The sequence below is a fragment of the Dama dama genome, chromosome 17 (genome assembly GCF_033118175.1).
Source record: "Dama dama isolate Ldn47 chromosome 17, ASM3311817v1, whole genome shotgun sequence".
NCBI classification, from domain to species: Eukaryota; Metazoa; Chordata; class Mammalia; order Artiodactyla; family Cervidae; genus Dama; species Dama dama.
In genome coordinates, this window is record NC_083697.1 from 27,324,216 (window position 1) to 27,396,304 (window position 72,089).

The window sequence follows — 72,089 nt, forward strand, 5'->3', positions numbered from 1 at the left end:
GAGTTGGACATGACTGAGTGACTGAATTGAACTAAATGATTAGATGTGGATTGTGAGAGGTAAAGAAGAGTCAAGAATGACACCAACATTTCTGATATGAGTAACTAGAGTGATGTAGTTGCCATTAATTGAGGGTCAGTTTTGGTGGCATTATGAAGAAAGGTGTTCAATTTAAAATAATTTCAGTGCAATTTTCGGGTTGTTACATGTAACAGTCCTGATAAGAGATCTATATATTGGAGTCTTTAGAATACAGATGCAATTTAAAACCGTGAGATTATATATACGACCAGGTATATAGACAGCTAGTGGGAAGCCATTGTAGGGCACAGTGAGCTCAGCCCGGTGCTCTGTGATAACCTAGAGGAGAGGTCTGGGGGGTGGTGGGAGGGAGGCACTTGAGGGAGGGGACCTATGTAACACATACAGCAGAAACTAACACAACATTGTAAAGAAATTATACTCCAATTTAAGAAAGAAATTATTTAAAAAATAAATCATAATATTGGATGAGAACTGCAAGGGAGTGAGTATAGACAGATAAGATATATAAATTTTGGGTTACTGCAGTGTTAAGAGGTTAATAAGGCAGGAGGTAAACCAGGAATATGGTTTCCTAAAAGCTGTGTGAAGAAAATGTCAAACGCTGCTGATGCGTCAAATAAAAGTAAAGCTGAAAACTTTGTATTTAACAAAGTGCAAGTCATTGGAAATGTTGACAAGAGCCTAGTTGGATTGGAGTCAGTTCAGTAGATAAAAAGGATATTGTGACATTGCATATACACCATTCTTTCAAGAAATTTTTCTGTCACAGGAGAGAATAAGCTCCAGGTTGGCAGGGAGAGTGGAATTATATCTACAGATAGATAGAGATAGGTATCAATGAGATTTGATAAGGAGATGAGTGTACGGACATACACAAAGGTTAGAATCTATGCACCTTTCTTCATCTTAATGGAGGTGTGAGGACCCTTATAAAGAGATGACCTAACTGCATAGTTATCCATGTAACCATACAGTTTTTGATTTTTTCTTAATGGCCAAAAGTCCTTACTACCAATTTATTGGCTTCTGTAAGGGGTAAGCTCAAATACATAGCAGGCACCTCTAGTTTCTGTTTCTCCACATAAAATAAATAATAATTTCCCTAAATAATCAAATAACCAAAGTTTTGGAACATGAATTGGCAGAAGTCGATCGTGAGGTTGTACTCGGAGCAGTAATAGTAATGGAAGCTTGCCATCTCTTCCCAAACCAATTAGTGGTGAAAATAAAACTGCTCTGACTACAACTCTAGGATTGCCCCTGGCAGCTTCTTTCAAGGCTTTCTGGACCTTTCAGCATCATTATTTCTGTGGACCACTCAGCAGTTTAGGAATACCCTTCCTTTTGGGAATTCCTGTCACTATCTCCCGTCCTGATGTCTCTTTCTGAGTCACCTTCCTTGTCTTCTGAAGCTCATCTGTCCCTTAAATAGACTGTAGGCATTCCTAAAATCTTCTACTAGATCTCATTCCTATTTTATTCTGTGACAGGGATCTGAATCTTAAATGCCCTCAAGGGACAGAATGTGTCTCCTTCCTCCAAATCATCTTCTCCAACATACATCAGAGGGACTTTTTCAAAAACCAAAACCCAAAAAACTGATAGTAAACATCCCATATTCAAAACACCGAATGACCTCTTTTTACTGCTAAGCCATCTTTTTTTTTTTTACTTAGCATGAGGTTGAACACTGTGTACAAATTTGACTGTTCTTCCTAGGTCTCACTTTCCATCACTTGTTTTCTTCTTAGGGAACCCTTAGCTGGAGCCACATTTATTAACACATCAATTGTGGGTTCTGATATATACTTGTGTTCCTTTGCTTCCCAATCTTTTTTCTCCTCCTCTTCATTTGTTAGTCAATCCAGTTAAAGAGGACTTCTTTTGTGAGGTCTTTCTGAGAAGCATCTCAATCCTTCAGATTGCCCAGTCTTCCCTGTTGGCGGTCATGACAGTGTGCCTGTGTGTTTAGTAACTCAGTCGTGTCTGACTCTCTGCGACCCTATGGACTGTAGCCCACCAGGCTCCTCTGTCCACGGGATTTTTTTTTCAGGCAAGAACAATGGAGTGAGTTGCCATGCCCTCCAATGAGTCTTCCTCCCAGAGATCGAACCACATCTCCTGTGTCCCCTGTGTTAGCAGGCGGATTCTTTACCAGCTGAGCCACTGGGACACTTTGTTTAACATACTTCCAATATAGATATTTTCATAGTTTGTTTTTGCATTACACTTTACCTATTCATTTAAATTCTTCTTGTTAAAAAAGAAGTGAGATAATTGTCATTAAATCTGTGTGTGTGTGTTTTCCCTGTCTGAGTACTCTCTATTAGATTATTAACTTCTCCAGGGCAGTTTTTTATTCCCTCAGTACTTCATACTGTGCTATGCATATAACTGGTGTTAAAAAAATGTTTATTCAATTAAAATATGACAGGGAATAATTGAGGCTAGAAAGGAAAAGTGAATGGCCATCAGCTTAATAAGGAGATGCCACTAGACTGTGAGTTCCAGAAAAATAGGAATTTTAAACTGCTTTGTCTTTGGGGAGTGCTGTTAAAATTCATTGAATGAAAAAGACTAATAAAGGAGATTTCACACTTTTATTTCAACACTTAGCCTTGAACAACATAGAAGAGTTATATGAAGGATAGGGTTTGCTACAGCCCAATTCAAATGCACTTTTCAGAAATGGTGGTTACTTTTCTCAGGTTTTTACAGTCAACCTTAAAAAAATCTGAATATACGTAAAGGAAAAAAATGTTTTCCCAAGCATAATATTACAATAAAATAGTCACTCTTCTTTTTATCAAACTTTTAGGTTGAAAGAATGCTCCTTAATTCTATTCAATTTTTATATCAATCACTCTTGTGCTGAATATTTTTAAATGAATATGGCACTTTTGCATGGATCCATAAATAAACAAAACGTGCACAGCTTTGTTTATGTTAGGAACCTTCTGCTAAGTGTTGCTTCTATTTATTTACTTTTAAATTATGCCAGATTTTTGCAAATTTGAGTCAGTCTGGGGATCAACTTGAAATTTTAAAGACTGGCTATTTACTTTGCTTCTCATACCTCGCAAACATATTAAAGTAATAGTTTTAAGGGCCAGCAGAAGTTACAAGAGGAAGTTATTCATGATGGACTTAATTATGGAAATAGACATAATATATCATTTCTCTTATTTTAACTTCCTCATTCTCTTTGCTTTCTCCTCTTACCCAGAGTTTTTAGCCCCACCCCTTATATCTTAAGCTCAAATATTGCCTAATTTGTATGCCTAAATGCTAAGTCATTTCAGTCGTGTCCGACTCTTTGTGACCCCCATGGACAGTAGCCCGTCAGGCTCCTTTGTCCATGGGATTCTCCAAGAAAGAATACTGGAGTGAGTTGCCATTTCCTCTTCCAGGGGATCTTCCTGACCCAGAGATCAAAAGTGCATCTCCTACAGCTCCTGCTTTGCAGGCTTATTTTTTACTGCTGAGCCAGCTGGGAAGCCCACCTGATTTGTGTAGCATGACACAATTTTGAGAAGAACCTGAAGGAGTCTATTAAGAATATGTTAATAAATCAAAGCTTTACCCAAAAAGCCATGTGGCTACAAATAAGCTCTACTTATAGACATTCATAGATGAAAGTATAATTCACTAATTCGTTCATCATAAAGAGCTGGTGTCCATGAATTGACTTCTTATCATGTGTAATTTGGCATGATTCATGAGATTTAGAGCTGGTTAGCTTTTCCTACAGAGCAGAAATGAGGTGATGGAGTTGTGTAGGGTAACAATAAACACTGATGTCTCACCAACATTCATCTAATCCGCCTACTTCCTTCTTCCTCTTTCTTAATTGAACCACAATTATGTTCAGGTATTTCCTATCCTCCATGCTGGCATGTGCTTCAGGATGATCTCATCTCTAGCTCTATGGATTATTGTTATTATTTAGTCACTAAGTTGTGTCCGACTCTTTGCAACCCTGTGGACTGGAGCCTGCCAGGGCCCTCTGTCCAGGGAATTTTGCAGATAAGAATACTGGAGTTGGTGGCCATTTCCTTCTCCAGGGGATCTTCCCGACCCAGAGATCAAACTTACATCTCCTGCATTAGCAATTGAATTCTTTACCACTGAGCCACCTGGGAAGTCCAGCTCTATTACTTATAAAACAAGTCAATCTCACTCTCTTTCAGAGTGGTTGATTTAGGTGTGGGCTTGTGACCTAATTTTGGCTAGTGAGGTCGTAGTGGAAGTCAACCTTAGTGCTTCTAGGAAATTTTATCAGTAGAGATATACACCCAAAAAGATAGTTATTTTCTTTCCTTGATTGCTTTTGCCTGGGTATGATGACTGGAACTGCTACAACAGTACCTGTGAGGGAAGGCTGCCTGAGGGAAGAGCCAAGGTGATGGGGATGGTGGAGTGGAAGAGTGGGAAGAACCTACACCACCTATGCATGACACATTGAAGCCTCAGATTGTTCCTGCCTGGAGCCTGCCCAACCTGGGACCACCTTGTTTAAGCCAGTTTTGAGCCATTTTCTATTACCTGCAGTCGGTAGAAATCTGACAATTTTCCTTCTCTTTATGGTTAAAGAAGAAAATTATGTTTTATATGTGGAAAAGACACATATCCAAATTCCTTTTGGAAGTACATTAGTGGCTGTAACATAACTGGAGATTAGCTTTCAATGGACATTGTTCAAGTTTTGGACACTTGAAATTTGGTAAGGAAAGAAGTGTAATCAATTACTGCTGCCATTGGGTAACAAAATTATTTCGTTTTCACTAATATAAGGTAGCCAACACTACAGGAATAGAATAGCTTTAAAAATAGAAACACTCAAAAGGAAATGCCATCAAATCATCATGCATTTTAAAAGAGCTAAGTTACAAATAGATTTTAAAAAAAAACTGCTCTTCCTAGCAGTTCAACCATTATAAAGTGTTAGCAGTTAGCAGAAAGAGACTAGGGTGTGAATGGTGGCCTCCTCTTATAAACAGTAGGTTTTCCCAAAGAAAGAAATGTAACATTATTATAACTATCTAATATACATGACTGTTTGAGTCATTTTGTTAATTTTCAATTAAATGCAGCTCCTGTTTTCTGCTGCAATGAGTTAACACAATTAAAATTTTCATATTATTTTCATCCTATTTGTAAAATTGTTTATATTAGAATGTGTTTTAGGATGAAAATGGGTCCACAAAAAGGGGGTAAGGATAAACTTGAATATGATTTTAAGTTTAGTATAGATATAGTATTATAGGATATAATTTCAAAGATCGGATGCCAGTTTTTAATGCTAATTAAAGTGGCTATGACAGTCACTGCTCTATTTAATTGACTTATAGCTGGGATACTGACCAGGCCATTTCTGCTCCCTAGAATGCCTTTATGCAAATGAGACCAGAACATGGCTTGGCAAGCAGAGCAACGGGCTGGATTCCAGTCCCTACTTGTCCATTTGGCCAGGCGTTGTTGTGTGGTGAACAGCCAGCAAAAACGTACTCAGGGGCCCTGGGTTGCAAATTCCAATGTTTAGGCAGACAAGTGTTAGATAATAAGGAGTGCAGAGGATGGGCAGACTGGAGACCCCATTTCTAATCATAGCTCCAGCTACTGTTTACAGGAGAGAAAGTAGACACAGTGTTTTCAGACCTCCCAAGTTTTGAAAGAGGCTGGAAGTCTAATTCAGTTTATTTAACACCATGGTCCCAAGCAAAAGTTGTGTGAGGTCCAAATTGGAATTATGGACTAGATGTTTGCAACTCTGATCTAAGTGCATCACCACAGCTGCCTCCTCAGATTCCATGGTTATCCTGATCCTGTTGGACTTGGGAATGTGTGAGCTCTTGGAGGTGATGGCGCAAGTGAAAGATGTGGGACAGAGGCTATTTGTCATCCAAGGTGAGAGTCAGGTAGGAGAGGTCATAGATATAGATATGAAGGGCAGGGGAAAAGGTAATAAATGTGATATTAACTCTGAAGAAGAAAGGAGTATATAAAATTAAGTACTACATGGGGAGGGGGGAGTTGTGATTTTCAGGTAGTTTGCCTTTTATAGTACTGTCCTACTAAATAGCTCCAACACGTTGCTAACATTAATTAAACCTCACAAACCCTTGAGATACGTAATTACTATAATTAAACTGATACTCCAGATCAGTAAAATGAGACTTAGAATGCCCAAGGTCATAGCGAGATTGTGTGGCCCAGTTTGGCAGACAAACTGCATTTTCTTATAATGTATTACTTTCCTGGAAAGGACTTTTCTAGCTCTCTCTTTCAATCTCTCTCTCTCTCTCCCCGTTTAGATTAAGAAGATATAATGATAGGATAAACAAACTTGATCACTGAGAAGTTAAACCTGCAAGTTGATTAGGGAAGCTTAAGGACATAATGAAAAAAAAAAAATCTAGATGAATGAACAATTCGTAGTTCTAAACATTTATAATATGCAAATTCCAATTAATTGCATTTGTTTAAAATATTTCCATTTAAATTGATGGTTTAGCTAAATGCATCAATAAATCAAGAAATCAAGGCATGTAAAGCTTTCTTTAGTTTAGAAAAGACTGTCATTAGTTTGGAAAGAGAATACAACAGACAGACAGAAGGAACTCTTCTTGTTGCTATAACTACAGCATAACAAAGGTCAGCACTGGGGAAAATAAAAAACAATATAAAATAACAAACCGTCCTGGATTGAACGTTAATAACTCAGGGATATTATCTTGAATTTTTCCTCCCAACAGAGAAAGATAATAATCCTTTATGTTGAGAATAGTTAATTGAAGATAACCAAACAATGGAAACCTACATTTTAAAACACCAAGCATAAAAAAATTGGTTTTGATTTGAAATCTTGAGAGCAATGTCAGAAACTTGTGCTTTTGCAAATAGGGTCATTCAGGTTACATTGGAAGTCAACAATCTCAAGTTCAGAAGAAAAAATTAAAAATCACATTTTATGACAAATCTTTCTTGTATTTAAAATGGCAAATCAAAACACTTCCACTAACATTATTTAATAGAGAATAGTTTACAATAAATTTAATCTCCAAGTTGTTTGACAGAGCTAAAAAGTATGATTTTTATAAGCCTCATTTTATGTCCTTAAAAAGTCAATTTTAGAACAAACTTCATTATTAAAATTCTTTGAGTTTTTTGTTTGTTTTGAACAACTGGGCAAGTCCTATCTGTTGATTTGAATATTCAGAAGCCTATTTATAAGATGCCTAGTTTCTGCATATGAATCAGTTTCTACCTTTAAGTTCAGGAGACCAGTGATTACCTGAGTTACTGGGTCTGAGATTTTTACTGAGAGTAAGAGACGGACTGAGAGAGGAGATCCTGCCACTTGCTTTCCGGAGTTCTGTAAATCCCTGTCGGATAACACTTGTGTGCAGAGAGAATGGCTGAAGCACGTGGAAGGCTGCTGCCGCACTCTGGACTGCTCTCTGGGAAACGAGGAGTCTGTGACAGCGCTTGTTGACGGAGCGATAGGAAGTATTTTCTGGTCGACTCATAACTGCCAGTTTCACCAGGTTCCTCAATTATTGGAAATAATAATCTCTTATCTACTTTTAGAGATACTAATGAATTTCAAGAAAGCATAGAGATGGCTCCATGCCTAAGACAAATTTTCCCAGGAGAAAGGTCAGTGAAGGGTGCCTTGATACTGCCAGGCAGAGGAAAGAGAGAACCCCCCAAGAAGGAAGCTGGGGCTCAAATTGCAAATTTGTGTTTATATCTATGAGTGTCTGGAAGCTACTCACTGTGACTTGTTGTTTTTGGTCTTTTTTAAACCAAAATTGACCCACTATTTCCTTTGAAAAAAATCTGGAATGCTATTGCTTGGGTTTTCTAATACTCCAATGGACAAAACATACCAAATATTTATGGTAAAATACAAGGAAGCTCATATATTACAAAGATCAAGCCAAATTAAGGAGCTTTATGGAAGAAATGATCTTCTGGAGATTTTCATTTTTAGTCTATTGTTATTTCAGCTGCGTGGGTTTCTGCATCTGGGGACAACTCCTATTATCCTGCCATGCAGTATCAACCCCATGGACTATACAGTCCAAGGAATTCTCCAGGCCAGAATCCTGGAGTGGGTAGCTGTTCCCTTCTCCCAGGGGATCTTCCAAACCCAGGGATTGAACCCAGGTCTCCCACATTGTGGGCGGATTCTTTACCAGTTGAGCCAATAGGGGAAGCCCAGTAATTTTATAGAAATGAGAAGTTATATAATGAGAAGGAGTGACATGAAAAAATAAGAAATGGCCTAGACCAAATTAAGCTTTGCAAAGAACAATTCTAAAAATTAATGCCCAAATTAGTGTTTGGTACAGACTGTCCAAATTGCATGTAAAAATAAGTGAATGTGTGTCCTGATTAGCAGAGTTGATTAGAATACGCTGCTAATGAGGCCAAGGTAATGGGTTTAACCCTGTGAACCCATTATTTTCATTATCCTCAACAGTCACAGATTTTATCCCTAACAGTGGTCAGCCATTCCATAAATGCATCCTGTTAGTCATTAGGAGGACAGGGCAACAGGGTGTAGAGAGCTTAAGACAAATTTATTATTGCCAGAAAATAGCTCAAAGCTCATGACCTGTGGTTGGCAGGTTAAGAGTGCCAGCTACGAATATGAAGGTCAACACTGTGATAATGATGTATAGATATTTAATTAAAAGTGAAAGAAAATAACAAGTGTGCAGAATATTGATTTTAAGGATTAATTTCATCAAATTCCACTTTGTTGAGTCACCAAGAAAATCTCAGAAAATTTTAGTTCATTTAAGAGATTTAAAAGCATTATTTCATTCTAATAGAATAGTTCCTTATAAGTAAACTGTCTCATATAAATAATAACTTCATCTTAGTTTATGGTTTTTTATCAAAGAGTTTTTATGATCATGGTAAGGTGATGGACATTTTTTAGGAGAAGTGGACCTGCTAGAATAGACAGTTCCTGCCAGCCAGGTGTAACATGAGATGAGATTCAAAACATGGGACAAATTAAAGAAGAGTTTTGGATGTCAGTTTATTAATTTTGCATTTTTATCCTACAGACCATGGGGGAATGTACTTCCACATTTTTTGTATGCTACTTTCTTTAATGTGCTTGGCACAGAATGTAAGAACCTTCTGTGGGCCAGGTGATATATGAGATGGAACGCAAAACTGATTGTGACATCAGACACAATCACTGATGACAAGGATCTCCATTTCTGGCAAAAGACAGGTCAATAAAAATCCAAGATAGCTATAGTCAGAGAAGAATTAAAGACATCATTTTTATTGGCATAGTCCTCCTTGAATATTGTGGTTATTGTATTATTATTTGCAGTATTAATTACTATGGAAAGAGGCAGTCCTCAGAGACTGTATGAACAGAATTGGGAAGCTGGGTTCTAAGATGGGTAAGAGAGTTTCACACACTTTACCTAACCTGAACAGTGAGTAGATTTTGTGACTAACAGGGAACACATTATCGGTGGAGGGATTAAAGCTTACCTCTGGGTTTTGAAAATACCAGTAGACAAGCTGCTAATGCCTAAGATTTATCTCTAAGTCAGTTTATTTTAGATTTATGGTATTTCCTCTGCTTGTGTTACTTCTGCTTTCTTTATTCTTTAGTAAATTTTTGTTTGACTATTTTATCCATAGCTTGGCTGTCCTACAGGTATTTAAGAAAACATAGTTTGTTCATAGTTGCCAAACTTTCCCCCAAAATCATTAAGACTGCTTTTAGTGGTAATCTCTAAGGATGGTAATCAGCAAAAAATGCTCTCAAGGGAAGAGAACTCTCATGGTCGATTGAGGGTTGTGTGGGCCAACTTAACCTTTCTGGTGGGTTATTCTCCTTCCAGCATTACTCTTCTGGGAAACTGCCAGCTGTCCACCAAAACCGTTTGTCTACTCCATAGTAATAGAGCTGCATCTGGGAAGTGACTGCCCAGCCCATCTTTGCAGCTAGCTGCAGCATGTGACTGGTTCTTGACAACTGTCAATGAGTCATGGTGCTGTGGGTTACTTCAAGATGAAGTGTTTAAGAAGGGATCATGCCCCATTCTTGCCCTTCTGCTCACTGGATGTAGTTGATTAGAAATCCATCAGGGATGGCAAGGTCCCATGATGGAAGGAAACTAGATCCATGAATCAGTCATAGAGGAGAGCCATCCTCTGATCTGCAATTCCCATCCTGGATTGTGACTTAACAAATATACATCTATGGCTTTTGCATTGACACATTTTGAAGTCTGTCTATTACAACAGATTACCTTTTTAGAGATTCTGGATAATGATGACAATATTGACCATTATAAAAGCAGCCATGTTTTAAAAATATTTCATAGCACAGCACAAAATTTCTGCATAGTACAGGACACTTTTTCAGGTGATATGCAAGTTAATTTTTTCCCAGGAAGATATCACTGAAGCACCCATACTCCTACTGCAGATCACAAAACATACAAAGTGGAGTAAAGGCACAAACCACTTCCAGGAAACTGGAAGCTGTGGCAGACATTTTGCATAGAGAATGAACCTGAAGTTTGAGTACTTTATAGAACTGTGAGTTTTGAAGAAAAGTTAATAGAGGACTAACTGCTCTCAACAATTTACCTAAAAACTCTGACACATTATTCTGAAGAATAAAACAATGTGGAGTAACGTGAGAAATGGCAGATATGCAAGTGCTAAAACTACTGTATATAAAAAATAAAGGATATAAGATATGCTAGACCAGAAGAGAAATGTTGCCCTTTATCACATTTGGCTAACGTCGCTCAGTCGTTTCTGACTCTTTGAGACCCCAGGGACTATACCGTCCATGGAATTCTCCAGGCCAGAATACTGGAGTGGGTAGCCTTTCCCTTCCAGGGGATCTTCCCAAACCAGGGATCAAACCCAGATCCCCCATTGCAGGTGGACATTTAGCTAAGGATGTCATCAGTTCCCTCAGTGCTCCTCTGATGGTTCAGCAGTAAAGAATCAGCCTGCAACACAGGAGACACAGGTTCTATCCCTGGATCATGAAAATCCCCTGAGGGAGAGCATGGCGAGCCACTCCAGTTCTCTTGCCTGGGGAATCCCACAGAAAGAGGAGCCTGGTGGGCTACAGTCCACGGGGTCGCAGGACTCAGACTTGACTGAAGCGACTGAGCACACACATGCACGTAATCAATTCCCTAGTAGGAAGGAAATGGATGTTGTATCAGAGCTAGTAGATATACTGTTTGAAATAAATTCCGTATGTCATATAAATGAGGGGCTTGTGATCATAATTAAAGCTAAGGTTCAAGGATGCAGAGAGGGCTATTGGTTAATTAATTGTTAATAGACTAGAGCGGAGGTTGTAAGCACAAAGCTTTGGAGATACAGGATTGGGTACCAATTTCACCCTTGTCGTTGTTCAATCACTAAGTTGTGTCCAACTCTTTGTGACTGCATGGACATACTAACCTTTTGACCTGAGTTATCTGATATCTACAGGCTTACTATTTCCACTGGAAATAATAACAACTACCTCATAGGGTTATTTCAAGGACAAAGTAAACTGTCTGCAAATTACTCCCTACAGTGTCTGACACAGATGGGTCATTAATAGTCACTTTTATTAATGACCAAGGCTAAGCATTCTGAGTTTTCCCATTATAATCTAGAAAGTAAAATTCTTTGGAATTTAGAGCTTATCTTCTCTCATTTGTTTAAAGTTTCATTTTGAAAGAGAGCTTGAAGCATTCTGAAAAGGAAAGCAAGTTTGGCATATGAAAGCATGATATCTTTATTTGATTTTTTTAATTTTTAATTTTTATAATGTTGTGTTGGTTTCTGCCATACAACAATGGAATCAGCCATAATTATACATATATCCCCTGTCTCTGGAGCCTCCCTCCCCACCCGCATCTCTCCAGGTCATCACAGAGCACCAGACTGGGCTCCTCATACTATACAGCAACTTCTCACCAGCTATCCATCTTAAACACATGACACTGTGTGTATGTTGATGCTACTTTCTCCATTCGCCCCACTCTTCCACTGTGTCCAAAAGTCCATTCTTTGTATCTTGTCTCCATTCCTTCCCTGCAAATAGGTTCATCAATACCATTTTTCTAGATTCCATATACAAGGAAATATAGGATATTAGTGCATATATATGGAAGCTTTGATTTTAAAAATCGTTTATTTACAAACTTCAAAATATTGATATTTTAAATATTTTGAAAAGATGTCTAAGAATCTATCATCTTTCCAGTATAATGAATATAGGCACTCATTAAAAAGTGCTTACATTTTGCTGATATACTTACCATGATGTTCAGTTCAAAAAAAAAAAAAAAAATCAAATGGAAAATTCTCTTCTTTGCTTTCACAAAGCGTCAATAAAAGTATAAAAATGTCAATGAACTTAAATAATAATCACTAATAACCATCTAGTTATTTTGTCTATAAATACCAAGTCACTAGTTTGATTGATTTTATAGCCAAATTTATCCTATCTTTTTAAATTACAAAACATACTTGTTCATGAGTCAGAAAACAAGCTGCCCCCTATTTCAATAGTTGTCCACTCTTCGTACAGCACCTTCATTTATGTACACCACAATTGTTAACATCTTATCAATAATCAGTCTTCCAGAGTTGGCAGAATCTTGATATGGTCAAGGTCAATCTTGAAAAGTCAAACACAAAGTGCTTTAAAGTATCTTTTCAGCATTTTGTTATTATCAAAGAAACAGCTCATTATCATACTTTTCTTCTTTCTCTGAAACTATATTATTGTATTCTAGAGTACAATTTTAACACAGAACTTTATAAGATCAATTTAAATAATCTGAATTTTTTTCTTGCCTACTTTTGTAGCTTATTATTAACCATTTGTTCTTTAAAACTATCCAAAAGATTCATATCTTATATGTTTCATATAAATATGAGCATACTTCAATAGTGGGATAGCATGTAGCCAGGAATATCTCATGTGCTTTAAGGCAGCAATGAAGAAGTTAATTCACAGCTGCATTTATGAGTTTTATTTATTTTTGACCTGTGGTAAAAAGATTTATCTTTCAATTACTAAACTATTTTTCCCAAGTGTCAAGAAGTCATACTGGTATAAAATAGATTAATGTAGCTATAAAAGTAGTTTTTGTTTAAGTAAAGTTTGGAATTAAAAATGGGGTAAGTTACAAATCAGACTTAATCATTCGAACAGTCAGATGGAACAGTAAAAGAATGTGGGGGGATGAGGAGAGAGATAGAGATTGATTTTGAGCTCGGTCAAGCTCACCCTTTTTTTTTTTTTTTTTTTTTTTTTTACATTCTGGCATACTAATATTTAGAAGAGCTGGACAACCAGAACACCGATCCGTTTTCCCTTAAAGATTTAAATGATCATGATTTTTAAAGTCTTCTTGGGTACATCAGTAGTATTATTTAAAAGCCAGGCGGTAGAGTGTGAAATAAGAGTATTTTTCAAACAAACACGACCTTTTCCTGTTTCTTGTACGGCTTTCTCTACCCAGCCAGAAAACCCAGACAAGTTTATTTACACACACACCCGCACATGCACACACACACACACACCCCACACGCAGAGTGAGAGAAGGAGGGAGAGAGTGGCGGAAACGCCCTCTTTCCATCCCTTCCAAACAATTATCTCCGCGAGTAAAAGAAAATAATCAACAGCCCTCTGTGCTGGGCGGCCGAGCCGGAGAGCCAGGCGCGAGGAGGAAGGGCGAGCAGCAGGCGAGCCGGGAAACGTGGCTCCTCCGGCGAGGAGAGGATTTGTGCAGGGCAGCGCCGGCCCGCGTGCGCCTCCGGCTCCCCGTGCAATTGGCAGCCAATCATCAGTAGGTGTCCGCGTCCCCGCGTCCTGCTCACCTCGGCGCCGACCGCCCCCGGCCCGCCCCCGCCCCCAGCCTCCGCCGCCTCCCCCGCCTTTCTCTCCCGTCCCCTCCCCCAGCAGCCGCGCACGGGCACACACACAAACAGAGAGAGAGAGAGAGAAGGGGGGAGCCGGAGAGAGGAGAGAGAGAGGGGGAGAGAGAGGAGAGACTCCCCGGCTCCCTCCCTCCCTCGCACACAGCGACTGGAGACGGACGGAGAGCAACGCGCTGGGAGAGGAGACCACCGAGAACACCCCGCGCTCTCACACATACACTCACACGCGGCTCCTTCCTCTCCCCCCCACCTCCTCCTCCTTCCACCCCCTCCACTAACACCATCTCCTCCTCCTTCTCTCTGCAACAAGAAAAAAAAAAAAGCCATTTACAGGTATTTTTTTTTTTTTTTTGATCCGCATATTTATTTATCCCCCCCTCCCCAACAGTTTGTTTACAAGTATTAAAGTTGTAATTGGGAGCTGCCAAGACACATCTGGATTTGTGTTTCTTTGTGTTAGGGGGTGATGTGCAACTAATTAAAGGCAGACTGGCAGCGTCTGCAAATTCTAAGGCTCCCCAAATAAAAAGAGACTGGTAAGTGATTGTTCTTTCTTTCTCTGGCTTTTTGCTCTTAAATGTTTGCTGTCCGTTGGGATTGTAAAAGTAGATTATTAATGCTGGACTCCAGCGATGAAAGGCGTCGCTGTATTAATTTATTAATTAATCTGCACCCGCCCCTCCTCCTGAATGTTAAATATGACCTTTGATCTCTGTGTCTCTGGTAGACCAGACATACAATATTAGGCATGTACAGTCACATTGTTTAAAGGCAAAACAGGATCATGAAGTATGATGTCTAATTTATCTTTGGAATAGGACTATAGTTATTTGTGTGTGTTTTATTTTGTTTTTTAAAGAAAATCCAAACAATAGCTGTGGCTTAGGTACCTTTTTCATGCTCCAGAGATGCATTGATTAAACAATAATGACCTGGATACTGGGCACAATCATTTTCTACAGTTTCTGGTGGCATTAAACCTTGAGGGAGGAAGGGGGAGGTGATGGTAATAAGGAAAGCTTCTGTTTGGAGACACCACTCTAATACTCCGAAAAAGGGACATTAAATTATTTCTTTATTTGGAACAAGGTCAAAAGACTAAAATGTTGAAATTTTTCCCTCCACTCAATGCGCTGGTAACTAATGCATGGTTGGCATAACTAGTTTTTACTGAGTAGCAGTTATTATGGTCTTGCAGTTACAATGTGATTCACAGAAACTGAAGCTATATGCATATTCTTGCTGTGTCTTCCCCCATCGCCTTCCCAGCATCAAGAATATTTAGCCAGGAGCATTTTGGGGGCACCCTTTGTATTGCCTTCAGACCTCTGAAGGGAGCAGTTTTCCCTAATGCGAAACCACAGAGGTGGTTCCTGAGTGATTAGGGACTTGCTGTGATTGAAAGATGCCTGCTAGCTTCTAATCCAGCCTGGGGTGAGGTTCCTTATCTTGATTTACTTTTCCTAATAGGGATTTGTTTACATAAACCTCTCTTTTTTTAGGGCGCCTTCTCATCAGGACTTGAAGTTTTTGCACTTGGAGTTTGGGCATAAATGGCTCATTAATCTAATTATAAGCATAATTGCTATAATTGATACCATTTTGAACTGAATATTTGAGACTGAGACTGCTGGGCCCCCATTTGAAATTCCCTGAACTCCACATTCTAGACCAATATATAGGTTTCAGAAGATGTCACAAAAAGATATTCTGTCCCCCCCACAAAAATCTGGAAACAAAGAAACTGGTTTTTTAGGTTAATATACACTTTACATTTTTTGCTTTACTTCTTAAAAGGCTCTGATGTATCTCTCCCTCTGTAATAAACAACTAAAATACCTCTGCCTAAGCATAATAATGCCCTGTAAGCAAAGAGATGAATACAAATACCCAGTTAATATTAAACTTTCCTCTTAAACAGAGCTAAAGAAAAAAAATCATCTTAATGACTATTTCTTCATGGAACACCTTAAATGATGTCCCCCTACTTTTACTCAATGTAAAAATCAGTGACTGTGAGAGAGCCTCCAAGCCTAAGCTTTCCTCTTGTCTTGGGAAGAGGCTGGAGTCTCCATTAGGAATTATTGGGAATATTCTTAAAGTGACTACAGGCACTTGGTTTAAAACCTATGACATGGTTTGCATTATTTAAAAAACCAATTTTTTTTTTTTTAATCTAGTCCATCTTTCTTTTCTTTCTTTTAAACAAGTAGAACACCACCCTCTTACCCCCTCCAAGCCCCACCACCAAATGGCTTGTACAATTGAGACCTGTCCTTGGTCCATTGAATTAAGACCCTAACAGAGCCAGCTGTGCTGGGATTCAAACTAATGACCGCAGACACAGAAGGACAGTGTGGCAGCTGGTAGTTCTTTTTTCCCTGCCTCTTTAGTTCAGATTGTATGTGGGCAGTCTCTTAGCTCTCAGTTGTATTGTGTTTGCTTACAGTTTATACTCGGATGTATTGTAGACTTTCTCAGTACTTCATTTGCTAATTTCCTGTTCATTTTCCTCATAGGGCCATAGCTGTTTTCTACTTTAGAGCATTTGCATGTTCAGGCAGCACTTGTTCACACATTTCACAGTGTTTAAATGCCCTCTGCTTATAGGTAGTATCGCCCTCCCACCCCTGATTTGCATGTCTTTAGCACTCCAATTGCCCTTTTCCCTCGGCATTTGTCACCCCCGTCTTTCCTCTTCCCTGGGTATCCTGGCTATTAATACATTTTCTCAGGAGGGTTATAAGAATAGGGGGGAGGAGCCGTGGTGTGCTCTGGGGAGGGAGGGAGCGGGGTTGGGAGCGTGGGGGAAGGATGGGAATGGGGGGGGGGGGTGTCACGTCTTGATGATTGTTATGCAAACGACCTGACGAAGAATGTGGGAGCTCTCTGTGTCTGCGGTGGGGTAGTGAGGGAGGCTGTTTATTTTTTCATCTTTTTTCCTCGTGCAGCTCGTTGGAATGACTTTCTTTATTTTAGTTGTAACAGTTGGAGGATAATGCAAAGGAAGACGCTGCCTGGGAATTCACCGTCTGTGGAAATGCGCCCCAGAGAGGAATAAAGCAGTCCTCACCTTGCTCTCCCCACCCGGACCCCCTTTCCCCTCCCGCCTCGGCCCCCGCCCCAACACCACCATCACCCCCTTCCCTCCCCCCCACCTCCCCCCCTTTCCCACCCAGGTGTCGGACCAGACGGTCCCCACTTCCACCCTGCACCCCTTCTTCCCCCCTTGCACCATGAACACCAATGTCTGCGTGGAGCCCGGGCCGAGCCCGGAGGCCCCGGGCTTGCCCAAGGAGAGCCACCTGCCCGAGGGGTCCCTGAACAGCCTTGTGGATTACAACTCGGAGATGGAGCGCTACCGCTCCTTCGCCACCTCCTTCTACAAGACCAACGGGGGCGCCTTCCCGCAGGCGGCCAAGATCGCGCGCATCACCACCCCCATCTTCCCCAGCAGCGCCGCCGCCGCCGCGGCCGCCGCGCGCATCGGCATGTCCCCCTGGAACTGCGACAACGCGGCCACCGCCGCCGCCGCCACCGCCATGCTCTGGGGCAGCGGCGGGGGCGGGGGCGGGGGCGGCGGCGGCGGCGGCGGCGGCGGCGGCGGCGGCGGGGGCGGCAGGAAATCCTCCTCCGCCGCCGCCTCCTCCTCCGCCTCCTCCTCGGCGATCCTCCCCGCCGGCGGCGGCGGCGGCGGCGGCGGCGGCGGTGGCGGCGGCGGCGGCGGCGGCGGCGGCGGCGGCAGGACCGGCATGCACCACCGAAACGACTCCCAGAGGCTGGGGAAAGCTGGCTGCCCGCCAGAGCCATCGTTGCAAATGGCAAATACTAATTTCCTCTCCACCTTATCCCCTGAACACTGCAGACCTTTGGCGGGGGAATGCATGAACAAGCTCAAATGCGGCGCTGCTGAAGCAGAGATAATGAATCTCCCCGAGCGCGTGGGGACTTTTTCCGCTATCCCGGCTTTAGGGGGCATCTCATTACCTCCAGGGGTCATCGTCATGACAGCCCTTCACTCCCCCGCAGCAGCCTCAGCAGCCGTCACAGACAGTGCGTTTCAAATTGCCAACCTGGCAGACTGCCCGCAGAACCATTCCTCCTCCTCCTCGTCCTCCTCAGGGGGAGCTGGCGGAGCCAACCCGGCCAAGAAGAAGAGGAAAAGGTGTGGGGTCTGCGTGCCCTGCAAGAGGCTCATCAACTGTGGCGTCTGCAGCAGTTGCAGGAACCGCAAAACGGGACACCAGATCTGCAAATTTAGGAAATGTGAAGAGCTAAAGAAAAAACCTGGCACTTCGCTAGAGGTCAGAGGAGATGATTTCTTGTTTCCCAGTCTCCCCCCTTCCCTCCTCACTCCCCTCTCCTCTCCCCTCCAGGGCTTCTTGTCTGGCTTCAAGACGCAGTACCCTCTTCCTGAAGCTTCATTCAGGTTGTAAGATACAGTTGGTGGTGGTTTGCGGAGGGCATGGCCTCTCCTCGCCCCCTCCCCACCTGCACTTCGCCTGGAACCGCCCTCCAGATGCGGGAGGGCGCCCCTCTTTTTTTTTTTTTAGCTCCAGGAGGAAAGCTAATGTAATTGGTTTGAAAAATCAGAAGTTTCACATTCAATATGGTCAGAAATTTCCCTCGGTGGTTTAAAATGCCCCCTTCCCCCTTATTATTATTTTTAAAAGCATCTATGCCCAAAGGGTCGGATACATCACATTCTATATACTTATACTGGGCAAGAGAGACCTATTAGTGACCCAGTTGTAACTGTGAGGACACAGTTTGTGGCACACAAGTCTACATTCCCTTTTACACTCACACACACACACACACACACACACACACACACAGTGCTCATTGAAACTAACATGCATGAATTCAAAAGGGGATTTTCTATACTCTTCTAATTTTTTTTTTCCTTACCATGACAAAATTTTTCTGTTTTCCATTTTATTTTCTGTATAGTTGGTATTTTTTCAGAAAGGGGAAATAGTAGAGAAAACTGAACACCACTTGCAGTTTTTTAAGGAGAGATGACAATTTGTAGCAGGTGAGATGGTAGTTTTATTTAAGAATGATTTTATTTACATAGTTTAGAAACTAAGGATTCTTAAAACTCAGTTACTTCTGTGTTTAACAAACCACTCTGTGGTTACAAAATCGTTCTATACATCAAGCACTGTTTTGGTTGATACACTATATGGTCAATGACAGTTTCTTTTTTCTGTGTGTGCTTAAAACTATGTATAGATTATCACTAAAGTACTTGTTAAATTAGGCTTTCGGTTATGTTAAACAAAAAGATTGATGTGTTTGGTGGAAATTTCATACAGTGACCTGATCACAACAAAAGGGGAAAAATGGAAAATCAGAAGTAAATGGCTTTGGTGATATACTTAGTAATGAAATATGGACAGATAATCATATTTAGCCTCTTGATATAATGTACAGAGTAGATGGCTAAATGCTCATGTATAGGTGGTGGATTAGCATTAGGGAATATTCTATGGGCTGGACTGTAGGCTGACAGTGGTTCTCACAAGTTCTCATCAGAGGGAAACCTGCATATTCTTTTTAAAAATTGTGAACAATGCTTAAAGGAGTTTTCTCCAAGAAGGACTGGCCTTTGAAAGGAGAAGAGTTAAAGATCTTTGCAGGTTTGAACATAAATGAGATACAGATCTTTTTAAGTTTTATTAATATAAATCAAAGCAAGTAGCACTTTGTAATTCTCCTCAAACAAATATTATGCTGATACTATCATCGATTATGATCAATTCCATCAAAATATTGCATTTATTCCTCCTTATAAGAGAACCCATGTCTGCTGAAAGTTTGACTTTATTCTAGGGTGGTTTATTACATTCCCTTTGGCAACTCTTCTTAAGCAAAGATAATAGCAATCATAAAGGCATAGATCATGTGTTTTCTTAGGTGGCAAAAATTTGTTTTTAGCTTTGAATGATCTTCTCTGGATTAATTTACTATAACTTCTAAGGCCCATGGGAAATTAAAATTCAGTTCATACTTAAATCTTCTGTTAATGTTTAGTTGATGAGCACTACCTGGCTTTTCTACCCTTGAACTATAGCATCTAGAATTACAGGTTTGCTGTGGTTAAGTGGACTTCATCTTTAGCTAGACCTATGTACTGCCTGAACCCTGATTTATTGTATGTAGTAGGACCACTGAATAATTCTGATTTATTTAGTAAGCAACCTCTCTGAACAAGTTTAATGTGAATACCAGTAGGTTTTCTGCAAAAGTTTCTATGCTGGTTTATTAGTTTAGAACTTCATAAGTTTCTTTTTCTTCCTTTTGATAGTTTTCCCAAAAACTTCTTGTGATCTTTAAGTTCCTTAGGGTTTTTTTTTTTTAATCACAAAATTCCATAGTATTACTTTTTCTTCTTTTTAAAAATTCACATGCAAAAAGTTCTGTTGATCTTCAGAAAGTGGGATGTAGATGAGAGGGGAAACGTATTTCTGTCTTTGTAGAGCTCTCTGAAGATGTTCTCCTAAGTATATACCCTTTCCTACCAGAGAATGGTTCTTGGTTCAAGGCTAAGATTATTAGTGGAATGCAATTTGGCAGAAAGAAAGGAAAAAAAAATTAATTGGCTAAGATTCTATCCAGGTCATTTTTAAAAGGAGAGGCTGCATGATTGCCTTAAGCACATGTGTAACCACAGTTACGGTTGTAGGAAGCCAGCTGGACGCATGTCGAGTGACAGGGTTTACATGACTGAACCAGAGCTGAAACAGTGGTTGCAGGATGGTGCAAAGTCCCCCTGCTGACCTGCCTCCCTCTCTAATTTGGTTTCTGTAACTTATCATCATCTGTGGAGATGTTTTAGATGTCAGATAGACTCCGGAGCTGAGGATAGTAATTTGGAGATTCATTATGGATATTACCTGTGGATTTCAGGTGTAAGTTCAGTAGTTAATATTTATTGGCTTTAAATTAATATCTGGATTATAGTCATTGCTGATACCAGTATTTATCACTTCAAGCCCCACGTGCTCGTCTTTCCTTTGACTTATTCTCATGCCAAGTTCTGGAGGCATAATCAGATTTTCAGGGTGAGTAAACTGAAATTAAGACAGACTCACATGGGTGTGTTGGGCCTCTTGCCCACATTTTTTAAAGCCTCCCCTCTGGCATTCCTTTTAAAATCGCTTTACTTATTTCCACATTTTCCTGATAAGTCTCATGTGAAGAGCATCTTAATTCCTTAAAAATATATTTACAAAATCACCGCTTTACAGTATTTCATATGATAAAAATGCACATAAAATAAATTTAGCTTTTTGGTGTTATTGTTTATTGTATAGTTGCATATAACACTATTCATTTATCCAGTCACTGTACTAAAAAATTATCACTGATTATTCAAAGCAGTCATGCTGTATGCCCCTGTGTGACAAAACTGATCTTAAAAACTTGTATCCTAAATGGTTAATATTAAGTTCTCAAATATTTTAAGAAATTATCATATATCATGATGTGTTCTATGATAGACCTTTGTCTCAAAGAAAAGTAATCTCATACAAAGGTATTCCTTTAGTTTTTATATTCACAGCAGTTACATTTCTTATACTAAGATCTAACTTTTCAAAATCCCTCTACCTAATCTTACTCGAGGGAGAAAGTCATCCCGTGGGCTACCCCCACTTCTCTTAGCCCCTGAGCGTTGTTCAGGTGACATGATTGATCTCTGTGGGACAGCATTAGAGACCACACAGATCTGGTTTCTCTCCCATTAGCTGATTTATGGAATTACATTAGTCAGCAGTGCCTCAGAAGTGTTCCCTGCCCTTCTCCGGGCCCTCTGCTGCTGGGTGCAGGAGCCGGACGAGGGACTCAGGCATGGTAGAGTGAAGAGGCGGAGAAACTGGAAAGTCAGGAGAAAGACAGTCTTTTTTTCCTCTCTTTTCTTTTCTCTATTTTCAGAATTTATCTGCTGAATGTACAGGTCCTAAATTATTTTCCCCAAGTTAGGTCAAGCTCCTAAGGGGTCTGGTGGAAAACATCCAGGTATTGTCCTGCACTTGATAACTGGATTTAGAAGAGTCTTTTAAAGGAGGATGTTAAGTTCTCAGAGCCCCAACCACACAAATGGCAATTGTGAGTCTGGACAGAGCGTTGACTGCAGTTGGTGCAGGAAGGTGACACATGCTCCCCAAAGAAATGCATTGGCTCAGTTCAGTTCAGTCGCTTAGTCGTGTCCGATTCTTTGAGACCCCATGAACCGCCACACGCCAGGCCTGTAGACACACGCATAAAATAGTTGTGTCACTCAGATTCAGAATCTGAATGGTTAAATAGTGAAACCGGTCACCAATTAAACATGTCATATAAATTCTTAAAGTTGGTGACTAAAAAAGAACTAGAGGTAAAATATGAATGTTTCATATCTTAAATTGTGATACGTAGCAGTTTATCATTTTATATCATAATTCAAAAATGGGTTTTCAGATTGAAGAGTCAGAACCGTGCCAGTTTTGATTGGAAAATGTAAATATGTAACTATTAAAAGGAAAGAGGAAATATTTCAATAAACTCAAACAAAATGATAATATATTAACACTGGAATGTAGTATAGAAACAACATAGAGAAAAGATCCAGATTCCATAAATGTTAAGAAAAAAAGCACAGAAAAGTTCAGCTTTGGCTGAAGTCAGAAAATAGATTTGTAGCCAAGGCAGCAAAGTGTCATACAAGTCCAATGAGATTCTCTTTCCATCACTAGATTTAGTACAAGGTAGCCAAAGTTGTTTTTAAAAGAATCACACATTTTAAAATAATTCCTAAATGAAAATAATTCTCTTTCCTATCCAAACATCATGTAAATTCTAAGCAATCTTTTGGATGGCGATTAGGAATAGTAAAGTGAAAAAATTAAAAGCATTTGTAAATTATCCTATAAGAATGTTTGTTTGAAATTCAGTCATCACCATCACCAAGCAGAATTTTTTAAAAATCAGAAGCCAATAAGAACAAAAACAAACTTTAGACTTTAATCATATAAAACTATTTGAGTATTTTAAACAAGAATGGAAAGTGTACCCAGTGATGAGGTAGATAAAAATTACTTGATTTTTAAACTTTTTAATGAATTGATTACTGAAGCATTGTTGCATATTTTTGTTAGTCAACTGTTTTCCTGGGTGAATAGTTAAGACTTTTGCACAGTTTAGACTTACAGATTGATGAATACAAGACAATTTATAAAATAGTCTGTAAGACTGAAAATTGAAAGGTGTGTCAAAAGTGATAGGCATTTCATCCATATTTGCTCTAGAGTACACAGTTGGAGATTGAAGATCTATGTCGGGGTGACTATGAAGACACTGGTAGAATATTCCTTCTAGACATAAAACATTGCTGGAGTTTTTCCCAGGAATAGGTTTTAATGTGTCTTTAAAAAAACTCTTCTGAAGTAGTTGGTGCTCCTAGAACTTACTGTTCAATCTGAGTTGGTCAGATTGGTCTTATATTAGTTTACTTTTACCAGAAAACAATTCAGTTTTTATTTTTGCTTTGGAAAAACATAACAAAATGTCCTGTTATCAAAACATTTCATAAGCATGGATATGCTCAGTTTCTTATGTTTATTTTTATTCAAATTATAGAAAATATTTAAAATAAATTCATTCATCATATAAAAATCACTACCTAATAGGTTAAATTCAAGATTTATTGAAAGGCCCATGTAAAAATGCAAGTTGGAGAAAGGACTCCTTCTCTTTTAGTTTTCCTTTTATTTTTAGATTAGTTTTTAAAAAGTAATAATGAACCCAAAGTAATGGTAAAGTCATTTTATAAGTGTGATTTTTCATTCACTGATTAGAATGTCAGATGATCTTGGCTGGGGAAGTAGAGCACTCTAGAAAAAGTCTTTTTTTTTTTTTTTTTACAAAACTTGTTCTCAAGAAAGTACTTTTTTGGTGGAATTGGTATAAGTTGTGAGGATTTGTGCATATATAATTTAATTTCTTTATTTGTCCTGCAGTGCTTCTGTTCATTCTTAACATACTTTTTTCATTGAGCATTTATGCTATTATCCTTAGCAGTTTCAAATTATTGGAGGAGGGGCACATGGGTGGTTTTATCCTTCAGTCACATCTTGTTCCATCACATGCAAACACCTGTCCTGAAATTGAATTATTCTGCAGGGTAATCGAAAGGCCTCCCTCCATCCGGCATCATATGCTTTCTGTTGTTTATTGAGTTATGTTGTACCATACTTCAGATGCGACAGCCATTTAATAATGTTGAAGACTTAGCTCTGCAGGGGCTAAAAGGATCCCAGCAGGCTTGTTAACTTCTGCTGTAAAACATTAGGAAAAATATTTTTTCCTCTGTGAAACTTTAGGGCTTTCTCTTAATTTATTTCAAGAACAGGAGAATCCAAAGCCAGATATGAGAGTGAGCCTGTGAAATCTCTGTTTCTGTTTTTTGATAGTTAACCTTTTTATTTCATGGTATGTTTCTTACTCAAAAGACAGTGGCAAAGCAAACAACTGCTTTTTCAGAGAACTAATGACTAAAGATGAATTTCTTTGGCTGATATAAAACCAAATATAAATTCTATTTAGAAAATGTACTACTAGTTTCTTGGCTTTTCATGTCTTTTATAATTAAATTTGTATTTGGGCCATGTGGCCACATTTAGATGATAGGTGGTGGGAGGAGCTACCAGTTTCAGGTAACTTACCAATGGAACAATGTTAGCTCCATCAGCATAACTTCTCTGAACATTTCCTCAACTGTGAAATGGACATAACAACATCAACCTTCATTACAACTCTTTGATACTGTATGTAGGTTCATATTCTCTGCATCCTGAAAGATGCTATATGATTTCTCATTCCTAATTTAAAGTCATCAATAAAAAGTAGAGAAGATGATTATATTTACAGATAATTCTGTACACCAGAAAGTTATTTGTAGTTATCAGGAATTAAAACCTAGATAGATTATTTTGTGGTTTTGTTTTCTGAATATTTGTTTTAATCGTACAGTTCACCAAAGCTCTGGCTTGATTTCACTTGGAAAGGGATAAACCTGATAAACAAGTTTCCCTTGTTCTTGTAGCTGTATTGTCAAAAGCCTGGGAAATCTGCATAGGCTACCTAGTGACCTTTGTCACCATGGTGAGCCAATTTAGATAATTTAGTGCTCTTCCTCCTTCCTCACCAAAGGCACACTACTACCATTAATTTCTATATCTTTTAATAAGATTTTGTGTGTGTGTGTGTGTGTGTGTGTGTTTCATTTTACCAACTCAGAACCTTTGTTTAGCTATTTCTTTATTTGGGCAGACACAGGGAGTTGTTCTAAATGTGCATTAGTGGGTTTAGGAAAATCATTGTAATAAATGGTTGAATGCTTGTCACAAATTCTGATTGGAGAATATATTTAACAAATACTGAAAAATTGTAGAATTACTCTTGTTTCAGAAGATATCGGTGTGTGTGTATGGATGTGTGTGAGTGTAGGAAATTAAAGTGGTAGATAAAAATTTTGTGATTAAAAAATGAACTGACTGTGCAGAGCTTTTTCTCTTAAGAAGAGAGCATTTATGAAATGAAGAAAGTGAGCAATAATAGAAAAGGCTGGTGGTTTTCTGGGAGAAAATAATGTTAAGTCCTAAAATATTTGAAATACTAACCAAGAAAGCTTTAAAAACAAGGGAGAAAGGAATATGCAAGCAGGCTGCAATGCACTATCTAGAAGGAGTCTTGTAAAGACAGGATATGGATGTCTGCTTTGCTTCAGCAGTTATAGAAGTTTTGCCGAGAATGGAAACTATAAAGAGGGGGAGATAATGTTTTCATACTTGACTTAGTGCATTTGGTTTGGAAGTCAGAGCTAAGTCTCAAGTTCAGTGGAGTGGCAGCTGACTCAGAGACAAGGAAAAACAGATTGTGTTTTAGATGATGTTATTATATTTACTTATGCCTTTGAAACATTTGGTAGAATAATTTCAGAGTGTAAGTAAAAGAAGACATCCAAGATGGGTGGAAAATGGGATCCTATTTGGGTCTCATTCTCATCTAAATTCATGTTTCAGAGGACATCCTGGAGCAAATGAACAAAAGGGAATGAACTATCAGGGAAACTGGGCTGAAAGTGCTGTTTCTTGCTCAAGGACTTAAAAAAAAAAAACAAAACCCAAAAACCTCTGAATGATTGCTTGTATCAAAAGGATAGAGATCAAGTAGGATTATAGAAGAAAGGGATAAATTTATAGATCAGGAAGCGTCATGGGCATTTCTGTATAGTTCAGCAAATCTGGCAAATTCCAGAGAAGATACATTTTCTCCAAAACTTTATATAGAGTGAAAGGAGATGAAATGAATTTTTCAAAGAATAATAGACTCTATAAGTTTAATTGTGTGGAAATGATGATTTATGAGTGACGGTGAATCGGTGGCAGAAAAATAACTATGCTGGGGGAAGACTTCTCTATGGTAAATGTCTTATTTATAGCTTAAATGAGATCAGGGTTGGTTTTAATGGAGTCAAGAACAAGTAAGAGATAAAATTCTCAGTTCTACGTAGATGGACGCAAACTGAGATGTAGAATCTTCTAACAAACCCTAAATACGTTGTATGCTCTAATTTTCATTCCTGAAAAGCAAAACAGAGAACACCAGCCTTTAAAATTCCAAAGGGTATAAATATTGGATCTTCTATATAAGGCTGCTATCTATCTATTGTTACATGTGTTATGATGTGGCGTGGTTTTCAGTTTTCCTCATGTGATGCTCTTCACATGTGTCTGTTATTTGTATGGCTTGAACTTGTAGATAACACATTGGTGGTATATGAGACCAATGTGTTGGCTTATGGCCAGGATTTTTAGAAAGTAGGATAGATTAGAGTGGAGGAGAAAATATATGAGTGCATCACATGTAGTAAGAACACATATTGTTAAGCCTCTGTTTTAATTATGTATGTACACATAAATGAGTGTGCATGTTCTAGGCTGCTGTGTGAAATGTATTTCTAACTTGGTTGCGGTAAAAAAAAGTTTGAAAAACACTAATTTAATGACAGCAACAACTCTACTGAACAGATATGTAGTGAGGAGAGAAATTATATTTGTAAATGGAATGATGTTAACAAGATAAAGAGTAAATTTAAATGTGTGTCTATAAATAGTGTGTCTTCTCTCAGGCAGGTCTGTACATATGAGGTAGATTTCTAAATTCATGGTGTATACTTAACATATGGTAAACCCTTGATAAGTTCCATTCAAAATATCTTTAGGTAGGATGAGATTGTTGGATGTCCAACCCGATGGACATGAGTTTGAGCAAGCTCTGGGAATTGGTGATGGACAGGGAAGCCTGGCGTGCTACAGTCCATGGAGTCACAGAGTCAGACATGACTGAGTGACTGAACTGAACTGAGGAACTATTATTTTCTAAGATTTGTAAGCAAACACTGTGAGACACATATACACATATATACACCTTGGCCTAAAGAACTCAAACTTTTTTTTATTTCTAATTACCTTCTTAAAATACCCATGTAACTCCACAACTCTACATCTTACTGTTTCATCTAAGGCACTTAGCTTCCTGATTACATTCTTTATTCTCAGTCCACAAAATGGACACATTTCAATGATATGATTGTAATTTTAGAAAACTCTGAATGCAATCTCACACCTATTTAAAAGCCTTGGAATTCCTCGATTCATCCTTGGCTTAGTTCTTCCCAGATCTAGATAAGAAACACATACTGCAGTTGTGATTTCTACTTAGCTACCTCATGTGGTTATGTGGTATATAGTATTGTTTTCTATTAGTACTCCAAAATTTTTCAAGGAATAAGAAAAGAAAAGAAATACTTGCCTTGAATACTTGAACACAGTGAGAATCTACATTATGACTTGTTATTTCAAGTGTATTTTATAGAGTACTGGAAACCTTTGTATGACCTGAATAAGGGAAAGGGCCATGTTGAAAGGAAGAAGTACACGAAGAAAGTAAAGAAGGAAGAGAGGGAGGCAGGCAGACTGTAGTGTTACAGATTAAAGGGACCTAAGAAAGGAGCATTCTGGCAGAAAGGACTGTCATTTCAAGGTCATCTTCTTGAATCTGGTTTAAGTAAGGAATTAGTAGAAATGGTTAATGCCTCAAACTTTTTTCAAAGATGCCACGAGTTTGGGTTAGCCTCACTAGAAGCACTCAGCATCATTTCTTTTCATTTACCTTAGTGGAAAAATTAGTTTCCTGTAAACTGACTAGATTTTTTTTTTTCCTTCTAATTTCTCTTTAAGAGTAACTTGTTCAAATCTGCAATTGGAAACATTGAAATGACAGGATGGGAAAATTAATGCTCAAATTGATGATGGAGTTTAGGGAGATAGAGGCCATTCAGCATCTATAAACAACTAACTGTTCAAATTATCAGGGTGATTTTTAAGTGGTAATTCAGAGAACTTCCTGGAAAATACAGAATTGCACATATAGAAAAGACTCCAGAAAATTGATGAAAGAATATTAATTATGTCTTATGAATCCTATGCCTGAAAAAGATTAGGCTTGTTAATTTACTCTGCTAGTTAGTTAACTATGCAATTGTGACTATGTTTGCATGAAGATGGAGCATACGTGATACACATAGAAAAAGAAGTAGTACATGGAAATTCCCTGAGGAGAAATTTGACTTAAGGACTTGCTCAGTACAAGATATGCTGATACCCTGTTAGTAGAGGTGCTTAAGAGTGTGTGTCCTTTTAATGATGGAGATTAACTAAAATGCATTTCCAAAGAGGAAACATGTAATCAATTGATTAAATTATAATTGTTGACTATGTACCTATTAATTTTATTATTTAAAAAGAAAATTAAGGAAAGAAACCAAAAAGTCAAAGTGATTGTGAAATTTAAATATCTGATTTAATGTCAACTGCAGTTACTAAAAAAAACTTTTTTTTAAAAAAGAAAAACTCCAAAAGCAACATGTAATTCTCAGAAGTATAGTTTTAACCAAGTACATTTTTTTCTTTAATGATAATGTCTAATGACTGTGAAATGTTTGCCTAAATTCCCTAAATTTGCCATTTCCCTAAATGTTTGCCATTTTCCCTAAATTCCTCCAAGTAATTAATGGACATAAAACCTGCTTTGATTTCTAGGCTGGGTCTATCTCAGGAGTTGGATTTTTGTCATAGAAGATTCTGGACCAAGTGACGTTAAGTGGTTACATTCAAAACACTACAGAACTTAATCCAAGCAGAAATCTCTATTAAACTTCTTTTTGGATTTTATGTAATATAGAAAAAATAAAAGAGAGGAACTATAATTTGAATTCTTTACAGAGATTAGGTGTAACTGTTGTATATTACTTGAATGTAAGTTAGAGGCTGTCCAAATCATAACTTTTGAATTTTAAAAATCACCTCTTAATTTTTTAAGTGACCTCCCATTTCTTCACATTTCACATGAATATTCCTTCTTTTCAGTATGAGGAGACAGTTAACTGTCTGCTTTAAAAAAAAAACCAAAATTAAAAAAAATTGCCCAACAAGTTGATCAAGAAGAGAATATTGGTGGTTTTTCAATAACTAATTAGCAGTGATCTCACCTAAAGGTATTGTTGCAGTCAACAGTAATCAGTAGAGTGATTTTGAGGGCGGATAAGACTCATTTAACTTGTGGCTTTGCCATATATATGAATTCATATATTCATATATATATTCAGATTCATTTCTTATATATCCATATATATTTGGATATATATTTTTCATAAAGATGTGTCATTTTTGACTATTGATTTTGTTAACCTAATTTTCACTTTTTAAATATCAATTTTACTTTTCATTTCCTTTCGTACTTCCTCCTATACGTGAGTGAAAAATAGTATCTAAAATAAATTTTCAAAAACATCTTTTAAATTTTTGGATTGTTGAAAATATTGGCTCTTTCTGCTTATCCTGATACCATCCTATTATATTTTATTTTTATAAATCCAAGGATATTTTAATCACTAAACTACCTATTTGTAATACAATAATTTACTTATTATTGGAAGGATGTGGTTTGAAGTGTTTTTATCAAAAGTAAATGAAATATGATCTTTTATAGCTTTAATCAAGACACTTGCCTGAAGTAGTTACCTTAGATACTAGGACCAAAAGTGCGTGCATTTTTGGCCACTTGTAGGCCAGTTTGAATCTTGGTGTCAAACTGTTACTGTTCTTCCTACAAGCCCACTCCTTTCCCATACACATATCTCCCTTTGGACAGTTGTCTTTATTACTGGTTTAGCTACCTGGTTGATTTGATTTAGCACTTTTCCAACCTAGTATACAATCTCATCTTTCCATTTACAAAAGTTAGCTAAGTTTAAAGTCATACCACTGCAGTGGTGATGGGGAAGGTGGTGGTGGTCTTGTAGAAGGAGGAAAAAGGAAGAGCCCTCCCGTTTGCCAGGCATAGGGAGTAGCAGGAGCAATAGACCCTGCAGATTCAATACTAATGAAAAAGCCATCTCTGGGTTCCACCATTAATCAGAGAAATTCTAGCTACAGATGTCAGTTTGGAAACCAGAAATGTGGCATGCTCCTTACAGTTGTGATTAAGACCTCCAAAAATTTGGGTCATAAAAGTTATGCAGTTACTTATTTGGTGCTCTTCTCCCTTTTAAAGAGGGGTCTAATATTCCAGTTAGTGGCATTTGATAGGTGTTGTTAATTTATATCTGGATCATAGCCAAAATAAGGTGTGAGTATACCAAAGATTTATACAGCTATAAGTGAATCTGAATTATAAGAAAAATTAATCTGATAGATATCACATACATCTTATAACAGGAGAAAAAGAGAAAGTAAGGAAGGTGTACTTTAAAGAATGGAAACATTATATACTTATATTAATCCATATATCTTAAAACATTGGAATTATTATTGAAATATTAGTATTATTATTAAAATATAAAGTTGCTTTTATTACAATAACAGTGAATTACTGGACTTTGAGCTTATCATTTATCATAAATTACTTGTTCTCTCTAACTGACCTATGCTATACTTGTGCTTGCTAATAGTTCTACTATAGTTATTGGATTATGATTTTTAAAATATGCTATTTATAAATAGGATATAGAATAATATTTTTGCCTAAAACATTTGAAAGTCTCTAACATTTACTTGGTATAATTTTAGACCATATTTACTAATCATCCAAATTTGTAATCATGTGCATGTGTTTTCACTATTGTACAGTACATATAAAAGAATTTTCCATTTCTCCAATTAGGTTTTGAAATTTTGTCAGTGCAAAAATTAAGAACCTATATAATTTGATATTTTAGCATTCTCTGTGAGTCAAATCAGAAAAAGTAGTGGTTTTTCTTTTTTTTTTTTACCATCAGGATTTCTTTTCCTTTTGTTCATCTACAACACTCCAAAGCTTGTTTCATATGAAGCCAAAAGAAAATATAATCAAATATCTAAAGGCAAACAATGAGCCGTAGTATTCTTTATCATATTTATTTATGTATTTCCTATTGCAAAATTTCAGTGATTCATTAAGGTTTTCAAGTTCTGTTGCATAGAGCTAAATCAAATGCAGTAAGAGGTTCTGGTTTCAAGGACTTAGATGCTCAGAAGTTTAGTAAACTTATAGTGGGGCTTCTCACAGTGAAAACGACACTTCAAAAGAGTTTAGAAGAGGCTGTGTTGGCTAACTGCAGTTCGAAATTGCTTTGTTGTTGGGTGGAAAAAGCATACTTCCCATTATTATATGGGGATCAGAAAATGATTGGATGATTTATGCTTTTTCAATTAATAACAAATGGGGAAATAGGAAATTTTTGATGAATATAAGAGTAATGGTACCTCAAAATACTGACTTCAGCTTAGAATGTATTGTATTAAAGCCATCCTGTTTCACAGTAGAGTGTTGAAGACCTGGGTGAACCACCGAGTCTTTGGATCAGAAACTACATGAATACATCTTGGAAAGATATATTTAACTTTAGTTATAGAATTTGCTAATGTCTTAATTATATTTCAATTTATAATTTTCATGCATTCCGAAGCAAATTTCAACATCGAGTTGTCTTTTATATGGTCTGAAAACTTGTGTCTAGCTTTATTAAAAATGATTAGTTTTGTTTGGTGTCCTGAATACTGCAACAAATTTTACATACGTATCTGGCTAGACATGAATAGCCAATCCCATATAAACTCATATGTATGAAGATACAGATATTCAATTTCAGCATTTAGGAGATGAGTTTTTATTAGACTGAACATATTTTAAACAAGAGTATGTAGATGTGTGGGGCTTCCCAGGTGGCGCTAGTGGTAAAGAACCCACCTCTCAATGCAGGTAGATGCCAGAGACAAGGGTTCAATCCCTGGGTGGGGAAGATCCCCTGGAGGAGGCCATGGCAACCCACTTCAGTATTTCTGCCTGGAGAATCCCATGGACAGAGGAGCATGGCAAGCTACAGTCCATGGGGGCGCATGGAGTCAGACACGCCTGAAGCGACCTCACGCTTGCTTGTACGTAGATGTGTGCCCAACCTAAAGATGCCATGGTTCACGTGACAGCCTCGCAGGCACCAAAAGAGAAAATTATGCTCACATTCTTAAGGTAGCAGATTTGGGGATGTCTATTGGTTTTTAGGTAGTTTAATAATTTCTTCATTGCTAATTTAATGAGAATCAAACTGAAATACATTTCTGCCAGAGACATATTGATAATTTTTTGTATTCAGTTTTTTAAAAGAAGTAAATGTAAAATGTACTTAGGCATGGATTACAGTTATCTTATTCAACAATTTGCTTTTTAAAGTAAATTAGGAGGAGAACGGAAGGCATTTCTTTTTTTTTAATTTTCCTGATGATTAGTGATGAGCATCTTTTTTTTTAATTAATTCATTTATTTTAATTGGAGGCTAATTACTTTACAATATTGTGATGGTTTTTGCCATACATTCACATGAATCGGCCAAAGGCGCACATGTGTTCCCCATCTTGAACCCCCCTCCTACCTCCCTCCCCATCCCATCCCCCAGGGTCATCCCAGTGCATCAGCCCTGAGCACCCTGCCTCATGCATCAAACCTGGACTGGCGATCCACTTCACATATGTTAATATACACATTTCAACGCTACCCTCTCAAATCATCCCACTCTCATCTTCTCCCACAAAGTCCAAAAGACTGTTTTTTACATCTGTGTCTCTTTTGCTGTCTCGCATATAGGGTCATCGTTACCATCGTTCTGGTCTGGCGCGTGTAGGGATGAATTCCCCCGACATACTTCACGGCAGTCCCGGAAGGAGAACCAGGGGCTGTAGGGCTCTCTCCAGGCCTCCCGGGAGCAAGGCTGCTGTTTGTCAGCGTTGGCACCTGCGTGAGCTATGAAGGCTGCTTTAAACAACGCTGATCAATTCAATTCTATTCTTTACCTCCCTGCTCCCTTCTCTTACTGGGGAATCTGGCTTCTCTGTTACTCCCAATTCGGGATAACGATTTCCTGCAAGCATCACTGAGATCCAGAAAGTCACTGTAATCTCATCAACAGTGTGACTCCCCAAATGGGACTCTTGAATTTATGTAACCTGATGGTAGCTGGTCAGGGTGCTTAATCCCCCCACATTGCTGTGCTGAGTCCCCCAGTCATTTAAAATAGAAGTCCTGTTACAAAGATGACCTCATTATGGCCCCAAGTTAGGACAGACTTCATCAGAACCCATAGTTAAACCAAATATTTTACCTCTGAAAGCAGTTTACTACCCCGTCCTGGCTGAAAAAAATTCAGCCCAGGCCTTAAGGAATTTTCCAATGATCCCAGTGAAGATTAGGTAGGCGGTTGGATGTACACCCAGTGTTTTTGCATGGCCTGTGGGACGCTGAAGAGTTTTGTTACCTTTTTTAACCCTGAAATAGAACAGAGAAGCCTCACCTCGAGTTTCTGGTTAATGCCTTGAAGATTATTCCAATTAATGCACCTGTGGTTTTCCTAAATTTTCTCAAAACATTTTAGGTGATTTCCCAACTAATCATTTTTAGGGTTCAACCTCAAAGATTTTAATAAAAGGAAGAAATAATTTTTAAAAGAAGCATCTCTGCTTACTTTCTCCCTTCCTCTTTAGCAGCAAATTGTTTGTTTTGGAGATACATACCAGTCTCAAAATTGTATACATACTAATATATACACATCAGTGTGCAGTTTTGTGACAGGTAATGATAGTAAAGAAAACTGTCTCTCTGCTTTTCTCATAGTTGCCTGTCAGGCAGGCATGCGTGTGTGCTCAGTCATGTCCAACTCTTTAAGACCCTATGGACTGTAACCCTCCAGGCTCCTCTGTCCATGGAATTTTCCAAAAAAGAATACTGGAGTGAGTTGCCATTTCTTACTCCAGGGGATCTTCCTGACCCAGGGATAGAACCCACCTCTCTTGAGTCTCCTGCATTGGCAGGCAGATTCTTTATCACTGTGCCACCTGGAAAGTCCTTCTCACATTTGCATTATCTAATTTTTAGTGCTAACAAGCATTGAGAAGTGATTATCTTTTTCTTTACAACCATGACCTTTGATTGCAGGTGGCATTTTATAAAGCTTGCTTTTTCTAAATATTACAAATAAAGTTGAGTGGTGGAGAGGGGCACAGGAAGAGCCAAGAGTTTGAAGAGAGATTTAAAAATGAAACTAAGGCATAAGGAGTTCATCTTATTTAAAAAATGTGCTCCATATATATTTCTTCTGTTTATCTTCATAAACATATATGTTTATCACGATACAAGATATATAAGTATATACTTAGAGTCTTGTTTCCAGTTGGCATCTGAGAGCAAGTTGGCATCTCTATGTCATATACTGTACACATAAATGTGAATATATATGAATATATATGCACATGTTTATTTTTCATATGTGATTCTGCAGTGCATGGATATGCTTGGATCTAACTTATCTTGTTAAAAATGACTACATTTATATAAGTATGCATACTTATATAAAATGTATTCTTAGTTGGCATCGGGCAGCAAGTTAGCATCTGGTGTAAACTAAGTTTTCATTTACTGCTTATATATGTGTGTTGTAAATTATGAATATTAGGATGAATGAATATATTACGTTTTCTTGTAATTTCATAAGTTCCTTTAATAATGATTAAATATGTGTCATGAGCACATATAATTACATTTATCATTTAAAAGGTAAATATGAAAAGTAGTAACGGGGTTTTTTTCCTCAGCCAAGTCAAATGATGGGATCCAGGTATGCATAGTGAACTGGGAAGAGGAAGACATATTAAACTATGAGGAGTAAGGATTACAATATTAATAAGTACTATTTTTATGGGAATAATAGAGCTTTTTAAAATTTATTTATTTTAATTGGAGGCTAATTACTTTACAATATTGTAGTGGTTTTTGCCATACATTGACATGAATCAACCACGGGTGTCCATGTGTCCCCATCCTGAACCCCCCTCCCGCCTCCCTCCCCATCCCATCCCTCAGGGTCATCCCAGTGCACCAGCCCTGAGCACCCTGTCTCATGCATAGAACCTGGACTGGCGATGTATTTCACATATGGTAATATACATGTTTCAATGCTGTTCTCTCAGATCATCCCACCCTCGCCTTCTCCCACAGAGTCCAAAAGACTGTTCTTTATATCTGTGTCTCTTTTGCTGTCTCTCATATAGTGTCATCATTACCATCTTTCTAAATTCCATATATATGCGTTAGTATACTGTATTGGTGTTTCTCTTTCTGACTTACTTCACTCTGTATAATAGGCTCCAGTTTCATCCACCTCATTAGAACTGATTCAGTTGTATTCTTTTTAATGGCTGAGTAATATTCCATGGTGTATATGTACCACAGCTTCCTTATCCATTCGTCTGCTGATGGGCATCTAGGTTGCTTCCATGTCCTGGCTATTATAAATAGTGCTGCGATGCACATTGGGGTACACGTGTCTCTTTCGGTTCCGGCTTCCTCGGTGTGTATGCCCAGGAGTGGAATTGCTGGGTCGTATGGCAGTTCTATTTCCAGTTTTTTAAGGAATCTCCACACTGTTCTCCATAGTGGCTGTACTAGTTTGCATTCCCACCAACAGTGTGACAGGGCTCCCTTTTCTCCACCCCTGGACCTTTTTGTTTGTGCTTTTACAAAATACTTCACAAGCTAAATATTTTTTGTATACTTATATGCAAATTTGAATTAGATAGTGTTAGTTTGTTCTTAACACATTTATTGTGAAGTATATGGTAATGACTATGAGAACAGTTTTTTAAAATCCTTTTTAGTGCAGATAGCCAGCATGGTTATTTTATTCATTTAAATTTCATTTGAATCTTAATCAATTAATAACAGTTTAATTTTTGGATGACATCTCTATGGTAGGATTGTGTCAACCTAATGAGTCATGTATGAAAAAGTAAATAAAAGCTAACCTCTATTAAAGAGTATTTGTAGTAAAATTTTTATATATTTTCTGAAAATTCAGGTGCTGTTAACATTGTCTTAAGTTGTGTTTATGAGGAGTGTGTGTGTATGAGTGCGTTCTTTTATACCTCTTAGATATTTTGGTAATATTCAACTTTCTGATTTATATACTTATTCATCTTGAGCAGCTATCTTATAGGCTCCATAGGTTTGTTGGACGGGTCTAAGGAAAAAAAGGAAGTTTTTTATTTGCCCCATATCAAGATTTACTCTTGGCTAGTTGTTCCTCATGTACTTTCAACATACACTCATGTGATTCTGTTTTATAACGAAGAGTATGGAATGGTGACCTACTGTAATGTTAATATATAAAGAAAAATTTGACAGCTTAACTACTGTTTATCTTGCAAAATCCCCATAGTAACTGTAAACTTCTTGTTAAAAGAATTGCTCATATGTTTAGTGTTGCCTGTTACTCCATTGGAAAACTATAGTATTTTTCTGGTGCAAAAAGATCCTTTTGCTCTATTGAGTATCATTGGTTAGTTGTAAGTTTGATTTGTGTATATGACATTAATTTGTTGCAAATGCAGACATTTTAAAATAGAGGTATATTTTTCAGTATAGCTCATATTAGATTATATATAGGAATGTTTAGCACTAGTAGTTAAATATAGAAGTAATATGGATGTTACATTTGTTGTTGTCCTGTCATAAAAGAAATTCTCCAGAATGAAGAAATTACTTCACTAAATTTGAAACATCAGCCTTACATAGGCTGCGTACGTAGCAGATACAGATTTTAAGTACACTTGCTGGCTGATCTTCTTACTGTTGGTTAGTAGTTGGTACATTCCCCTTTCTTCTGATTGCCATCCATGTTCTAAGCTGTGTTTCTTCTAATTTTTAGATCAGTGTGCTTTAATCATTATATTTAGTAAATTAGCATTAAATTCAATATTCTAATTTTTGTAATATTCTAAGATTAAACATTTTTTTTATTAAATGTTGAAATATGCAAGTCATTATTTGTGTATGACTGACTAGAAATATTGCTGAAGTGTAAAGGAGAAATTCTAATTTTATATTGGCATAGAAAGAAAGCTTAACTTGTTTTCTTGCTCTTTTTTTATAGAGAACACCTGTTCCCAGCGCTGAAGCATTCCGATGGTTCTTTTAAAGCAGTAGTATATCTTATTTTCAAGGCATTTGGAAGTGAAGGGCAAACTAATGTCTTGTTTTAAGAAACTGCTTAGTCCACCACTGAAGAAAATATCCAGATATTATTTTCATTTTATGTATAGGGGTTTCTTCAAAAAAAAAAAAAGGGAAAGAAAAGAAAAAAGACATATAAAAATAATCTGGGAGCTTGGGGAATTGGCCAGTCTATTTACTTTCAATACACTGATTCTTTCTTTGATGTAATTTAGCTATCCTAGTGAAGTTGTTGTCTATTTTGAAAGTGGCTGTAAAAAATAAGTTTGGGTAAACCCCTGCTGTAAAATCATGTATCTTTGCAAAGTACATATCTATACTTCATTTTCAAATATATGTGTTTCAGTACTGTAAACTGTACAGATAGCAGCTTGTATTTTGTGTGTTTAGACACAAGAAGACAATCATGTCTGAGCATCTATGGAGATTAACAGTTTGTTCACAACACTCTGGTTCTGCGAGTTAAATCTGGAGCAATAAATTTTAGCTTTAAATATTTTTTTGCCAGTTGTTTCTAGGAGCAGCAACAGCAGTGGCGTGTTTTGCCATGCATCTTTCCGTAGAGACTTGATGCCAAGTTTTACGAGACTAAAAGATGGCGATGCATCCGGCAGTTACCTTCCGTTGTATTGTTCTAAGAGGGGAAGATGTTAGGAGAGTTTCAATTAATCTTTTGAGCACTATATTAGAGTAGTGGTTATGCACTTGCATTGCTTACAAACGAACTGTACAGAAGGGTATACCTCCCAAATCCTTAGTGTAGTTGACTTGTCTTGGGTGGCACTGTAAGACGGAGTACTCAGAGTAGTTGAAACATGCAGAATCTGTTGGATAACTTTTTTTTTTCTTTCTTTAAACAGTGTTTTCTAGGATACAGGCTAGAGTATCATATCTTAGGTGAGAAATTCATGACTGACTTCCCCCCCGCCCCCCAGCCCAACATGGGCTTTTTTTGTTTGTATGTATTTTTTTGTTTGCCTATTTTTCTGCTTCTTTTTTCATAGAAAAAAAATAAACACTTAATAAAACATATCCAATTGTTTAAATTCCATGTGTGATATTAAAAGTGTAGTTTTGTTTTAAAATTTGATTACATAAAGGCCTCCTGCCTCGAGACATGGCTGGGTACATTTTTAAGTTCAAAAAAGTGAAACACATTCATGGAAGTGAGGCTGTTAAATCTCTTTTGATCTTCCTTTCTCACAGCCTCCCAGTTAAAACCGTGGCCTTCTCCTAGGCCCTCCGTGAAATGTTCCATGGTTCCCATTCCCCTTCTCGTCACCATCACCAGATGCTTCCATTCCTGAGAAGGCAGGGCCACAGTCTGTGGAATTCCATAAATGCAAACAGCCCCCAAACAAAAGGAGCTAATGTTTCATAGGACCTGAGCTACCTTTTCTCATAATGTTTGGTTTTCTTCTGCAGTCAGTGTTCTTTAGGCTGGCCCATTAGGACAGATGTTTGTGGTGGCATGATCCCTACGAGTTTTAGTTCTCCTCTCTCTCTCTCTTTTTTTCCCCCAGATTATAAAGACTGTTTTCAGCTTCAGAAATAAGACAGAGTTTAGCAAAAACACATAGAGTATGCCAGTTGCCATATTACTGTATCTTTTTGTTTTCTAGTCAGTAGCCAGTTGTTTTAGCCTGTGACATCCATTGACCTGCTGAAAACTTAGCAACATGGATCAGGTGAAGAAAAATAACTTGAGAAGGGAGAGGGTGATGAAAGGAACAAAGTTTTAGAAAGACTAGCAGATGAATAATTTAAAAAGGCTAGTTGTAGTTTTGAATGGGAAAAATACAGACAGAGGAGGTTTTTTTTTTAAAGCAGAAGGAGCACTTCATTGGTAGAGTGCTGGCAAGTCGGGGAGAAGGTACTTACAAATGCCAGTGTGAAAACCAGTGTGACTTACTTTGCCTAGAGTATGGATACAAGGTCTACAGTTACTGTCAAATAGCTTTTTTAAAGAAAATTCACTGTTTTACACTTATCCATGTTTAGAGAAGAAAATTATATGATCGCAAATTAAAACATGCTGTATATTAATTTTGAGATAGCTTTCTACTTGATGTATATTCCTTTGAAGGTTCTAGTTAGAAGTTCTATTTCTGCTGTGGGACCAATAAGAGCTATATGAGTTCTTTCTTGTTCCATTTTTAATTTTATTTGACTTTTTTAAACCAATTTGCTAATGAATTACAAGTAAGTGAAAACTTACTTTCACACTTGAATGGTAAGCTTGCCTTGCTTTTTGGAAAATGATCATTGTTATTACAGAATTGAAACAAACTTTTATTCAGGCTGCATTAAGCATACGGTAACATATGAAGATCTCATTGCAATGTACTGTGAGTCTCAAATACATGCTAGTATTGCATGTCTTGATGTGTTTTTGTTTGTTTTCTTAAAGAATGAATGAATTTGTATATTGTAAAATGTGATTTTTTACATGTGAATTCAATTTTTTAGTGAAATAATCTGTTAATTATTGATATGGGGAAGTGCAGCTTTTCTTAAATTCCTTATGTGTTTTTATTCCTGATGTTGTCCTTTTTTTAGCCACCCATTTTTTAATGCTTTGGGTTAAGCTATTTATGTAATGGAGGGTGCATATAAGGTTCCCTTTGGTGATGCTGAAGAACGGTATCACTCCTCTGGCCTCCCCTCAATTTTCTCACTTAGAAGTTTATGTATTGAGAACTTATAAAGCATATCACGGCAGCACAAAGGGAGTGATTGAAAGATTTACACTTTTCATGATTCTTAAATACCAATGAAGTGTAACTTTTAAAAATTCCTTGCTGTATGTTTCATATTCAGAATCAAGAAAATTCAGAAGATAGCAATCAGCTGTAGGTCATGTGGGCTATCTTTACAACTTAAAAATTACATCTCAGATAAGCCAAATAAAAAACTTGGTGTGCGAGGTCACGTACAGAGGAATCTTGCCTTCTCTAGGTGTAGGTGAGAAAATGCCATCGTGTGTCTGCATCTGGGGAGACTATGGAAAGTACTTGGGCTGATGCCAAGTAGTGCAGTGGGCCCATCCCTTTGTCGGCTCTCACTCAGCACCCTAACATCACAAGAACATCAGAGTGCTAATGTCTCTCTTTCCAGGGTTTCAACCCAAAGTGGCTTTCTGATGGATTCTGCCTGTCTGTGCACAAGTGGAGGGCATATTTACAAACTAGCAGTATGTCCATTCTTGGGAGGGAGAACAGTAATAGGCTTCCTCCTATAAGAATATATAGAAGTGTCTCCTGTTGCTTAATTCCCAACACCCAACTTTCTTCTAAACACATTCATAGGAAGCAAGAGATGGAATACTTCCTATGAATTAATATTAAGCAGTCACTAAAAGAAAGGAATATTCTCTTCCTTTCATTCAGAACCCCTGGCATGTAAGTTGTACAATACTAAAGCATATAAAGTCTTTAAGCTGATTGTCTCTGTAATCAAATAATGAAAAAAAGAAAGCAGTTAATTGAACACACTATTCAGGGTCAAATATGTTCAGCAAAAAACCGTTGTGGGTCTTTGATCATGGCTAGATTCACAGTGATATCACACAGTTGGTTCTCATGTAACAGCTAAATGTTTCAGATTTTGTTTTTATTAAATTTGGCAGTTTCACACTGAGATCTGTATTCCTAGTGAATAAAAGACAGTTACTATGTTAGGAGGGATTTCATTTTCACAATTGCAAGGAAGTCAGAGAGATTTCAGGAACATGGGCCACAAAATGTACTCCTTTCACAGTGTTCTCCTATTCTGAACTGTGCAGTTATCTATTAAATTTTCTAATAGATATTTGTGTAAGGTGTATGTATGCTTGTGCAATTATTAAAAAAGCAGTTTTGGAAAACAGTGTATTTATTAAAGAAAATTACTTATGGGGCATGTACAAAACTGTAAAAAAAAAAAAAAAAAAACCTTAAAAAAAAAACACATTCAATTTGCCCAGTAAAGTTGTTTTTGTGAAATTTCTGTGTTGTTGAATAAAGGACTTTAGTATTCAAAAGATCTCTTTTTCCATGAACAAATTTTTATTTGTGAGATTTTAAATAACCAGCATTTTATCCTGAAAGTCTAATTCTGTTTATGATAAAAACATTTTTCATTCTAAACTTGCTTCTACATCAGCAGAATGAATACTGTATATAAAATTTTCATAAAATATTCCAGTTTTGTTCATCTTTTTTCTTCATATATTTTTGTCTTTCTTATATATTTAAAGGAAAGAAAGAACGTGATGCCTTTCATATTTCTAAAGGAGATATTCTTGTTGAAAGCTTTAAAAGTTCCCCAAAATAGAGGAAGTAAAGAGTATATCCAAACTTTCTTCCTTCCTTCATCATAAGAGTGCCGCGAGAAAGCTTTCCATGAACTCCTTGTGCTGTGAATGAAAAGTCTTGGTGATAATACTTAAAAGCATTAAAGTACATGAAGAAATGCACAACACTGGAATTCTACCTTCAGCCACTCCCAGCAATACTCAGGTTACTTTTTTATTGTAGAATATCGTGGTCCACCCTGCTTATTATTTGGTGGTGAAGGCACTTAACTATTACTTCGCTGCTTCCCAGAACAAAGATCTAATTTTTTTTTTGCTGCTTCATAAACTACGAGAAATGTAGAACACAGTATTACATCTTGGAAATCATTAATATGGTTCCAAACACGGAGCATTAGACAATTGAAAGAGTTCATGGTCACAGAAAAAAAGACCACATGAGAAGATTTTTGTCAGTGTTATAAATTTCAAGATGTGTTCTGTTAGAATAATATCACTAGTATAAAATATTTTGGCCATGGCAGCAGAATTGGATTATATAGTGTGAGAAAGACGAATTAGGTAACTGGAATCATGAGAGTTTCTGGGTATTCAGCAATTTTGCAGGTGAGTTGCTTTGCTTCTTTATTATATTTTGGTGTAAGCAACAATATGGCAAAACCGGATTTTCATGATAATACTTTCCTTACTTGACATCTTCAAGGATACAAATGCTTTGAGGTTTATATGTAATGATAAGAGAATAATTCTTCAAAATAGCTTGAATTAACCAAAAAGGGAAGACAGCGGAACTCTATAACTTATTTAGACATTGAACCAGATAATTTCATATGGTTTCTGGAAAATAATGCACATTTTTAAGTGTCTTTATTGGTATCAGTTGTTTTAGTTTACATGTTTTATGCAGAAGTTATTCCCCATTTTATTTCTACTCTTTTTTTGATGGAGAAAAAAAATGTTATTTGAAATAAACACAGTGAACACAAATTGAGATTTTATTTGCATACATATAAGTATAGGTATATAGGCATTTTTGCTTATTTGTAAGTTTTGTTACTAATCTTTTAATAACTTGGTTTAAGATCTATCTTTATGTCTTTGCAATTCAGAATTTTTTGGCCATTTTTTAAGTCAATATTTCTTATTTTCCATGTATTTATATAAAATGGAATGTCAACTGAACTGTCTTTTCATTCTAAGTCTGTGCTTTGTTTACAATATGTTTCTTATGACAAAATCATTCTGGTTAGCAGGTGTTGTAATTTCACAAATTGGAAGCAGTGTCCATGTCTCTTTCCAAGAACAGTACTTTTAAAAGTCATTCTAATCATGTACAAAACTACATGTAAAGCATTCTTAATATGGGACTGAATTACTGACTTCTTTAATAATTAGATATTAGGAGAATCTGGTTGCTTGGTTTGAATTATGATCTTCTGCTTACAACTTTTCTGAAAAGTGATCTTCTGTTTAAAATTATATGGCTTCAGAAAAATTGCACAGTTGGAAGGAAGGTTAGAAAAGAAAAACATTTAAATGGCACTGTTCAACCTTTGATATAATCATAAAACATATGTAGCTGAAAATTCTTATTATGCCCATCAAAACCTTTTCTCACTTTTCATGAATTACCATGTAATTTCATTCATACTTTTAATTACTTATAAATATTTAGTTTTATTAATATTGAATTAATGTAGGGGGCCATGGAGATAGATTAATCTGTGTGCGCATATATATGTGTTGTTTTTAGCTGACAATTCAATTCATGCTTCCAGTAGCTAAGGGTCAGTGTAGGTTATTAAACATCTTTCGTGTAAAAGATTCTGCCACCATTCAATTACAGTTGCAGTTGAACTTAATGACTCAACATCTTATAATACTTCATATCTTCTCTGGCAATCAAGGAATTTGGGGAAGTCTACATTAAATCTTTTGAGCATTTTAGGGGTGTTTTAATAATTTAATATTTCACTGCGTCCCACTTGCAGTCATCTGGAACAGTTTTGAAAATTATTTACACAAATTGCTCCCCCAATATATTATTTTCTTCATATAATTTGGACATTTTAGATATATTTATGTATTATTGAGATGTCTATTTATACATATGTATGTTTGAGCTTCAAGTGCACATGCAAACACTAATAGATTATTTAATCTGTAGCTTATATACTTTGATCATAGGAAAAGACCTCTATCCCTCTAAAATTTGTGATGTCTATGGAGCAGCAGCAAGAAGAACATTGTGAATAATTTTTGTGTTTGCAAACCAGCAATTGATTTGATTTTTCATTTATTCAATAAGAATTATTGTGATCTTCAATGTGCCAACTACTGGAGATATCAAAATAAATAAAACGTTCCCCCTGACACATTTACCATCATCATGAAAGTCAACCGAGTGATTGAAATAAATACACTAATAAACAAAGTCAGTGGAAAGTGTTTGTGTTGAACGGAACAGGCATCATGTGAATGCATGGCAAGAGATGGTAGAGTGAAGCTTTTTCATTTCAAGCTTTTCCCTGTTGAAAGAAGAGGGTAAGGCTCAAGTAAATACTCTGGGGTTTGTAAAACCTGAGGTTAAAGTAGTGAACCAAAGAGACTGGAATGGCAGAAGAAAGAAAGAGGAAGGTTCAAAGAACCTGAGACATGCCACCTTCCTAGTCTGAGTTGCTGTCGTTTCTCGTGGGGGCCACTTGAATCACTACCACAGTATTCTCTTTCCATTCATTCCTGTCAATTTTCAAACATTTTCTATGTTGCAGCCTAAGCAGTTCTTTTAAAACACATACACACAAAGTTCTTGAGATTCCATGCTCATTGTCAGTGATCTCCCATTGCTCTTAGAATAAGATCCTAAATGTGGTTGCAAGGAACTTGCAATTTAGCTCTGCAGTCTCATCCCATTTCATGCCATCCCTTTCTCAGTGCTCCAGCCATTTAGACTTTCTTCCATCCTCATACTTGCAAGATGGGTCTTGCCTCTCACCTCAAGACATTTTGTTCATTTTGTTATTAATATCTGGAATTTTAGTTCCTTCTCTCTTTTCCTGGGTAATGCCTCTTTATTCTTCAGAAATTAGCTAATGCTTCACTTTTACAAGAAACTTCTCAACTTTTATGACTTTGTTAAATTCACGTATTACAGGCTCTAAAGTAACTTGTACCTCTTCAAAGCCCTTATTAATGAATTAATTCACTCAATAAAGAGAGATTACACATTTATCATGTGCTCGTCTCTCTTCTAGGCAGCTAGAATATGTTCATAAGCACATAGGACAGAAATTTGTGTTCTCTTAGGGTTCGTATTCTAGTGGAAAGAGAAAGGTCATAAAGAAGTAAATAAATATGTCATATAGTAATATATAATTTGAATACAAATAAGGAGAGAAAATGAGATTAGATATTGCAAATGGGGGGAGAGGATGTGGAAGAGAGTTGGAATTTTAAATGAGTAGTTAGGGAAAGCCTAACAAGAGAAGGTAACATTTGCGGTATGGCCTGAAGGAGGCAAGGGGCTTCCCTGGTTGTGCTGGTGGTAAAGAACCTGCCCACCAATGTAGGTTCGATTCCTGGGTTAGGAAGATCCCCTGGAGAAGGAAATGGCGACCCACTCCAGTATTCTTGCCCGGAGAACCACATGGACAGAGGAACCTGGCAGGCTACAGTCCACAGGGTCGCAAAGAGTCAGGCATGAAAAGTGAGTTAGCATGCATGCTGAAGGAGGCAATTAAGTAGGTGAGTAAGCAGTGTGGATATCTTGGAAACAGCCTACCTGGCAAAGGGAATATCAAGTAACAAGACCATGTGACAAGAAAAGGCCTGGAGTTTTCAGAGACCAGCAAAGTTTTCAAGGACCAGAAGTCATGGTGTCTGGAGTGCAATGGGTAAGAGAGAGAATAGTAGGCAATATTAGAGGAGGAACAGAGACAAGACCGTGCTGTGTCACATTAAGGACTTTGACCTTTACTCAGAGTGAGAAGGGAAATATTTGGAGGGTTTAGTTGGAGAGAGACATGATCCAACCTATAAAAGGACTACTTTGACTACTGAGTTGGATTAAGAAAAAGACTACAGAAGGTCAGGAATGGAAGAAAGGAGACCAGTCTGGGGAGACCATCGCCATATCCAAGTGAAAGAAAGTGGTGGAAGTAGAGTGGCAGCCTTGGAGGTTGTAAAAAAAAGGTTGAATTCAGCACTTCGTTGGAAATGAAGGAAATAGAATTTGTATAGACAGGTAGAGCTTTAGGTATGTAAGAACAAGAGAAATTACTAATAACTCCAAGGCCTTTGATGTGAATAACTGGAAAAGTGAAGTGACCCTTCCCTTAACTGAAAAGCAAAGGCTGAATTTTGGGTTTAGATGTGCTAAGTTTGAGCTGCTTCTCAAACATTCAAGATGTCAAGCATACAACTGGATCTATGGACTTGGAGTTCAAGGTAGATTTATAGGCTGGTGATATAAATTTTAAAATAATGAGCCTGGATGAGATTATCCAAGGAGCGAGTGTGGATAAATAAAAGAGAGGAAGGGCAAAGACTGAGATCCAGGACTCACCTACCACAGTTGTATGTTCACCTTCATTCTAATCATTATTTGATTAGTGCCCTTCTTCCATACTGACAAAGTAAAGAAGAAATGGAAAGTGAAGTCGTTCAGTCATGTCCAACTCTTTCTGACCGTCTGGACTATACCCTACCAGGCTCCTCCGTCCATGAGATTTTCCAGGCAAGAATACTGGAGTAGGTTGCCATTTCCTTCTCCAGGGTATCTTCCCAACCGAGGGATCGAACCCAGGTCTCCCACATTGCAGGCAGACTCCTTACCGTCTGAGCCACCAGGGAAGTCCAGAGAAGAAATGGAAACCCAAGAAAAACTTCTACAGGTGAATTCTTCCATTTCCCCCTCTTCCCAGTGACCCATATTCTTTTGACCTTTTGTTACCTCAATCCTTACCCATCATCCACAAGTGACTGATTATTCATCCCCCTCAATTTATCCCATCTTCACTGCATGCAAAAGCTTAAATTTATTATTTGTATTTGTTCACAAACATTCTAATGCAATAATTATATACGACAATCTTTTCTCCTAACACATATGTAAATACATGAAGTTCAAAGTTTAATGCTGACCAAAATTAGTGCATTAAAAAAATTAAGCATAATTCTGTACTCAGTATAATTTATTTGTCTGTTTTTATATTCTTTGTTAGAAATTCCATCAAAGGATATAAAATCATTCTCTCTTATTTAACATCTCTGGAAACCTAAATGTTTGAGAAGAAAGTGGATAGATATTAAAACTACAAATTGAGAATTAAGATTGTTTAGTTGACTCCCAGTCACAAGAAAGGAATAAGGTTTTCAAATTTGTCTAAACTTTCTTCATGAGGAGCAAGCTGGCTCATGACTATAAAAATGAGAATGAAATTTTCTTAATATTCATTGTTTTTCTTCTTTGCCCTTGATTCTTTACACAGATAGTCATGCCTATTTTCATTAAAAGCCTAAATGCACTTCAGAAAGCATGACTAGAAGTGTTCCTTCATTATTGTATACATGAGAAAGCATTTTGTACCAGAATTTCCTTAGACCCGAGTTTCCATTTCAAACCTACCATTTGACAGAAATTTCTGTATCTCACAAGTTCCCCACTGAATCCTTATCACCAGAGTTCTGAGGATTAAACAATCAGTTCAGTTCAGTCGCTCAGTTGTGTCTGACTCTTTGCAAGCCCAAGGGCTGCAGCATGCCAAGCCTCCATCACCAACTCCCAGAGTTTACTCAAACTCATGTCCATTGAGTCAGTGATGCCACCCAACCATCTCATCCTCTGTCGTCCCCTTCTCCTCCCACCTTCAATCTTTCCCAGCATCAGGGACTTTTCAAATGAGTCAGCTCTGCCTATCAAGTGGCTAAAGTATTGGAGCTGCAGCTTCAGGACTGATCTCCTTTAGGGTGGGCTGGTTGGATCTCCTTGCAGTCCAAGGGACTCTCAAGAGTCTTCTCCAACACCACAGTTCAAAAGCATCAATTCTTCAGCACTCAGCTTTCTTTATAGTCCAACTCTCACATCCATACCTGACTACTGAAAAACTATAGCTTTGATTAGATGGACCTTTGTTGGCAAAGTAATGTCTCTACTTTTTAATATGCTGTCTAGGTTGGTCATAACTTTCCTTCCAAGGAGCAAGAGTCTTTTAATTTCATGGCTGCAGTCACCATCTGCAGTGATTTTGGAGCCCCGCAAAATAAAGTTTGTCACTGTTTCCATTGTTTCCCCATCTGTTTGCCATGAAGTGATGGGACCAGATGCCATGATCTTAGTTTTCTGAATGTTGAGTTTTAAGCCAACTTTTTCACTCTCCTCTTTCACTTTGATCAAGAGGCTCTTTAGTTCTTCTTCACTTTCTGCCATGAGGGTGGTGTCATCTGCATATCTGAGGTTATTGATATTTCTCCTGGCAGGCTTGATTCCAGCTTATGTTTCATCCAGCCTGGCATTTTGCATGATGTAGTCTGCATATGTGAAATAAGCAGGGTGACATTATGTAGCGTTGAGGTACTCCTTTACTGATTTGGAACCAGTCCATTGTTCCATGTCCTGTTCTATCTGTTGCTTCGTGACCTGCATACAGATTTCTCATGAGGCCAGTAAGGCACTCTGGTATTCCCATCTCTTTCAGAATTTTCCTCAGTTTGTTGTGATCCACACAATCAAAGGCTTTGGTATAGTCAATAAAGCAGAAGTAGATGTTTTTCTGAAATGCTCTTGCTTTTTCAATGATCCAGCAGATGTTGGCAATTTGGTCTCTGGTTCCTCTGCCTTTTCTAAATCTAGCTTGAACATCTGGAAGTTCTTGTTTCACATACTGTTGAGACTTGACTTGGAGAATTTTGAGCATTACTTTGCTAGCGTGTGAGATGAGTGCAATTGTGCGATAGTTTGAACATTCTTTGGCATTGCCTTTCTTTGGGATTGGAATGAAAACTGACCTTTTCCAGTCCTGTGGCCACTGTTGAGTGTTCCAAATTTGCTGGCATACTGAGTGTAGCACTTTCACAGAATCATCTTTTAGGATTTGAAATAGCTCAACTGGAATTCCATCACCTCCACTAGCTTTCTTCTTATTGATGCTTCCTAAGGCACACGACTTCACATTCTAGGATGTCTGGCTCTAGGTGAGTGATCACACCATTGTGGTTATCTGGGTCATGAAGATCTTTTTTGTATAGTTCTGTGTGTTCTTGCCACCTCTTCTTAACATCTTTTGCTTCTGTTAGCTCCATACCATTTCTGTCCTTTATTGTGCCAATCTGTGCATGAAATGTTCCCTTGGTATCTCTAACTTTCCTAAGAGATCTCTAGTCTTTCCCATTCTTTTGTTTTTATCTATTTCTTTGCATTGATCACTGAGAAAGGCTTTCTTATCTCTCCTTACTAGTCTTTGGAACTCTGCATTCAAATGGGTATATCTTTCCTCTTCTCCTTTTCTCCTTTCACTTCTCTTCTTTTCACAGCTATTTGTAAGGTCTCCTCAGACAACCATTTTGCCTTTTTGCATTTCTTTGAAACAATGGTTAAACAATGAGTAGTTCCAAATCTGAAAGAAACAAATGGTAATTATTTCAGTCCTTTAAAATCTCAAGGACCCTCAATATATTCAAAACAGGAAAACAAGCAATGACTACAACAAAAACTGAAATGCTTGATTTCACAGTTTGATGGAAAATGTTGAGACACATACGAAATGTGAAGAATAAAAAAACTGAAAAAAATTTAGTGGTAAAACTACAATTTGACATTTTCTTAGGCAATTTGAGCAACTTTGTCCCCATGGATAGATGTAGAACTTCTGAGGGTTATCGACAGATTCATCACTAAGAAAAACATTACATAAGTCTGCACTCTATCTGTTGCATCGAGTAACGGTTAATTTACACCCTGAATTATTAAATGCACTCCCATACTCTGACAAAATTGTAAACCTGAGGAAACGCAGTACTTTCCAGTTTTATAAAGTCTGTTCGAGAGTTTCTTAAGTGGCTAATTTAGAGGAAGCTGGCACACAATTTGAAGATGTAATTTGAGTCATGGCTGATGATATACTTTTACTTGTTTAGCCTTTTATGCAGCTTGTTTGCATTACTTGAACAGATTTGCTGTTTCTATTCTAACTGCATTGTGTATGGCATGAGGAATGCTGATTAATTCTTGTCCGTAATCATCACAACTCTGCCAATGTTGAACATATACATCCTTCATTACATAATCTATGTATGCATTCCTTATGTTATTAGTGGGAGTAGCATGTAATAGGTAAACAAACCTGTTCTTGATTTAAATTAAAAGTCACTGTTGATCCTTTTCCATCTTTAACAGAAACTGCCTTAGATGGAGGAATCTGGCATAGGTTTTATCTGTTTCAAGTAGCTTTAATTAGAATTCTTTAATTGTCCCTACAGCTGCCACCAATAGTAAACTCTAAAATATCAATTGTAATTGGAAGATAAATTTGCATTTTATTCATGACATAAAGTTAATATGCCTCACTTTGTAAATTTTGAGACAGTGGGGCTATTCACTGCCTTTGGAGTGTCCCTGAATAGCCCTTTTCAATCATTTTGATACTTACATTGTAGGTGACTGTCTCATCTACTTACCTTTAAAAAGAGAATTAAGTAAACAATGACTCCTAGGTGAGCCTTATTTAATAAATTACTTACTGGTTTATTCAGAGACTCCTGAGGAAATAGGTTCTTAAATGATGGGTTGTAGTTTGAAAAAGGCATTTCACTAGAAGTCCTAAAGCATTTAAAAGGAAGTAAAGTATGTCACTCTTTATGTGTGCATGCTAATCCCTTCAGTCATGTTTGACTCTTTGGGACACTATGGACTGTAGCCCGCCAGGCTCCTCTGTCCATGGGATTTTCCAGGCAAGAGTACTGGAGAGGGTTGCCATGCCCTCCTCCAGGGGATCTTCCCAACTCAGGGATCAAATCCACGTCCCTCAAGTCTTCTGCATTGGCAGGCATGTTCTTTACCACTGGCACCCCCTGGGAAGCCCACTCTTTACTCGCCTAGTCAAATTACAACTGCAAAGTTGTATAAAGGATGAAAAAATAAATAGCAGATAATGAAAAATCTAGTGTATCCATATCTTCATAAGTATATTTCCAAATTTCTCAGGCTTTTCTTGAGTTGCTAAGTTGGAACCACAAATCAGATGGTTAGATTCAATATAATTAGCTTCCTGTTTTCTAACTGAGTAAATGAAGTACTGGCTTATATGAAAATCATTTTGTTAAGAATTTTTTATTTCAGCAAGTCACTTTAAGGTAAAAACTGTAACTACTCACAATGGTAGGAATGAAAGGAAACAATGAAAGGAATTTATTACGTCAGGTAATTGAAAAGTCCTAAGGAAAGACTCAGACCTCTCTGCCTGGAGTACTGTTTAGTTGGTTTTGTTTTGAGGCCTTAGTGATTTATGTTTTGGCCAATACTGCCTGTAAATGTTTACCTTCCATTGCTAGGAATTTGTGTAAAGGGAAAACTTTTCTTTCCTGACAAGTTTAGCAAATATCCCGGAGCTAATTCTTGGTGAATCCAATTGGCCTATACTGGATTTTGTGTCCAACACTTAGCTAGTCCCTGTAAAGAGTGAAGCGCTGGTTTATCTTATACAAATGTAATGTGAAAACTTTTGTTTAATCTTAACCTGTCCTTAAGATCTGGGTGGAGATCAGCCTCTCCCTACCACATTTACTGGGAAGGAATTAATAGTAGTCTCCAGGGAAAATCAGGGTAATGACAGAAACAAAAAGGGAAATAGGTACCAAGGGTAGAAAAAAAAAAAATGAATGAAAGGGAGGAAGAAATGAAAGACTGAAGAAGGAAAAAGAGAAGAAGGAGAGAAAGTAAGAGAGAAAAAAGAAAGATAAGAGAAGGAAAGAAGGAAGAAAGGGAGGAAGAGAAGGGGAAAGAAGAGAAGAAAGAAGGAAGGGGAGATGATGTAAATACCTACTACACATGTTTTATTGAAGGGTTAATGGACAAGGAAGCAGCAGGAGGGAGGAGGCAGAGAAACATCTTCACCAGAATTCTAATAGGATAATTAATTTCTGTATAATTGTATGATAACTCTATTTAGTTAACTTGAAAGATCCATTTTTATTAATTAGTCATGTATATGCATAAACACACACACAACACACAGGTGCACACAATACCATTACGTCTCTGATTGGATCTACATGAGCACAACACTATTTCTGGAATAAAGAAGACAATTTACAACGAGTTTGATAGACTTACCAGCAAAATTCCCTTCCTTATAGTTAACCTGTTACTTCATAGAAATGTGTACAAATGTTGATTATGAGGAAGATCATCTGTAGGATTATACACGAGAGGATTTGTTTCAGGGAACTAAGGTCATAAAATCTCAAAATACAGACTAGATTTTCACCACCAACTTTAATGCATTTCACACAGATTGTTCAGTTGTATTTACTACCTCACAATTGAACCTTCATTTCACCGGATTCAGCCCAATGAGTATGATGGAAGCCAAGGGTTTATCCAGTTTCAGCACACTTAATTTTTTTCATCTTATCTCAATTACTTTATGCTCATGAGAAAATTCTTATTTGCTATTCTTAGGAATAGCAAAGTCACATTTCCCATTTATTATCAAATGATAAAACTGTGTATATAATAAAAGACTTAAATGATTACCCTGAAGACAAAGATGGTGCAATTGAAGAAGCTGAACTGTGGGTAGAAATGATAGCTTAATATATTTGTTCTTTGGTGGAAAGGAAAGTCTAAATCCTGTACACCAGACTTTCACTTAGGAACATAGGGAGCTCAAAAGTGTACCACCCTCAACTCTACTGAAAGGAGTGGAGAATCAGTGTAGGAGGAAAAGCAGAGTCAAACCATAATAAGGGGGAGTGGATGCAGTGCAGGCAAATGCAGTAATTTTCCACTGCATGGGGCAATGGACACTCTCATCATTGCCGGCACTTAAATCTCTTATTAGACAGGGAAGAAGGTGGAGCCTGTGATACTTTGGAGAAACAAGGCAGTAAGTAATTGAATCCATACTCTCTGTGGCCAGCATGAGAGAGACCACCCTCTTCTCTCTGTCCCTGTAGTTCAGGTGGATTGATTTCACATCCTTCACATTGAAGAGGAGGAGGGAGCCCATTTTGGTTAATAAATGTATAGACCAATGATTCAGGGATGAGTACAAGATCTTGAGAAGACAAATCAGGTTAAAATACATTTGTATAAAAATAAAACACCCAAAATAGGTAATGCTAAGAAAGAATAATTTGTAAACTCCCGAATTAAGATTCTCATTATATCTGAATAGTAAGAGGAAACTTTTTGATTAAAATAGACCTTTACTACAGATATCAACATGAAAAGATTGATCCAGGGACACTGCTGTGAAATCTAAGTATGACATTTAAATATGCTTATCAGAAATGTAATTATACTTGCTTTTGTTTGTGACAATGAATGCTTTCAATCTATATGGAATACCTTATTTATAATAAGTGGTTAGACTTAATAATGACTCTCTATCCATATTTATGAATTTTCAATTTATTTATCATTCCAGAGTCATTAATAGAATTTATACACATACATATTAACACTAGATTTTTTTTTAAATAGGAGATGGCTGTCATTCTAAAAACAAGGCATTTATGTTTACAACATTGATAATATTGATAAATCCACATATGTAAAAGCCCAAATGACAGTTGACATACGAATTCTTATGTAATTTGATATTAGATAATTAAAATATAATTACTGCTACTTTTTCTGTAACATTTCACAAATGTAAATGTTCAGTTATTTATTTGCATAAATCTTTAGGATAAGGAAGCCACCTAAGTGGATCCAGTACTCTGTTCATTCCTAAAAATATAGCTCTTCGGAATTAATATCACAAATAGCTCACAAACTTAAATAATAATTACATTAATATTATATTTCTCAAAAGCTTCTACTAAAACATGCATGCATGCTAAGTCACTTCAGTCATGTCTGACTGTGCAAAGCTATGGACAGTAGCCTCCAGGCTCCCCTGTCCATGGGCTTCTCTAAGCAAGAATACTAGAGTGGGTTGCCATGCCCTCCTCCAGGGGATCTTCCTGTCCCAGGGATCAGACCCACTCCCTTAAGTCTCCTGCATTGGCAGGCAGGTTCTTTATCACTTGCACCACCTGGAAAGCCCTCCCACTGAAACAAGTATACAGATAATGTTATGCTAAGTCACTTCAGTCATATCTGACTCTTTGTGACCCCATGGACTGTAGCCCACCAGGCTCCTCTGTCCATGGGGATTCTCCAGGCAAGAATACTGGAGTGGGTAGCCTTTCCCTTTTGCAGGGGATCTTCTCGACTCAGGAATCTTAAAGTAGACTCCAAACAAACATACATTTTAATAAGCTTCATGTATATTCAACGTCTGTAGCAGCATGACATTAATTTTCATTTATATTGCTTTTTTAAAGGAATGATTGATATCCTTCCATATTTTTTATTATTTTGGAAGCAAAAACATATGTAAAGAAATAGATGTAACTGAAAAGCAATCACCAAACAAAGGTAACTTCGAAAGAAGCCTGCACTGTTGAAGTCTATTCTCTTACCCTGCCTTCAGCTGTGGAAGCTCTCTTTCATCCAATGACAAATAGTTCCTTCTTAATTATTAGTTAATGATTTTTTTCGGACATCAACACTGTGGCATTTCATTTTTACATTAACTAATTCATTTGTAAATGTATTAACTTTTCATATCTGATCAGGTAACACTCTCTTAACTTCAGTGAATGCCTGGCCCCTCTCTTACTTCACCAAAGCTCTGCTCATGGTGAATAAAGGACGTCCTAACTGGGCTTTGGAGTTCTGGAGACTTCTACAAGGCCAGGTGAAAAAGAGAATTGCTGACCTCCTCTTATTTGCCCTTGGTTAGTCATTTTAATATAACTGTATCACCTACCCACATAAAGGATATATCCATTATTATCTCAAGTTTTTAAAAAGTTAAAATGATTTTCAATTGTTTGATTCCTAATCCCTCTTTTTCTCACCCTGAATCCCCAATTATGATACTCCCAGAAAACTTTGTTTATGTTAATTTAGTTCAGTTCAGTTGCTCAGTCGTGTCCGACTCTTTGAGACCCCATGAATCACACATGTCAGGCCTCCCTGTCCATCACCAACTCCCGGAGTTTACTCAAACTCATATCCATCGAGTCGGTGACGCCATCCAGCCTTCTCATCCTCTGTCATCCCCTTCTCCTCCTGCCCTCAATCCCTCCCAGCATCAGGGTCTTTTCCAATGAGTCAACTCTTCGCATCAGGTGGCCAAAGTATTGGAGCTTCAGCTTCAGCATCAGTCCTTCCAATGAACACCCAGGACTGATCTCCTTTAGGATGGACTGATTGGATCTCCTTGCAGTCCAAGGGACTCTCAAGAGTCTTCTCCAACACCACAGTTCAAAAGCATCAATTTTTTGGTGCTCAGTTTTCTTCACAGTCCAACTCTCACATCCATACATGACCACTGGAAAAACTGTAGCCTTGACTAGATGGACTTTTGTTGGCAAAGTAATGTCTCTGCTTTTTAATATGCTATCTAGTTTGGTCATAACTTTCCTTCCAAGGAGTAAGAGTCTTTTAATTTCATGGCTGCAGTCACCATCTGCAGTGATTTTGGAGCCCCCCCAAAATAAAGTCTGACACTGTCTCCACTGTTTCCCCATCTATTTCCCAAGAAGTGATGGGACCAGATGCCATGATCTTAGTTTTCTGAATGTTGAGTTTTAAGCCAACTTTTTCCACTCTCCTCTCACTTTCATCAAGAGGCTTTTTAGTTCCTCTTCACTTTCTGCCATAAGGGTGGTGTCATCTGAATATCTGAGGTTATTGATATTTCTCCCAGCAATCTTGATTCCAGCTTGTGCTTCTTCCAGCTCAGCGTTTCTCATGATGTACTCTGCATATAAGTTACATAAGCAGGGTGACAATATAAATAACCAGTTTTCTCACTACAACACTTCACTGGGCAGGTGGAGATACGATTTTAAGGTGTGTTATCGGATCTAGACCTTGGTTTCCAATCTCGTGTCCTCTTTTTGCTCCTATGAAACCTTTGACTAGGTGTGTTTCCTACTTGTGCCAGTATAGAACAGTCCACTCCAATATTCTTGTCTGGGAAACCCCGTGGACAGAACAGCCTGGTGGCGACACGACTGAGTGACTAAACAACATCATAGGTCCACCTAGAAGCAGACAATAAATGGGATTAGAGGTGAAAGAAATTTATTCTGGGAAGGATTAGGAGAAGAAGGGGAGGACTTTCAGAGCAGAAAAGTTGTGTGGAAGGAGCATGCAGGATTGAAGTTTGGGTAGCATGACTGTTGTCATGTAGAATCTTTTCAAAAAAGATCTGAGGCTGATCAATCAAGTTGTGAATTTGCCTACTCCCTGAGGGCTTTTGTCAAGAAGCTAAATTGGAGAAATTGCCCCTTTCATCCAAGTCAATGAATTTTTCCTTACCTAGTCTTATATTCCAACCCTCTTGATTAAGCACTAATGCAATGCCTGGGCTACTTTCCAGGCTATTGCTGGTACAGGCAAGCTAATTCTCACAAGTACATTCACATGCAGTCTCCATCCTCCCTTATCAAGCCCAACAACAACCAGCTGGGTTATCCTGGAATTTGGCTTCAGTTAGGTCCTGGAAGCCAGGAGAGGAGATGGAGGTTGGTCCTTTAAGGCAGGAGTCCCCACCCTCTGGGATCTAATGCCTAATGATCTGAAGTGGAGCTGATGCAATAATAATAGAAATAAAGTACACAATACATGTGATGTGCTAGAACCATCCCCAAAGCATCCTCCCTCCCCAGATCTATGGAAAAAATTTCTTCCATGAAATTGGACCCTGATGCCAAAAAGTTTGGGGACCACTGATTTAAGGGATATCAGTTGCCATGCAGAATAGTAACTTTTGCAGCATCTTCTAACCTGTTGGGGTGAAGCTATAGGCCACCTCTGAGTGGTCAGTGCAAGTTCTGAGGGGTCAGTGCAGAGCAAACCCCTTCAGGGGCAACTGTCTGTATGTCCCCACCTTATATTTTAAGATGTCAGGTTTTCCCAAACAGACCCCTGCGTTTTGTGTAATAGATCTTCCTCTTCTGAGCATCCTCAGGTCTCTGGGACTCTGTAACTTATTGGATCTTTGGTCTGCTACTTAGCTGATCTGTTCTTCATTCAAGGAGATAAGGGCTTTTTGTAGCTTACTAAGAATCTCGCTGGGCTTCCCAGTTGGCACAGTGGTCAAGAGTCCACCTTCCAATACAGGAGATGCAAGAGTTGCGGGTTCCATCTCTGGATTGGGACAATCCTCTGGAGTAGGCAACCCACTTTGGTATTCTTGCCTGGAAAATTCCATGGACAGAGGAGCCTGGTGGGCTACAATCGACGGGGTCACAAAGAGTTGGACAAGACTGAGCAACTGAGCATGCACACGAGTCCCTTTAGCTCTTATGCTAACTATTTATAATGCTCCTTAGTGTCCCATTCTCTGTAGGATGTCAATATCAGTACAATATAGCAGTAACCAGCCAACACCACCCTATTTTAAATGTCTGAACCATTATGCCTGAAAGGCAAATCGTCACCCAGAGTGAAATCTTTAGCAATTGGGCTTTGTGCCAGGGCATTTCTATGACCCATCTTTCACTCAAAACGGATGGTTAGTGAGACATAATTAAATACCCACCTTGCCACTGTTTTCTCTGTCCACTCTTAGTACCACATGCAATAGTTGGGGTTCACAGATGCCAAAAGAGGGTTAGACTATATACAAGAGATATATTGAAGGAAGAAATAGCAGAAGGTGAGGGCAAGCTGCAGATCATGGTATAGGTTTAACAGCTGTGTTAGGAGAGAAGCAAGCAAGGGGAATAAAGTAGAATCACTGACTGCAACACAGTTCCCATAAGATTTGGTGAGGCCGATGGGCATCCTTGAGCCAAAATCCCCATTGGAGGAGTTCCATATGTATCCTCCTCAGGGTCTGTCATTGAGCAGGAGCAGCTAGCAGGAGGTATAGTATTAGAATAAAGGCAGAGGTGGGCCTAAAGGGACAGTAGTCATGTTGGGGCATCAATCAAGTTGCCCATTGGAGGAGATGTAAGCAGTGCATTTGTGTGGACACCATAGTTGCTGTTTTTTGAAAAATGATGGCATAGAGACTGGGAACATAGACTTGGAAATCAGATTGCCTGAGTTCAAATACTGCTGGACCACCTACTAACTATGATAACTTGGTCAAGTTAAAATATGTGATCTTTCATTTTTTCACATGTAAATTGATAATAATATTATGCTCATAGAGCCACTGGAGGATTTAAAATGGCTCATTCATGTAAAAGTTATCATTATTATGATGATTATGTCCACAGTTCAGTCATGCAAAAAAAAGAGTAATTTTCTTTTTCTATAACTGAACTCATTTTTCAAGTTGATCCCTAAACCTAGCCGGTGTTAGAAGCTAAATCTTAGGTAGCACGGTGTGTCTTCCTTAGATTGCATAAAAAGATTGTGAGCCCTATTTAGAATCAGATGACGGGAATCCAAACACCAAGTCTGGCAGTTTGGAATGACTTTGGATATATTATTTAACCTCTCTGTGACATAGTTGTGCAAGTGCATGCTCAGTCGCTCAGTTGTGTCAAACTTTTTGTGACCCCATGGACTATAGCCCACCAGGCTCCTCTGTCCATGGCATCTCCCAGGCATGAATACTGGAGTGGGTTGCCATTTCTTCCTCCAGGGGATCTTCCTACCTCAGGGATTGAACCCACAACTCCTGTGTCTCCTGCATTGGCAGGTTGATTCTTTACCACTGCGTCACCAGGGGAGCCCTTAGTTGTATGGCTTATAAAATGGGGTTACTATAATGGTCAGACCCTCATAATCTGGTTATGACTCAAGATTTGGTCAGAATAATGCCTGACCTTATTCAGTGTTTGATCACGGCTGTCTCTTACTGTTCTCATTCTGAGGTTTGACATGGCCCTATCCCAGTTTTGGTATCTCAATCTTAAGGGTTTAATTATGCTTCCTGAAGTTAAGGGAGGGCACAGTAAGGGGTCCTTTTGAGGAATCTAACAACATCTAAGCCCTAGCTTCCTCCTGGGTTAGCTCCCATTTTTCTCAGTCTGTGCAGTCTTCATGTAGTCTGCGTAGGGAGGTATGGTTCTTTATTCCCTGTTTATGGCAGAAACGTTATACCTGGAATAGTTCAGGGCTGAGCTTCTTTCAGTGTAAAAGCCCTTGCCTTTTGAGGTTTAAAAGCTTTAGTTTTTGAAAACCAAAAGGTTTTTCTTTGTGTAGTCTATCTTCCCCACAATGTGAGAGTTAGTACAAAGAGTTAAAGGAAATACAAGAGGCAAATCTCAGTTAATATCTCAAAATATTATTCCTCTACAATGTTTATGTTTAGGCTCTTCTCTATTCTTGAAAATCCTTTTTGCTATCAATTAGAATTTTATATATTCAAGCTGCAATTTGAGTGCCTCCTCTTCTTGGAAGCACTCATCACTCCAGTCCAAAGTGCTTTCTTTTTCTAATTTTATTAATGCAGTCGTTACCACATGCATTTGAAATGGTTTGGTACATACTCTGTTTTCCCCACTACACTACATGTGACTTGGAATAAACGCTATACTTTTTTTATACCTATATTCTCTCTAGTACCTAACATAGGGCTTGATAAGTAGAGGTAGTTAAAAATGGTGAACATAATGGGTTGGCCAAAAAGTTCATTTGGGTTTTTCCATAACATCATGCAGAAAAGCTTGAAGGAACTGTTTGGCCAACCGAATAATTAAACAAATTGCTTGCTTAGTCACTCAGTTGCATCCAACTCTTTGAGATCCTTTGGGACTTTTCAGGCAAGAATATGGGAGTGGGTTGCCATTTCATCCTCCAGGGGATCTTCCCGGACCCAGAGATCCAACCCCAGTCTCCAGTGTCTCCTGCACTGCAAGATTCTTTGTCTGCTTAGCCATCAGGGAAACCCAATTAAACAAATTACAAGAGATTTTATGCAAGGGCTTCTATTTCTTCCTGAATCTCTACCTACCTTTTCTTGGTGTTTTGAACAGGCCTGTGTGTTGCTATGGATCCTTGCTTGATATTAATGTATTTGTTGCAGGAAGGGGGACCCCTTCCAGGGCCTGAGAGTGGACTCTTGTTTAACACGCAGATGTGAATCACTGGAGGAGAAATGCATACTAACAAAGCATTAGACTTTATTGGGAAAGGGCAACTGGGCGGAGAGCAGAGGGGTAAGGGAAGCCAGCAGAGCTTCTCTACCACAAGGCTGGCTGTGCTGGGCCATGCTAAGTCACTTCAGTCCTATCCTACCCTTTGCAACCCTGTCTACTATAGCCTGCCAGGCTCCTCTGACTATGGGATTTGCGGGGCAAGAATAGTGGAGTGGGTTGCCGTGCCCTCCTCCAGGGGATCTTCGCGATCCAGGGATCAAAGCCACATCTCCTAGGACTCCTGCGTTGTAGGCCTCTCCTTTACCTCTGAGTCACCGGGTTAGCCCACGTGGCTCGCAGTCTCGGGGCCTATGGTAACAAGGTTAGTTTCCGGGTTGTCTCTGGCCAATCATCTTGCTTGGCCCGCCTTTGGGCTGCCTCAGGGTCCTTTCTGGCAGTGCGCGCATCTCTGTCAGAACAGATTTCAGCGTGAGGGTTTCTGGGAGGTCGACAGGAGGGATTGGCTCGTGTCTCCTCCTTCTCCTTCTGGTCCCTCCAGAATTCTTCCAGGTTAGTTTTATGAGACACTTCATGGGTTGGCCTCTCCTTCCTTGTTTTGGCTCCTCCAGAATTCTCCGGTTAGTTTTCCGGCAGCAGCATGGCGTTCTTTATCAGGCCCTCTTATTGTGAGACAACTCAGGCAAGTGGTTATTATCGTGACTGGCCGAGGTGGGCGGTTTTGGTCAACGGTTCCTTAACATAGCTAGAAACAATGACTAATCTTTATTCCAGTTAAAAAACGTTAAGTACGCTATGTGCCAGCCATTTTACCAAACTCGGAAGATGCAAAATTGAATAAGGCTTGCCATCCAAGTTAGAGGTTCTTAAAACAAGCAATTTAAATGTTGCATATCCCAAGTGGCTCAGCGATAAAGAATCACCTACCAATGCAGGAGACGCAGGTTTGATCCCTGGGTTGGAAAGATCCCCTGGAGGAAGAAATGGAAACCCACCCAGTATTCTTGCCTGGAAAAATCCCATGGACAGAGAGAAACCTACCGGGCTACAGTCCATGGGGTCACAAGAGTCAGACATGACTTAGCAACTGAGCACGCATGCAAACCTAGTACAATATCTGACTCATGGTAGCCCTGAGAACTTTATTAGAGAGGGAATAAGTTAACAAACTGATGGAATTAGTGATGGCTTTACTTCAGAGCACAGAGCAGATAACTTTTGTTTACTCCAAGGAAGTCTTGAAGGAGACTGTGACCTAGCTGAGTCTTAAACGATGAACAACAGCAAAGAAAGCAAAAGTGGAGAGACAAACTTGACACATGGTGGTGTAAAGAACGAAATTATGTCCTTTATGTTAAAAAAAAAAAAAAAAAAAAAGGCAGTTTTATTTATGTTTTAGCAAAAATACATTTTCTGTGCAACATAAGATTATGGTTTAGAGTGTGGACTGTGGAGCCAGACAGCCTAGGTGTAAATTTGGTTTTATCACTTATAACTTGCTCTTTACTCTTAGTGAAATATCTTACCCTGTCTTGCCTAGGTACCCCACTTGTAAGATTGGAAATCATACTTCTTAATGCTATCATGAACTTCAAATGAAGCAACATATTTAAAACCTTCAAAAGTGTCTAAAAAGTGTTTGATACATTTTAGTTTATGAAGATTAAATATCATTTTCTTTTCTTTCTTCTTTTTGCCAACATTTCATTAGAAGTAGTTTCTATTTACCACTACTGTGATCCTTATTTTCTGCCCAGAGATTCTCAGCAGGGAGACAGTAGGAAGAATGGTCCACGCTCTTAGGAGACTCAGTAGAATAATTTGGGGGTGGGGTCATTTAAAATCACATGTCTATTTGGCTTCCCTCCTTCTGCCCAATTTCAGAAGTACTGTCACCTTTTTAGTTAATCACTGTTATGGGAAGGGGAAGAGTGCACTGTGACTTTTATTCAGGGATGTTGGGACAGAAGAATGACTTTGAATTTAATTTTATAGGCATTCTAGATACAGAATCAAGACAGTTCTAGATTAAAACAGTTGACATATCTGACCTCAGGTCTCTTCATGTTTTACCAATTTGTGTTGGTTCCAGGACTAGGAAAATACCAAGAAGGTACACTTGTTCTGGATATACCAAAGCCTCAGTGATTTCTAGTAAGTACACCACCACCAACCCATTTCATTGTTTTCTTCTGATGATACACTTGTTCTGGATATACCAAAGCCTCAATGATTTCTAGTAAGTACACCACAACCAACCCATTTCATTGTTTTCTTCTGATGAAAATATGAACATTTTTCTACAATGAGTCAAGATAAAATAGAAATGAACAGAAAGTTTTTCAGTGTTTTGACTCAAAAATCATAAATTTTAAGTTATGGCAAAGAAGTTTCACATGATAAATATTACTTTGTGCAAGGATGGATTTTGGCTTACCTGTAGTTTTCATTTGCTGGAGGAAGTAGTTGGAAAGTATGATATGGGAATGTGGAGTATGTTGCAATGTTTTCTTGGCTCCAAGGTATTTAAAACCTATTCATTTTTCAGTTAGATTCATCAGTCACATTTACAAAGACTTTCATTTAGCTAAAAGTGATTAATCATTAAGATTTTTTCCATGTGTTTTATTCCTGACTTATACCACAATTTTAATCAAAACAAATCTTATCTATTTGGTCAGAAAACCCCACTATGTGTTAAACACAGGTTGTTGCTTTACTTGTAAAGTGAAATAACTCTTGAAACTAAGATTTAGATGATACAAATACAGGATGCTATGCTCTATTTTGTTTTTTAAAACCATGTAACTCAATAGAAACTGTAATTTAAAACCCGGGACATCTTTTAATGTTGTAGTTTAGTGACTAACACAGTTAATTCATAAAATAATATTCTGCATTCATCCATCACTATAATTACAGTTGACCCTTGAACAACATGAGTTTTAACTTTGTGGGTCCATTTATACTTGAGGTTTTTTTTTTTCCAATAAATATACAGTAGTACACAGTCTGTGGTTGGTTAAATCTGTTCCTGCTGAACTGTGGATCTTGAGGCCCGACTATGGGACTTGAGCATCCTTGGGTTTTGGTAGCTGCAGCAAGTCCTGGAACCAAGTCCCCGAGGATACCAAGGGATATTATAATGCAGTATGATGATGCAACAATTCAATACAGGTGTGGCATTTTGATGTACTTACAAATTGCTACTTTCAAACTACTTTTTAGATCTAGTCCCTTATACCAGATACATCATAATTAATTACATGTAATAATAATGATATAAATTTGTGCAATATTTTGCAGTCTTCAAAATATAATAGTTTTTAAAGTTTTCTTTCAACTGCATGCAAATCAAGTAAGAAAGGAGCCTCCATTAGAAGGAATAGTAGTTTAGGATTAGAGCACATAATAAATGTGAGACATTGTGTTAACGTGCATTGACTGTTAAATGTAAAATGTCTTAACTCTTCTAATCCCATGGACAGAGGAGCCTTGCGGGCCAAAGTCCATAGGGTCTCTAAGAGTTGGACCTGACTGAAGAGACTTAGCACACATGTACAACTCTTCTAATCCTCATAAGAAACCTCTGATGAGGGACTAACATTATCCTCATTTTACATAAAAAGGAACTAAGATGGAAACCAAGTTAACATAACTGCTTCCTAGTAGAAGAACAATTGACACAAACATATGTCTGATGTGGAGTCCGCATTCTTAACAATAGTGTCACACGGCCTGCTATAATGTTTCCTTGCTATCCCTGATGAAGTCACTCATTTCTTTCAGAAACAATACCTGGTTAGGCTATTTTGACACCACATGATTCCAGCCTTAATCAACTATATGATTCATTTGAAAGTAGTTCCTTATACATAGAGTGTAAAGTTATCAGCTTAGCGAAGAATTAATTTTATATGTACAGTTAGTGAAAGCTACCTCTCATTGTTGGGAAAGCATTTGTTTCTATCCAGGCGGGCCTGGGTCCCAATCATCTCATCTTTTGGTCTTATTTCCTCGTCTTCCTTAATAACCTACATTGTCCTTGCAGATCCTGCTGGCTGAGCAGCCTGTCATTTCTTGGACAATCTTTCCAAGCTGGCAGACATGCTATTCCAAGGCTCTCACAGTTGTTATGAGTTTCATGGGAGATTTACAGATTCCTTCCACAGATATCTCATTTTCCTGCTGATACTACTGCTTGCTTTCCTTGCTGTAAATCCTTATTATCTCACTTTATTTCTCCATTTTCTCCTTTCTTTCTAGCCATACTGCTGCTGCTTCCCTCCACTCACTTCTCTTTTTCCCTGTGCTGTTGGCATTCTCATTTAGACATCCGTCTTGTTATGTCTACTTGCTTATTTGTAGTGGTATATGCAGGCCTTCCTTTTTTTTTTTTTCCATCTATCCTCCATAAGCATCACCGTTTTGTCAGAAAGGACCACCTTCTGGGTAACACCATCAGGAATACATTTCTCCCCCAGGAAATATGACAAAAACCTTTCTCTCCAATGCTTTCCGTTCTTTCCCTTTAAAGCATTTCTCTGCTGAAGCAGCTAACATAATCCTGTATAAAGCTGGCAGAAATGCTATTGCAGGGAATTTGTGTAACTCTTTACTGTCCATTTTGTATAAGAGGCAAAGCTATATGAATAATCCTTCAATGAATTTTCACTCAAAATACACTTTTTAAGCAATTAGGATCCGTCAGCCCTGTCAGACTCTTCATTATGGATTTTCCTTTGTTGTTCCAATGTGTCTGTCCTTAAACACCACCCTTCATAGCTAACTATATAGGCTACATCAATGGGCTTCATTTCCCTCTGGCTTGTGGTTTGGGCTCAGAATATGGGAGACGCTAGCTAGCCAAGGACAGGGGCTTCCCAGGTGGCTCAGTGGGAAAAGAGTGTGCCTGGAGATGAAAGAGACACAGGAGAAGCAGATTTGATCCCTGGGTTGAGAAGATCTCCTGGAGAGGGCATGGCAACCCACCCCAGTGTTGTTGCCTGGACAATGCCATGGACAGAGGAGCCTGGTGGGCTACAGTCCATGGGGTTGCGAAGAGTCAGCAACGACTGAAGCACATGATCACACACACATGCAGCAGAGACACAGGGCGCCGAAGAAGGAATATTTATCATCTTAGTTCTTTCTCTCTATGGAGTCTGTTTCAGGGTGATGGCATCGCTGTTGAAAAGGCCACCATTTCGGGGCCACAGGAAGCCCTCTCCATATAACGACCCTCTCCAGGTTCTGTAATTGCTCCCTTCCCTTATCCTTCCATATGGGCTTTCCTCTCTGTTAGCTTCCAAGTTCTGGCTTATCCGTTATTGGTTCCCAATTCCTGCTATACCCCTTGAAGTGAGTCTCCTTATTGAACAGCCCTCAAATTACAAACTCTGAGCATGGCATCTGTCTTCTAAACTGATTGGCACAGACTTGGAATATCAAGACGCTGTTGCCTTTAAGAAACTTGCAACTGTAGAAAAAGGAGTCAATCATGTAAACACATAAGTGACTTACGAATTACAGAACATGTGATAGAAACAGATATAAGGTACAGTGAATTCACACTGGAAAAAGTGATTCGCTCCATGCAGGAAGAGCCTATCAGAGAGGGCTTCTTGGAGTAATGTTCAAGTGATGCATGGAGTGATGAACTTGTTATCAATGGTTTCATGAATGGAATGGGCTGAAACTGGGGCAGAAAGGCCACTGTCAGATGAGGGAACAGAACTGGTAAAGCAAGAAAGCCTGGGACATTATTCTGTGTGCAGACAACTTCATACTCATGATAGCCAGAGGTTACCATGGGAGAAGGGGCATGTAAGTTCAGACAAATCTGAAGATCTGAGAGGCTTTAATATATCATAGTGAGGAATTTGGACTTTATTGTGTATGTCATGGGGGAGCCACAGAAGTTTGTATGCTAAAAAGTAGAAAAGTAGGGCTTTCCTGGTGGCTCGGTAGTAAAGAATTCATCTGCCAATGCAGGAAACATGGGTTGGACCCCTGGTCCAGGAAGAGCCACATGCTGCAGAGCAACTAAGCCCATGAGCCACAATTATTGAGCCTATTGAGCTGTGCTAGAGCCTGAGAGCTGCAACTACTGAGACTGTGTGCTGCGACTACTAAAGCCGGGCCACCCTAGAGCCTTGCTCTGTAACAAGAGAAGCCACCACAAGGAGAAGCCCGCACACAGCAGGGAAGAGTACCCCCTGCTCACTGCAACTAGAGAAAAGCCCACGCAGCAATGAGGACTCAGCACAGCCAAAACTAAATAGTGTTTTTTTTTTAAGTAGAAAAGTAAGTTTTGTCTTCAGAGCATTTTGGTGACAGTGAAGCTCATTTGAAGGAGACATGGGGAAGAGCAAAGAAGCTGAGAAGAGGCAAGAGACTGCTGAAAGCAATAATAATATAAAGAGAGATTGAAAAGGTAAAACAAATAAAACTTGTCCATCTATTAGAAATGGAGGTGAAGGAAAAAGAGCCAACTCTTAAGATGATACCCAGGTTTCTGGCTTGGTGGTTGGTAGTATCATTTCATGAGACTTGAAGTGCACAAAAAGGATGCATTTTGGGGATAAAATAATAAGAAAAGAGAGTTCACTTTGGGATTGAGTTTTTTGTGGGAAACTCACATGAAGCAACTGAAGTGCAAAAGGGAACTTTGTAGCAATGATACAGATTTGAGCACCACCATAAAACAGATGTAGATGCCACTGTAGAAGTGGTTGAAATAACCAGAAATAACCAGGAAGGGTGTTTCTCTTAGTAAGAGAAGGGCAAGAAGAGTACCAGCCAAATTTATGTGATGATTAAAAAAAGAAACAGGGTATTCAGAGCATGCTAAGCATTACGATAGTCAATTTATTCTGTACCTTATTTGACCTGAACCATGTAGCTAGGTTGTAGACATTTTATTTTCCTCATTTCACAAATGAAGAAACTCCAGCTTAGAGAGTTGAGCTAAAGTCACAAAACACTGGTAAAAATGAAGCTGGAATTTAAAACTTTTAACTCTTTCCCAGCACATCATATTGTCTTCTTACTGCCTTATTTTAACAATGATGGAGAAGGATATGGCAAGCCACTCCAATACTGTTGTCTGGAGAATGCCATGGACAGATGTACCTGGGAGGCCACGGTCCATGGGGGTCGCAGAGTTGGACACAACTGAAGCAACTTAGCACTCATGAACAAAACAGGGCTTCCCAGGTGGCCCTAGTGGTAAAGAATCTGCTTGCCAATGCAGGAGATGCAAGAGACGTGGGTTTGATCCCTGGGTTGGGAAGATCCTCTGGAGTAGGAAATGGCAACCCACTCCAGTATTCTTGCCTGGGAAATCCCATTGACAGAGGAGCTTGGCAGGCTACACAGCCCATTGGGTCTCAAAAGAGTCGGACACAACTGAGTGACTTAGCACTGCACTGATGAAGAAAAAGCATGGAATAAAGAATAGGAAAAGAATATAGACAAAGGACTCTTGGGATTCATCAAAAATAGCTCTAGTGATAAAAATGTTTGCCTATCCTCTATATTGTGCCATTGGATAAAACATTTGAATTTGAGAATGCAACCTTGTTTATTTTACATGTTTGGAAAGTACACTTCAAATTTCACTCATTTAACTTTTTCATGCTCTTGTTTTCTTAACCTAAAGGTACTTTAGCCCTTCGCTGCTCACCCTGACTGTCCTTGTAGCATTTGCTCACCGGCTCACAGTAAGGCACACTGTAGCTTCATTAAAAGAGCCAGGGCTCTAAGGACTGGCATAGCCTTCTTTCAGAACTGCCCCAGTTTTCACTTACAATTCAGCATTACAAGGGGTATAGATCTTGAAACTAATTTGGAAGCAGAAAAAGGCATCTGTACCAGGTTTGTGCTTCACACTTACTTCCATATTAATTTCCTGAATCATAATCTAAGGCCATGAATCGGAAGTGCCTTGCGAAGGTAAATGCAAAGATAAGAGTGCTTAGATTAACGCTAATGCTCTGCGTTATGCAACATGACCCATAAACCAGAATATTCTTATTATTCCATGATGTAATCATTTAGAGCTGACTTTCGCAGGATGGAGTCATGATTTACTAAAGGAAAAGAGTTCATCAGAAAAGTCTTTATACATATCCTAGTGCCAATTTCTGGGTATTTTGCTGAAGCCTTACAAGTCAGCTTTAAAGAAACAGATTGAATCAAAGGAGACTCATCATGTGGGCCTGCTTCCCTCTGCAGTTAAAAAGAAATGACTCTGACAGAATGCCTTCATCATCAAATTAGATGCAGATTTATTTGGTAGGGAGAGGATAAGGAACCACTTTTACAAATTGTGAATTGCTTCTGTTCCCTCAGTGAAATAGGAAACAAAGTCAACTTGAGAGTCAGTGAGTGAGGAGGTGTTGGTGATAAGAAGGAAAAGGAGGGGAGATACAGATAAGTTTGGAGCACAGGAATGTCAGTTGATTGGAGAAAAGCAGTAGGCTTATCAAGCTGGGCGGGGGGTGGGAAGGTGGGAGGCAGGCAGAGCTCACTTGAAGTTTGTGGTCATCAACTAAAAGTAAAACCTGTCAGTTTTCCTCCATCTATGTTCACCAGAGGAATGTAATCTCATGTAAACAGAGCTAGATTTAGCAAGGAAGAACTCTGAAGAGACAGCAGGACAAGGCAGTTATGTTTATGTATTGTAGTGATTATACTGATATAACACAGAACCTAAGATAGTTAAGGAGAGAGAATATGAGGGGATCATGGGTAGTAAAAATAAGGACAATCAATCAATAAAATTGGTGAATGGTGGAAAAAGGCTATACTAGAGGTTGACATGGATTAAAAAATAATTATCTTAGATTTTAAAAATTACTGAGAAATTATAGAAAAAAAAGTAAAAGAATAATAAAGAATCTAGATGTTATAAGTTTGAGAATATTGCAGCAAAAATGTATGAGGATAGACATAAGGGACATTTTTTTTCCTTTGGCTAGACATCTGGTTACCTAGCTTAAAGTACATATTTGAACAGTATTCTCTTGATTATCTGCTAAACAAAGAGAGTTTGTTTCATGCATATAAATGTATGAACATCTCACAGTTAGATTCTAATTGATTTGTACATAGTAAACCTATCACATAAGGTGGGACCAAGGTATGCTAAGTGTCTGTTTAAGATGCCCTGAATTTCAAAGGGCTGAAGCTCAGGAATTATGTTAGCCATATGATCTCATATATCATAATTTCTTGACAAGATTATCCTATATTTTATTTTATATTTTCTCCTAGGAAAGGAGAATTCTGAAAATGACAATGGTGTGAGCTTTCTGGAAAGGTATTTACTTTCCAGTAAGTCAAAATTTTAAGAAAGCAAGGCTCTCATTAATTTGGCAAAATGATTTTAAGACAGTATGTACCAATTAAACTCTTAAGTTAGTGTCTCTGCTTAATACAGCTTCATCTCAGTATTGGGTTTTATTATTGTATTATTCACTGTTTTGATAAAATAGGATCTCATGGATATTTTAATGGGCCTTTGTCTGGTTACTAGTATGATTAAAATCTTTCTCTCATTTTAGTCTTATGTTTAGTTTGTTGGGTATCAATTTACATCTTTTGTCTATTTTTCCACTTTCAGTTTATTTCTTAACAGGTAGGAAAACATTTTTAAATAATATTAATCCTCTAAGTTTGGGGACAAATACTTTGTTTTTCATTTAATTATTCAGAGTTTCAGACACATGCATTTTATACATAGTTATTCAAATTTCTTAACAATTGTGCACAATAAGCATTATTATTCCCATTTTGCATATAATAAAATAGTGGTCCAGACAAGGTTGAATAATCTGCCCTCAGTCCCACAAAGTGAATTTTTGATGAAGGTTTATCTGGCCCTAGAACTCATTCATTTTTCCTGGTTACTCTGTAACTGGACACACACAGTCTGATGGTCAGAGCATTTTAACAGGAAACATCTAAGAGAAGGATAAAGCAAAAAGTATAGTGAAGAAGGGCCATATTTGGGAAGTATAATTGCAGCAAGAGTTGAAGAAAATAGATCTATAGAACAAAGGACAGTGATGAGTTGACAATTACTCCAAGATTTCCTGTGTGGCTGGCTGCTGATATCGTGGCATTACCCAGTGTGACAAAGGAACCAGGCACAGAGCTCTGTCACTGCGAGATGATAAGCTGAATTGTCTTCTCCACATTTCATTTCTGTTAGTGACAGTACGTACAGTTTGAAATGCCTTGTACAGAAAACTCTCACCAAGTGGGGTGGAAAGGCCAAGTTCACAGTTAGACAAGTAGATGTGGACAGGTTTTCTGTACACAGATGGAACCAAATGACATGCCCAATGTGGGGTGTATGGCAGGAGGAGCAGAGCATCTATTAATTTTCCAGAGGAAACTCCACTGAAACAATTTAAGAAGGTAGAGGAAGATCGGGCAAGCTGGAAGAAGAATTTCTGCTACAACACAGTATACAGGTTTCTGAAAATTCTTGTGCTCCACAACATTTACAGAAGAGTAGCAGGGCATATAAGAGGATAGGTTTGGGGTTGTTCACTTGAAACTTTTATGGTTTCGTGAAACTTTGAAACTCTTTGAAAGTTTATAATTAGTGTACTGACAAAACCTCAAAGCAATCCTAATAAAAATACTAACACAGTTTAAAAGAGGTGTTAAGTTCCTTATACATGGAGAATTACTAGAGTAAATACAGGAAACCTACACTTTTTAAAAAAAAAAAATAGGTGGAGCAGGCTTATAAAACAGTTTTATCAGAAGGCTGAGGTCGCTGTGTTATAGAGACAAGGGGGAAATGAAACCAGCAGGAAGACTGTGCAATAAGTACTATTTCTAAGATAGAGCACGTGACCAAAGCGCGCTCAGAGCCAGAGCCTGGGGTGAGTGGGCACCATGGCCAATGTGCTTCCCTTGTGCCCTCCTGCTGGGTTCAGCTGTGAGAAAGCTTGGAGGTTATCTTCACACCAGCTGGGAAAAACCTGTTCATGGATCACTGCAATTTCCATGTTATACTGATGTCAATCTCTTATCTACAAATCATGATTGAGGCAGTTTGCCCCCAGAAGTAGAGAAAATTGGATTTCAGACTTTAAGGTCATGGAAGGTCTAAATCATAGTCCTAAATATCACTCCCACCCCAGGTACTCTTTTACTTACTATATTATTTTCCTTCTTGCATTTTATCACAATTTGTGTCTTTCTCCCACTTGATGCTAAGCTCTATGAGGGCAGGGACTTTATTTTATTTATTACTATGTCCACTTTGTCTAGCATAGTGCCTGGTGTATATGGTATCAATAAATATTTGTGAATTGAATGAATACAAGCAGCATAATCATTTATTGATTCAAAGATAAATGCTTACTATAAGCCAGTCTGTGTATAAGCTGCTAAACCTGTAACAGTGGACAAGGCTGGGATTTTGAGAAGATAGCAAGCTAGATCTAGTGACATAGATAAATATGCAATTGTAATACAATGTGTGTGATATGCGCTTAAATAAGGTAGGCACTAGGTGGTCTGACATCTCTACGCTAGAAGACTACAGATTTGGCTTTGGGGAACGGAGAACAGTTTTCAGGAGAAGTGAGGTTTCATCTGAAATCTGACAGGTCATCAGCAGTGAGAGAAATTAAAAGAAAAGGGAAGGCAGAGAATTTTAGATATTAAACAGCATGTGCCAAACCTAGAACTGAGTGCACACTTGAAATACCCCAGGAAAAGTAGGTAGCTGGGGTCAGACTATAGGATCATGTAGAAACTAAGGGAATGCTAACTGCTATTAGAAGTA

General features: G+C 38.2%; 1 protein-coding gene across 3 annotated transcripts; it reads left to right on the plus strand.

Annotated features, from left to right (window-relative positions):
* Positions 1–17,237: 17,237 nt before the first annotated feature.
* Positions 17,238–41,624, plus strand: CXXC4 (CXXC finger protein 4). 3 transcript variants are annotated; one of them, XM_061164280.1, is made up of 3 exons: positions 17,238–18,305; positions 18,955–19,039; positions 37,565–41,624. In XM_061164280.1, exons 1-2 carry the CDS (start codon positions 17,238–17,240, stop codon positions 19,024–19,026), a joined length of 1,140 nt encoding a protein of 379 aa, XP_061020263.1. In that variant the 3' UTR covers positions 19,027–19,039; positions 37,565–41,624. The 3 variants fall into 3 exon arrangements, with proteins under 3 accessions (XP_061020263.1, XP_061020264.1, XP_061020262.1); XM_061164281.1 differs by lacking the exon at positions 18,955–19,039; XM_061164279.1 differs by lacking the exons at positions 18,955–19,039; positions 37,565–41,624 and adding an exon at positions 33,229–33,873.
* The last annotated feature ends 30,465 nt before the right edge of the window (positions 41,625–72,089 follow it).

What these genes read in the sequence shown, in the direction of transcription:
- CXXC4 (XM_061164279.1), top strand. Translation starts at nt 17,238, where the DNA reads ATGAACACCAATGTCTGCGTGGAGCCCGGGCCGAGCCCGGAGGCCCCG. An exon ending in AACCTGGCACTTCGCTAGAG is followed by an intron (nt 18,306 to 33,228) that starts GTCAGAGGAGAT and finishes TCTCGCATATAG; the next exon opens with GGTCATCGTTACCATCGTTC.